Consider the following 72,089-nt stretch of genomic DNA (forward strand, 5'->3'; position numbering starts at 1 on the left):
AGTCCAGCTTCTCAAGGAAAATGGGAACCTGATCTTTGCCTCTCTGAAGCAATGGAAGAGCAACAACAAAAGATGGATGTACATCCTTTTGACTAACCTCATAGCCTTCTATGAGGAAATTACTAGGTGGATAGATGATGGTAGAGCGGTAGATGTGGTTTATCTTGATTTCAGTAAAGCATTTGACACCATCTCCCACAGCATCCTTGTAGAAAAGTTGATCAGGTATGGGTTTGGTGATCAGGAAGTGAGGTGGATTAGGAACTGGTTGAAAGGAAGGAGTCAGAGAGTTGTAGTCAATGGGGCAGAATCTGGTTGGAGGTGTGTGACTAGTGGAGTCCCTCAGGGGTCGGTACTGGGACCAGTGTTGTTCAACATCTTCATCAACGACCTGGATGAGGGTACATTCTGTACCCTCAGCAAGTTTGCTGATGACACTAAGCTGGGAGGAGTGGCTGACACACCAGAAGGCTGTGCTGCCATTCAGAGAGACTTAGATAGGTTGGAGAGTTGGACGGTGAGAAACATGATGAAATTCAACAAGGGGAAGTGCAGAGTTTTACATTTGGGGAAGAACAACACCATGTCCCAGTACAGGTTGGGGGCTGACCTGCTGGAGAGTAGTGTAGGTGAAAGAGACCTGGGGGTCCTGGTAGACAGGAGGATGACCATGAGCCAGCAATGTGCCCTTGTGGCCAAGAAGGCCAATGGCATCCTGGGGTGCATTAGAAAGGGTGTGGTTAGTAGGTCAAGAGAGGTTCTCCTCCCCCTCTATTCTGCATTGGTGAGGCCACATCTGGAGTATTGTGTCCAGTTCTGGGCCCCTCAGTTCAAAAAGGACAGGGAACTGCTCGAAAGAGTCCAGCGCAGAGCTACGAAGATGATTAAGGGAGTGGAACATCTCCCTTATGAGGAAAGGCTGAGGGAGCTGGGTCTCTTTAGCTTGGAGAAAAGGAGACTGAGGGGTGACCTCATCAATGTTTACAAATATGTAAGGGGTGAGTGTCAGGGGGACGGAGTTAGGCTTTTCTCAGTGATGACCAGTGATAGGACAAGGGGTAATGGGTGTAAATTGGAGCATAGGAGGTTCAAGGTGAATATCCGAAAAAATTTTTTTACTGTAAGAGTGACAGAGCACTGGAACAGACTGCCCAGGGAGGTTGTGGAGTCTCCCTCACTGGAGACATTCAAAACCCACCTGGATGAGTTCCTGTGTGATGTACTCTAGGTGACCCTGCTCTGGCAGGGGGGTTGGACTAGATGATCTCTCGAGGTCCCTTCCAGCCCCTAAGATTCTATGATTCTATGATTCTATGATTCTATGATCCTGAATATGTTAATAGCTTTGGACTGCTACTCCAAAAGAGAGAGGCCTTACTGAAGGAAGAGGCAGCAGCTGGTTCATCCATCAGGAGACATGTAGCCCCAAGTACTCTCTCACATTAACCACCTTAAAGCTGTATGCACAGATCCTGAGACCATACGGTGGCAGGATGGAGAGGAGGAGACAAAGTACCCAGATATGCAGAGATGCGTTGTTTCTGTTGCTTACAGAACACCTCATTTTTACAGAACTAAGATCTGTTAAAAAGTGTGTCATAGTGAACCGCAGCAGCATATCACGCTGAGGTCATGCAAAAAGAGATTAGAAAGATGCAGAAAAAAGGCTCAGCTTTTCTGCCATCTGTACCTCTGTGACTCTTGGTGGTTTTGACCATACATTTAATGAACCGAAAGATGAGCATTTCAAGGTGCTGTAAAATGCTAATCGGTATCAATAACAACATGCCTGTAGTATTCACCATCCTTTGGCTAATGGCACTTTTAAGTTCTTAAGAGTGTGCCATTTACTGGGGGAAAGCCTGACATTTGGTTTAATGGCTCTACTCACACCAGGGAATTAGAGAACGTTATTTCTGGGCAATATCTCATGCATAACAAGCATGCTAGCAGAAAGCAAACACATTTTCACGCTATGTAAGTTTTAAAAATAAGACCAAAAATTAGCCACAATGAGTATTAACCCATATGAGCTACCAAGAGGTGCAACACCAAGAAGCATAGTAATTGTTCTGTTGAGGCAATTATTTCAAAGGTGGGGAAAGCAACTTTGGTAGGTTCTCAGAGGAATTCCAAGACAATTCCAGTGACTGAAGAGGCTTGCTGGAAAAATCTTAGTGGAAAATGAGGGAAAATATTACCTAATATTACATACATGTTTGATTAGTGTGTTAGATGTTTTGGGATACCATATTTAGAATCTAAGTGGATATATCTGTAAGTTTCCTGCCTGTTAACTGATGCACAGTAGCCTCCAGCTATCACAATTGTGCTTTCATATGCAGCTTTTGTCCTACAAAGTTTTATCTGTGAAGTTAGCAAAAAGGCAGGAAGAATTTATTTCTCCCAATGTTACTTCCTTGTTTCACTCCAGGATTGTTTATACAGTAGCCTATCAGCCTATCAGCTGGTATGGACAAAGTAGAAAAATTAGGCTTTGGAGAAAGCCTAGAACCATTTTAAGCTATCATTACTGCACTTAAGTCAGTTTGCAAACTTGATGTGACTGAACGTGTTTGTGAAGAAGCATCTCCATGGTGCTTTTGCAAGGAGTACTTTATTTTTTAATTGATTGATGATTGCATATTCAGTGCAAATGTAATTAAATACAGAATTTTAAATCTTGGTGATTATTTCATACTGGATATTTGTACTGAAATACATGTTTCCGTGTGGACATTCAAGTTGCCAAGAGATCCAGCTGGGTTTGCTTACTTGTCTTACGTAAACTGAAATATTAAGGAAACACCTTAAAATTAGCTGAGCATTTTAGGGGAACTTAGAGTAACAGCACAGTTAGAAAGAAAGCACAGGGAGATCATGTCTAGAAATAACTGTTGAAGAGTTGTAAGGAAATTTCTATGTCCTAGAGCAATTTTCAATGTTTTTTAGGGACAGTAAAGGAGAGAGAAAAGGAAAAGAGAAAAGATAAAATAACCCTTCCCACAAGCCCAATATATTGCACTTGCAGGAAAATGCCTTCTGCAGACAGGGTAATTTTCAGAGATGCTCATGAATCAAATTGCTGATCATCTCCAAAGTGAGTAATTATCCTAAATAGGTTGCTTTCCTATGAACACTGAATACACAGTTAAAGTGGCACTAGGATAAATTATGCAACAGTGAACAACAGCATTATTGTGGTGAGGAAATGATGCACAATAAACAAGAGAGTTTCATAAACATTTGCACCACTTTAATGTTTGAAGTTCTTAACACCTTACAAAGATTTTCATAAAGATCTAAAATTACTATTATTTTAGATTAACATTTTGTGAGAAAAAAGTCAGAAACATTGTTTCCACTCTGTTTCAAGTCACTTTAAATAAAGAAATATCTTTCCTGTTACAGATCTTGAAATTATTCAGATGCTAAGAAATTGACTCATATTTTTTGTTCAGGGTGTATAATTTCCTGTATCACTTCTGGAACTGAAGAAAGACAAGGACACGTGTGAAATAATTTTGTGCAGATAAAGAAGACTGCCTAATTTTTGAAGATAGCAAGGTTGCTTGAAGTACAGTGTGCTAATTGGATTACAATATAAAACATTGTGCTGACAAAAGAAATCAATAAGCTGAATTTATATGTCTGAAGGAAGCATTGTGCGTTTCTGTGTGTAGTGCAGCAGAAGTAGCGTTTGAGAAGCGAGACAAGGTGACTTGTCTGAACTCTAGATACAGATTTTCATATATTCCAGGTTACCTCATTGCTAGATTTGTAACTATTTATCTTCTCAGATGAGTCGCTGAAAAAAACATGAACTCTCAACAGTTATTATCTTGTCATTACCAGCTTCAGATATTTGGGCAAGATTATGAACACATTGATTATTTTACCTGAGAATGAAACTGCTGATGCTAAGGGGCTCCAGCTGGCTCAAATGTAACTGCCTACATATTCAGCAACATGGCAGTTGTGTACTTTTTACCTCTTTTATGGGCTACTTATAAACAGAATGGTTGCTGCATGGTAAGAATTTGCAGAGCAGTTGTTTTTAAAGTGGTTGTGTGTGCAAAACACAGACCTTCCCCATTGCTCTTCTTTTGACTGTGAAACTTTTTTTCCCTTAAATGCTTTGAATAATAATGAGTTTCAGACCCATTTATAATAAAATGTAAATCAAATTTATTCAACCATCCATACTTTCATTACCAGCAAAGGCTAAAAACATGCAAAACCCCACACCAAAGAAAGAACAATTTTCTGTAGAATGTAAAATTAGACATGAAGTGAAAAATAGAAAGTTTACGATACCTTTGAGTTACAGTTCTATATAGCGATGCTAAATATGCTGCACAATTTAAGCACTGCCCAGATTAAATAGAGCATCTAGGATTCTGAGCCATCTGACAACTCTGATCCATATCACTGTCCCAGTTTTCATTTGAACTGAGTAACTGTTGATTTACATATGATAAAAGTGAGCATGGAGATCTGATGGCTGATATGAGGGATGTCAGTAAAACCTTTATGGAGAACTTAGAAATTTATTAAATTTTATATATAGACATTGAGGGAAAGGGATCACATATAATTTCAAGTATATTGATTTCTCCAAGTGATAAAAGAACTATGTCCACATCTCCAATTCTCAACATGGAGGAAAGGTCATGATGAAAGTGTTCAGCTGGGAATTGAGGAAGAAATTAGTGACTAAACAATGACAGAAAGTTCCAAAGAATGTGGAATTTAACTCCAGATTGTTACAGGGCATGTGATCTAGACCCCACAGTTTACACTAAAACTTATATTTTAATTAATTTCAGACCCAAAACTTCAGAAGTTTTTATTCACAAGGAGACATCTGCTCTTTTACTGAGATACTCTTGGCATATTCTAACATCTTGATACACCAAGCAGTTTCAAAGGTTAGTTGTGTCAACTACACAACATTTTCTTTCATTATCTTTTGATTTGATGAGTTTTGAAAGATAATAGTGGTCAATGTGGTTTCTCTAGACACTGTATTATAAGAATAAAGATTCTCTTATATGTTTTTCTAAATGGGGTGATCCCTATTCATTATCTCCCCTGCTTTTCTTCCTGTCTTTCTCATATGTTCTTCATTATCCTTCAAAGTCAATTATAACTCTTAGTAAGGTCAATAATTAAGCACAGTGTAACACATTAGAATTAATTCCTGATTTATAGTGAATTATTTTTGCACCCACAGATAGTGGGGGTTTTTGACAGCAACTGCCTCAAGTCACCTTTGAACTCACTTCAAAGCCAGTTTGCAATTGCCATAATGTTTTTTTTAAAAAATTACTTATTGAAAAATTTTAAATAAATATCCAAGATCCTTAAGTAGAACAGGCAATTCCTTTTTTCATTGCTTTCTTGTTCAGATTTTCAATATAAATAATGAATGTTTTTTAATAACTATTTTAATTGGCAGATGTCAGGGTGTTACGATATTTGTCTTTAAAAGAGTGGGAAAATCTTGTTTTTCTAAACAAATCTGTGTCATCCAAAGAACATAGACACAGAAACAGGATTTTGCTTCAGAGATGCATAATCAGAGCCTGACTGGCCCTGTGAAAGCATCTCTTTCTACTGAAATATTTGTAAAATTATATCTTTCAAGATCTAGGTTCCAGGTGTTTCAGTTCCTGTTTTCAAGTACACATAATGTCTGTGCATACATTCAGGCTCTTTAAACTGGAACTATTCATCAGCGATAATTTATTTATGTCCCAGAAGAGCTGGAAGGAAAGTAAATGAGAACTGTACTCAGAATCAAGCTCAAGTCATCTGTCTGGCAATTTCTGCTGTAATTTAGACCCAGCATTTAACAATATTTTTAAAATTATAAGAAGTTTCTCTTATGACTTCATAGGTAGAAGCCTCTGAGTTCTATATATATTCTTTGAAAATATAAAGAACATTTTAAGATTTCACAGTTGCCACAGATAAAGCATGACATTGCAGAATATTTACATTACTGCAGAAGAAGCAAGATCATCAGGGAAAACAAGCTAAGAAATCTTTTTTTTTTTTTTTTTTTCAACAACTGTGCCAGTAACACTGATAAAATAGTCAGTTATTCTTTTGACAAGCAAGAGAAATCAGTGTATATATTGCTGTGCTGACATGTACTTCATTGGAAAAAGAAAGGGTGGAGGGTTGGGAAGGATCGATACTTGTCAAAGAAGAGTTGGAAAGGGGAAAATATTATATAAAGGATTAATAAAGTTATTTTTCAAAATATTTTTTTCTGAGGATTTTTTGTTTGTTTAGTTCAGCAGCTCATCAGAACATAACCAAAACCCGTAGAAAGCATTCAAAACTGGTTTAGAACAGGATTGTTTCATCTATTCATCGAATGATAGGGGATCAAGACCCATCGAAGCAGTATGAAAATAAGGAGTAGTATATCCATGGCATTATCTGCTTTGGATCCAGGGTGTTTACTGAAGTAAAAGTTATTTTTTACTATCTGTATTGGTGGAAAACATAATAAATGACCATACATGAAGTTTTCATCAGTTTTCTTTTCTGAAGAAAGGAATTAGAAACTTAAGCAGAGATGAAGAAGACAGCTCAGCACTGAAGGCCCTGAGCATTCTGGTGGACACCAAGCTGACCTGGAGCCAACAACGAGCCCTCACATCAAAGAAGACCAGCAACCTTCTGGGCTACATTATGCAGAGCCTTTCCAGCAGATCAAGGGATGTGATCCTTCATTTTACTTGGCCCTGGTGAGACACATCTGGAGTGCTGAGTTCAGTGCCAAGCTCCTCAATACAAGAGAGACACAGGTGTACTGAAGAAAGTTCAGAGCAGGACCATGAGGATGATTAAGGATTTGGAGCTTATTATTGTCACAGTTTGACTGAGGTCCGACAACAATGCTCTCGATCCCCTCCCCCTCCTACCCAGGTAGGGAAGGAGAGAGAGAAAAAGAGAGAGACTTGGCTGGATTGAAAACTAAACTACACAGCTTTAATTAAAACACTAATGAATGATACAAGAAAATATATACAATTATATACATATATATTCAGGTGTAGGCAAAAGCCTCTCGCCTCCCCCCACCCCAGCAACTCCCACAGCACTTCCCTGAACTGGGAAGAGTCCCGAGGAATCCCGGAGCTGCTGCTGGAACAGAGCAGAGAGTTATGGGGGTCACGAGAGATCAAGGCTGAGGATCGACGGTGATGGATGAACAGAGTCCTCCCCGGACGCCGGCCATGGACGGAAGAGAAGGGGAGAAGAAGAAGGAAGGAAGTTGTCTTCTGTGATCTCTGACCTTCCTCTGAGCTTACGTAGATATATGGAATGGAATCTCTTTGGCCAATTTTGCTGTCCGTCTAACTCAGCCTCCTACGGGGGGGTCACAGATCTCCCCATAGTGTCTGAGCTGGCAGAGTGCAGGTGCAGCCTTGAAGCCTCAGTAGTTAGAAAAACATTCCACTGTCTTATCAGCCTAGCAGAACACACTGTTGCTAGCTACAAGAAAGCTCACTGAAGGAAAAAAAAAACCAGTAAAAAGAAAAATTGGCTTCTTCCTGGCTCAAACCAGGACAATTATATAAGGGGAGGCTGAGAGAACTGGGAGTATTCAGCCTGGAACAGAGAAAGTTCAGGGAGGGGCTGCTACCAATGTCTAAAAAACCAAGATGGAGCACAGAAAAGAAGGTGGAGCCAGACTGTTGTCAGTGGTGTTCAGTGACAGGGCAAGAGACAATGGGCACAAACTGAAATACAGAAAACACTATTTAAAATTAAGACAAATCTCTTACATTGAGGATGGTTTCCTAGAAAGGTTGTTGAGTCTTTGTCCATGGAGATACTCAAGACCTGACTGGACACAGTCCTGGTCAACCTGCTCTGGCTGACCCTGCTTGATCAGGGGTGTTGGACTAGAGGATTTCAAGAGGTGCCTTCCTGCCTCAGCCATTCTGTGATTCTGTGACTCTATATGATTCCCAAGCTGAAGAAGAAATAATTCCTTATATCTTTCTGTAGTATTTTCCTTTCCCTTAGCATCCTAGTTGCCTTAGGAACCTTTCCTCATGTTGAATGACTTCTGTGATGACACAGATAGCAGCCACAGAGAGTGTTAAGATGTGTTCATGTTTTTTAATTTACATTAATTGCCAACTAAATCTTCACATGAAAACTTTTAAAGACAAGAAACATGAAAGTATTTCTTCCCATTTTTCTTCTTAATAGCATCTTTGTTGTGAAATTCCAAGCAGACATTGATAATGATCAATATGAACTCTTAAGTTGTATTTTGTATGTGTGATGAATTTAAATAATAAAAATAATTATTAATAAGTTCAGGAAAATTGGGAATTCTTTTTTAAAAAAACACCAGTAAAGCAGAAGGAATGACTCTTTGATTCAGACCAATCATACTATGCATTAGGAATGTCACTTAAAAAAACAGTTACCCTCAACAGCTCAGGCTACCTGTAGCACAAGCAGTAAAAATATTTTTTGAGAGTCTTATGGAGAATGATGAGATATCAGAACCACAGAAGGCAATCAGCCTTCTGCTGTATTGCATATGATATTGTACAATAAAACTCTCCACAGTGATTATATGATAAGGGCTAATACTCAGTTTTGACACTTGATGTCCGTTCTCGTTATTTCTATGCATTATTCTTCCATTTTCTCTTTCTCTCTTTCTTTATAAAACTCATTAGATTAGTTCTTAATTATTTTCATGTTATTTTCCTTTAAAGGTCCTTATTATGATTTTGGTTCCTTAGCATCCTTTGATACCCATAAAAAATATAATTTGCTTGCTATTTGTGAGTGCATTCCATGTTTGGTCTTTATTATTACATGTCTGCAAATTGTATTTTGGCCAGACTGCCAGGTTAGCCAGATACTCAAAGTATTTTTCTGCCCCAAGTTATCATCCACAGTGCTAACAAGGCTATTGAGCTGGAGTATGCAGTTCTAAAAAACTTTGTGATGGCCTGAGGATGCAGGAAGTATGTGCTTATTCTCTGTAACAAGAACAGAAAGACAACTCACTGTACTAACATGTATAGAAGATGACATGGTGATGCACAGTAGAGTTCCAGTTCACATGTTGGGGTAGATCTGTAATATAAGAACACACAATAAGAATTCTAGAAATCTCAATTGACAATAATATTAATATTTTTCAAGATATTTTATTAAATATTGCAACTATATTTGCCAAAATCTCATTAACAGCACACAAGTCCACACCAAACTATTTCTCACATGGAATTTATTTAAACTGTCTCAAAAATCACAAACCTGACAAACAATAACATATTTTACACTGGCACTGAACCTTTTCTGATTATTTTATTGCCCTTGCTTGCAGTGTTCTACTTGGGAATCACCTTGATGGAATTATCTCGGTGTTTTAATTTTGGTCTAAATGTGGAAATATGGATTTGGGTTTTCATTCTGTGATCAAGCAAAACCTCCTGTTGGTGTTCAATGTGACTTCAGACTTCGTTTCAGTTCACAGTGAATAAGATTTACAGAGCTGAGCGGGTGCCCTTTTCTAGATAACCCTTTCACAAAAGCCAACAGAGCAGTTGTTCTCTGAGGGCTCCTCAATCCTTAGAAGCCTTTATAAGGAAGAAAGGGGAAATGTTGGAAGTTTTTCTTTGGCTTTGACTCTAAGACCCAGAAGGTTTACAGTAATGTATTGTTGAGACTCCTATGTAAAACAATGTACCCCTTTTTGTTTGGGTACTGGGGATGTACTTATTTCCTTCTTACATATACTTTTTTTCATTGAAAAAAAAAAGGAAAAAAGAGAAGAAAAAAAAAAAAAGATGAAGGGGGAAGAAATCCAAGCAGATCTAACCAGCTTAAGTGCAAAGTTAAACATGTATGTTTTTATTCCTATACCAATTTAAATACTAAAATGATAGAATATCTTAAACACTCCATTCCATGATCTATGTACACTACATATTCAAAAAGAGAAAAAATACTAATCTAGAAAAGAGTGTTTTCACAAAAACATGAAAGTAAACGGAGAGTCAAGGCCACTGGAAAATTAAAGTTTTATATATGTTCAGAACTGCTGCAATATTTTCACCTAAGAGTCTACAATTCAAGCAAAGCAAGTATTTAACTTCCCTGTGTGTACTATTAGTTATATGCTGAGAGGAAAATTACTCTAAAATGACTGAATATAAGTACTTGCCACCTTAGTGTTTGAAAACCCTCAAGTAGGGAAGGAGATACTCTTCCCCTTGAAAGCTAACAAATGCATATGCTGATGTGTGTTTTCACATGTAAGAAGGATGTGCCCTTGAACAGCTAAACAAGGAAATGGATTTTGCACTTGATTCTAATTGTTGTCAGCCTTTTTACAAGTTATTTTCATAGTTTATGAGTTTATTTATTATTTATACAGAGTTCCATACTTTAGATCAGTTAATCAGAAAGTGTCACTTTTTGTCTTTTTTATCATTCCTAGCTTGGACAACAGAGCTGTGATTTGCTTGGAATACAACGATAAATCATAGAAGCAAAATAGCAATGAGTTTGCAAAGAACTCCTGCAGGTCATGTAGTCTTCCCTTTTCTATTAAAAAAGGATGCTTTCAAAATGAAATTAGAGTACTCAGGGCTTTATGAAGGCTGCAGAGGAACTGCCATTTTCCTGAGCAGCAAACACGAGATAGGTGTTTAATGAAATTATAGTCTATTAAATAGAAATTCAGTGATGGCTGTTGTGCTATGCATTAGGTGAGAAGCATTTCCGTAGTTTTTGTTTTGTTCTGGGGTTTTCTTTATTTTATTTTTTTTTAAACATCAGTGAATTCCTTAACCTCTAAAAACATTGCTTGGTGCAGGAACATTGGAGTTGCCAGAGCAGAACAGAAAATTTGTCCATTTACTTCTGTATTATTTAAGCACTGGTGGACAACTCAATGAATGGCTCAAAAAACTTCCAAACTAGCAGTAGATAGTCGAGTATAAGTGGAGTACTTTCCAAAAGCAATAGCCGATAATTGCTGATACTCTTCTGTGTATGGATGATTCATTCATCTGAATTTACATATGTCTTACTTTAGCAAATATTAATGGTTTCCATGGTACAATTTACACCATCTTCCATCATAATGTATATATTAAGCAATGCAAGGGCAATATACTTTCTCTTGTCTGAAAGTATCTTCAGTTGCAAACTGATCTGTGAAAAATGAAAGGTATGCTTAAGGATGAAATAGTCCAATCTAAACCAAACAGCCTTATGTTAAGTAAGGCTGATTACTTAGAGAGCATCTGGGAGAGCAGTAGTCTGAAAAAAACAATGACCAAGCACTCCAGAGTTCTGGTCAGAGAAGAAATTGCAACCTTCTGTCCCTTTGACTGCCATAAGAAAAATTGGAGTACAGACCAGTCTCTCCAGTTTCATATATTGTAAGGGCAGATTATCTGTTATGGCCTGTATCTGATTTCGTCTACTTGTATCAGAAGAATCACAGAATCACAGAATAGTCATTGTTGGAAAGGACCTCTGAGACCAGCAAGTCCAACTATTAAAAGAAAACAAAACACACACACACACAAACAAACCTAAAGAACCAAAGAAAACCAAAACAAACCAAAACAAACAAAAAAACCCCCACAACAACAAAAACACCACAAACCATAAAACCACACTCCCAAAAAACCCACAACACACAACCTGCAATCTCAGCCACTAGAGCATGCTTTGAAGTTCCTCATCTACACATTGCCTGAACACATCCAAGGATGGTGACTCCACCACTTGCCTGGGCAGCCTGTTCCAGTGCCTGACCTATCCAATCTAAACCTCCCCTGCCACAACTTCAGACCATTTCCTCTGGTCCTGTCGTTATTTACTTGGGAGAAGAGACCAACACCCACCTCCCTACAATCTGTTTTCAGGTAGTTGTAGAGAGAAATGAGGTCTCCCTTCAGCCTCCTCTTCTCCGAATTAAACATCCCTAATTCCCTTAACCACTCCCCATGAGAGTTGTTCTCTAATATTTGGGCACTGTATCTGCTGAACTGCAAAGAAAAAAACAGCTCACAGAACCTCTGTGCATTCACATCCACATTCATAACCATAGAGTGGAATTCTTGAGAAATCAAACTATTTTGACAGTAGCACCAACTGGATCAAACTTGACATGTTTGAGGTAATGGTATATTATTATCAGCCTGTTTGTATTTATTCTTTTCCTGTACTTTTAAGTTTTAACCTTGATTTGTGTTCATCTGTAAGTTTCTTATTCTTGCTGTCATTCTAAAACTATTATTTTCTTTGTGTCTCACGTGAGGACAGATACTTCTTTTAATGATCAGTTGTTAGTGGCTTTATGAATGAATTCACAAATTATATGAAGATCTGCCATCACAGCAAAGTACTTTTTCAAAGGAGTTTCATTTTTTCATAATTCAGCTTAGTCTAAGACATATTATCTTTCATTCTTTAAAGGCCGAAAAAGCCTTTTATAGCTGATAAATTAAAAGGAGGAAAAATTAGCCTCTAATCAAATGTTTTACACTGGTTTCATTTTAGAAAAAAAAATAAAATCTAAAATTACTTAACATTACATTTCAATAAAAAGAATATAAAAATGAAATAAAAGTAGTTCATCTCAAATAATAATATTGATTAGAGGCCTTACACCTGTAAAAAGTTTATAGCACACACATTGGTCAAAAAACTTCTGATTGCCCCACAGAAGAGCTGGAATCCTGTCTTGCATTAGGCGACAAAAAGTTCCCACTGTTCATGAAAATACTGCAACTCAAAATTATTTCAGTACTTGAGTCCGACTCAACAAATGGGGTTTTTTCTAATTTCCCAGAATATTAATTAATTTTAAATGAAAATGTGAAATTTGAAATGTAAAAAATTGAAAAAATTGCACAATGAACATGTTTAGGAGAATTCTGTATATATGTAGTTGGCTTTAATTTGTACCTTACTATCCCTCTGCTGAGGAATCTGATAACAAAGAAGGGTTTTTTTGTTTCAAATTCCAGTCTAGAGACTGTAGTTACATTTGAAAGGACAATTTTCACTCTCTGAAATGAAAGAAACAGGAAGAAAACATTAAATAGTCCATTAAAACCAGATTCTTATGTTTGTGTCTGGTCTGCTCATCAGAACCTGCATGCCCCATAATTGAAGTCAGCTATCTATACCAGTGTACATGTGAGTAACTCGGCTGCTCTACTATATTGTTCTAATCCAAGAGATTAATAGCACGTAAAGCAATGAAATTAATAAAACCCCCAATTACTGCTGGTGAGAAGGAGAAAAATACACTGCTGTAAGTTTCTGCTCTAAGTTGTTTGATCTTGAGCACCTGAATAAGAAAAAGGGCACCTGTGACCGCTGGGGTAATTTTCACGGTATCTGGTCATTCAGTGCAACATTGTTTTGCATCACACAGAATTTTTGCACCCTCTTTTAAGGGCAATCTTCAGTTATAATTTATAGGAATGATCTGTTGAATTACCTGAACTGTGTGTTGAATGTGTATTTCTTAGAATTATTTTAGGCTTTAACACACAAGCAAAACAGGTGGTTGCCAAAGGCATGAAACTATTACAAGCAGCAAAGTGTTTAGTGACTGACTGAAAGAGAAACTGCCCTCCTTGAGGATCACATTTTCTTTTATTTCTTCTTGGCAATAAAAACCCGAATTTAAGCTTTTTGAGAAAAAGTGGAAAGAATAGTGAGAAGAAGAAAAGACACATTTAGATACTTTTTTGGGATTAGAAACAAGCTCTATTGGCCTATTCCGACTATTACTGAAGAATTGTTTATACTTGATTACAGTTACACTGCTACACTTCAATCCTGTATCTATTCAGCATTGATCTACCTATGTAGAGAGAAACAGGTACATATATTTGTGCCTTCATGTGACTGGTTGTGCAGGTTTATGTTTAATAAAAAATGATACATGAATACATAATTGTATATTTACATATATAAGTAATAATATATTTATGCTAGTGCTCTTTTTCCCTGTTGGTACCTGGACTGCATTCTAGAAGTAATAATGTGACTTTTGGTGGATTTATTCAGAAGGGCCTTCTTGGTCAGTTACAAGTTGGAAAAAAAATGTGCAGCAGAATTACACCCATTCTTCAGCATGGTTGCTAATCAGGTACAAGGAGACTGTTCCTCCTGCTCCTCAGGAACAGGGTGAATTAGTTCTATACTTTGGAAAGTGATGTCAATTAATTTAGCCATATGATACACATATTATATATATATATATATAAAATACAAGAACCTTAGGACAACTGTGGGGGCATCTGCACTCAGAACAACATCACAATTCCTTTTTTGATTTTTAGTCAGTTTGTCATTGAATTTCAAGTCACACCTTCAAAATTTTCAAAAATTCATGTTGCTTTAGTAGCCACACTAAGGATCACTTTCTTCTTCACCTCTATTTGGCCCACAACTTACTGCATTTTATTTCATAACATTGGTATAGGGAAGTAATAGTTGGCTTTAGAATCAGTCACCTAACTGAAGTATTTCCTCCATACTGTCCTTCTATGTCTCTAAGGGAAGAACAAAAATCAACCATTTTTAGTAAGACTGGTACACTCACAGTAAAAGGAGAAGGGGTTTTCAGAAACAGTTTGGTCAAAGATGTATGAAAAGAAGTTACTCTTCTCTTTTTTTCTTTTTTTTTTTTTTTAACATAGCAAGAGACACACTGATACAAACCATCTGGATGGGAAGAAAACAATACTAAGCATCTGACTGCAACTCCAATTTACAGGGCCTCTAGTGCTATCTGAAGCTACCAGATAATAGCGAGCCATTCTTAAACAGGCACACTGCAAAAAAACCCACATTCATAATTCAAGTGCAAGAGCTCTGACAGAAAAGCTAGTCGAGATTGGTGGCCTTGGGGAACATCTGCCCTGGTCTGGAAAATAATTTGATGGCATTTGATACTTGCCCAAGAAGCAAACTCAGGCATAATAAAAGAACCTGAACAATTTTCTACAGAAAAGATTGCAGTCAGGCCTATCCTTAGTGTATAAACTCCATACTCACATTAAAACACAGCTGTGGATTACAGATTTTCACAGTTTTGCTCTGCTGTGCTGTCTATAAGAAAGACATTGATAGGTTTAGTGGACAAGAAGAAGACTCCAGCATCTGGAAGAAGTATTGACTCTTTCAGTGTGGACATGATTACAAATTAACAAGTTCTTTTATCTTTTATAATTTGTATTTCTTTTTCTGTTCTACAGGATATTGTATTTTTTCCTCTGGCTGTATAGCTGATACTGCTTATTACAATTTGTCTTTCAAGCACAGGGGAATATTGCAAGCTAGTATAGATGGCAATATGAGGACTAAGTTCTTCAACTTGCCTTTGTCCTCTTACTTTTTTGCAGCCTTCATATTGAAGTTTTAATATATCTGCACATGTTTAAGCCTTCAATACACAAGTATGTACCAATAGCATGTATTATACATGTGCAGTTCACATTCTCTTTATGATTTTACAGATAGGGAACTACAGTGTGAATACCATAAACATTCAGTGAAGACATCAGTCCATATTATTTCAGCTGAATCCAGCTATTCACTTAGAATTTGGAGATGACTATTCTGTGAAATAAGCTACTGAAATTATATATCTGTCTATGATAGCATTTGCTTTTCCTTCTCTTGTCATCTTTTCAGACAGACTTTGGAAATGAAAGTTACATTTTTCTGCTCTGTTTCATCCTGAAGTAGACTTGTGCTTATCTGGGCTTTGATTAGACTTTTAATGGAAGTTTTTTTTAGTGAAAGTCTTTTCCATAGGGGTGGCAAAATTAAGCCTTATAATATCTACTAATCATAAACACCTTGGCCCAGGGATTGCTACTTTGTTTGGTGGTTCATTTCATGATGTGGCACAGTGAAACTTGTTGTGAGAAGAACTCACAAATAATGACATAACTTGTTTTCCTTTCCCTCGCCCTTGCTTCTCCAAGAGAAACACTTTAAAACAATTTTGAGAGATCAATGTTACTTTCCAAAAGTTAAGGACACTTTTCTCAGGCAAATAAAAACATAAATAAATAAAAATTGAATTACTGAGAAGACCAGTTCAGATTTGCACAATGCAGTACTTCATGTTTGCTCCCTGCACTATATTTGATGCAGAGACAGGCATTGGCAACATTAAGAGTATGGAAAGTAGAACTCTCAAAAGACATTATTGAATTGGCAGAAATAGAATCAGGTTTTATAATTGGGTAGAACTGGCATTTGTGAAAGCATGCAGAGAGTGGAAGGATCTTGCAAAAAAACCCTACATAATGGGTAAAATCCCCATTCCTATATATCTGACAATAAAAACAGCAGGGTAGTGAAGAAAAATTGTTGGAAGTCACGTAGGCTAAGTAGTACAGAACAGCATTACACAACACTGAACACAACAATTTAAAGAGAGTTGAAAGCAAAACCCCCCGATGTATTACATATTAGCATAAGGACATCAATTGCATGAATGTTTTAGTAAGATGGTCTCTACTCTGAAACTTTTATAATAAACATCATCAGACCAAGCAGTTTAAGGGGTAAATAGCTGTATGTCAATCTGACAGTGCTGCATATGCCTACATTACAATTTTGAAATGTAATTTTCATTGCATTATGAAAAATAAAAATGTGATACATACATGCAGAGAAAGGAATATTGTATTAATTTTTTTTCTAGATTTTTAGTTTTGAAAGTAAGCAAATATATATAAACAAAATATACACTTAGAAGAGTATATTGTACTAGAGGTGCTGTCATGCTAAATGTGAGAAAGGCCAAAATATAAAGAGCTTGAAAGACGTTTTTTTAAATATTGTTCTCCTCTTCTAATAAGTTTGCAAGTTTACATGGGAAACCATATAGTAGTCATAGGGACTACTATCAAGGAATAAATAGGAAATAACTATAGAAACACCTTAGTTGTAAGAGAAGCATATTGTCATGAACAGAAGACTAAAACAAAACTAACCAACAAACAAACCACCAGCACTCGCCCACCAATGCCAAGAAAACAAGATTACATTGCTTACAGCTTGACTGAGACTTAGTATTTATAACCAAGAAGTCAGCTGGTTTCCTCCAGTGCCTTAGTTTCCTTTTACTAATATGGAAATAATAGACATTTATTCTTACAATGTACTTAGAGCTTACATCATTAGTTATTATAAAGCATATAGGTCTTCACATAAAATGTATTACTGAAGTGCAAGGGCATTATTACAATATAAAAAGAATAAAGTGTGAAACATAAAACACTTCAAGCACAGAAAAGAATGGGAAGTTTATAGAATGAGGCCAAAGGAATGGAAAAACAATTTCAAGGAAATGTGAAGCCAAGAATGAATTAATACTACTGCAGAAATGTTTAGGAAAAGGGGAGTCTCTAAGAGTGGGTAACACGAGCCAGTAGAGTGCCCTGGCAGCCAAGAGGGCCAACCATGTCCTGGGGTGCATCAAACATAGTGTTGCCAGACGGTCAAGGGAAGTGATTGTCCTGCTCTACTCTATAAAAAGGACACAAAGTTGTTGGAAAGTGTCCGAAGGAAAGCCACAAGGATGGTGAAGATTCTAGAAGGAATAACTTATGAGGAGTGGCTAAGGTCACTTGGATTATTCAGCTTGGAGAAGAGGAGGCTGAGGGGTGACTTCATTGCAGTCTATGGCTTCCTCACAAGGGGAAGAGATGGGGCAGGTACTGACCTCTTCACTCCTGTGACCAGTGACGGGACTCAGGGAAATGGCAGGAAGCTGAATCAGGGGAGATCTAGGTTTTTCACCCAGTGAGTGGTTGAGCACTGGAACAAGCTCCCTGGGGAAGTGGTCACAGCATCAAGCCTGCCTGAGTTCAAGAAGCATTTGGATGATGCTCTCAGGTACATGGTGTGACTCTTGGGGTGCCCTACACAGGGACAGGAGATGGACTTGATAATCCTGATGGGTCCCTTCCAACTCAGCATGTTCTATGATTCTAACTGGTGGAGGTGGCTGTCACTGCAGACTATTTACGTGAACTCGTTGCTGCAGCATCTTCAAAGGAGGAAAAGCTGAAGGGATAACTAACAACAGGGAAATACATCAAATCAGTACAAACAGCAAAAAGCTGAAGGAGCATAGAATTACCTGAGGAAAAAGTAGAACAATTTGAAAAAGAAACTTACCCAAGAAATAGACTGAAATCAACAGAACACAGTATAAACCACTGAAAAACAAACAAACAAACAACAATTAGAACCTTCCTGTCTCGGTTTAGGCCCAACACAAAAAAGGAACAGCCACATGGCAGCTCACTTAACTGCTCCCCCCCCAAATCCCCCCCACACACACTCTGGGATGAGGAGGACAAAGCTCCTGGGTAGAGACAAAGGACAAGGTGGATCTTCTCTGATTAAGGTCCCAGCTCAAACAGACTCAACTTGGGGGAAAAAATAATAATTTAATTTCATACTAATCAAACACACACAGGACACAGACAACACACAGAGCAGGGCTTGCGTATGTTACCCCACCCCTCCCTTCTTCCCAGGCCCAAATCACTTTGTTCCCGGTTCCTCTCCCTCCTTCCCCCAGCGGCACAGAGGGACAGGGGATGGGGTTTGGCATCAGTTCACAGGCTGGTGGTTCCTGCTGCTCCTTCCTCTTCAGGAAGAAGAATTCCTTAGTCCTCCCCTCTCCCTTGTTTCCTCACAGAGTCCCTCCCATGGCAGAGAGTCCTCCACGAACCTCTCCTTCATGAGTCCTTCCCACGAGGTCCGGAGCTGCTCCAGCCTGGGCTTCCCACAGAGTCAGGGGCTCCTTTGGGAACAGCCACCTCCCCTGGCACCGGGGTCTTCCACACCTGCACAATCAGAGTTCACTGACAGCAAATGCACTGACCACAAAATCCAAGTCCCCTGGCCAAGTTCACCCCTCCTGGCACCTTCAGGGAATGTTCCACCACGTTCCTCCATGAGTGCAGGGGCACAGCTGCCATCTCGCCATGGGTTGGAGGGAAGAGCACAAGATCAGGCAATTCCAAAATTCCGGAAGCCAAGCAAGCAAGGTAGAAGGCCATCATGGCTGAGCAGGGATCTCCTACTAGAATTAAGGCACAAAAGGAAGGTGTATGGCCAGTGGAAGGAAAGACAGACAACATGGGAGGACTATAGGGATGCTGTTTGCCACTGTGGGGCAGAAATACATGCAGCTAAACCTCAGTTGGATTTGAAGCTGGCCTGCATTGTGAAGGATAATAAAAAAGGCTTTTAAAAATATGTTAATAGCAAAAAGCAGGCCACAGATAGCATTGGCCCATTACTTGGTGGGCATGGACATCTCATAAACAGGGATATAGACAAGGCAGAGATGCTTAATGCTTACTTCACCTTTGTCTTCAACACTGATGGGCTAAAGCACCCCCAGAGCCCTGGGCTAGAGAACCATGACTGTGCAAATTATAATCTTCCAATCAGCCCTGAACTTGTGCGGGATTTGCTGCTCCAGCTGGATCCTTATAAATCTATGGGGCTTGGTGAGATTCAGCAGAGGACACTTAAAGACGTAATGGAGGTCATAGCAAGACTTCCCTCAATGATTTTTCAATGCTCTTGGGAATCTGGAAAATTATTCCATGAGCTATTTAAAAACACCTAAAAGACGCAGTCATTGGTCCCAGTGAACATGAGTTCATTAGGGGAAGGTCCTGCTTGACTAACTTGATTTCTTTCTATGGCAAAGTTGTCCACCTAGCTGACCAAAGGAAGCAAGTTGATTTAATCTTTCTAGATTTCAAAAAGGCCTTTGATAATGTCTCACAATATCCTTCTAAACAAAATGTCCAGCATCCAGCTGGACAAGAATATAATGCATTGAGTAAGAAAATGGCTGATGGATCAAGCTCAAAGGGTCATAGTAAATGGGGTCACATCAGGCTGGTAACCAGTCATGAGTGAGGTTCCACAGGGATCCATCTTAGGGCCAGTACTCTTAATTCATAAATTACTTAGATGCAGGACTTAAAGGCTTACTTATTAAGCTCACAGATGACACCAAACTGGGAGGAGTGGTTGACACTCTTGAGGGCAGAGAGGCCCTGCAGAGGGATCTGGACAAATTAGAGAGCTGGGCAATCACCAATTGCCAATTGCATGAAGTTTAACAAGGAGAAATGTCAGATTTTGCACCTGGGCCACAGTAACCCCAGATGTACACACAGTCTGGAGAGCGAGAGGCTGGAGAGCAGCCCTGCAGAGAGGGATCTGGGGGTTCTGGTTGATGACAAGTTGAACACGAGCCAACAGTGTGTCCTTGCAGCCAGGAGAGCAACTGAGTCCTGGGCTGCATCAAGCACAGCCAGCCTGTCGAGGGAGGTGATTGTCCCACTTGACTGCACTGGCGTGGCCCCATCTTGAGTACTGTGTGCAGTTTTGGGCACCACAGTACAAAAAGGATATAAAGCGACTAGGAAGTGTCCAGAGGAAGGCCACAAGGTTGGTGAAGGGTGTGTAGAGGAGAAGCCGTGAGGAGTGGCTAAAGGCACGTGGTCTATTCAACCTGGAAGAGAGGAGGCTGAAGGGACACATCACACCTCATCACAGCTTACTGCTTCCTCATTAGGGAAGGAGGAGGAGTAGGAGTATGCACTGGCGTCTTCTCGCCGGTGACCAATGATAGGACCTGGGGGAATGGTAGGAGGATGTGCAGGGGGAGGTTTAGGTTGGACATTAGGAAGAGACTCTTCACCCAGAGGGTGGTGGAGCACTGGAATAGGCTCCCCAGGGAAGCAATAATGGCAGTGAGATTGACAATATTCAAGAAACGCTTGGACAACACCCTCAGGGACCTGGTGTGAACTTTGGGTTTGTCCTGTTCTGGGGCAGGAGTTGGACTTGGTGATCCAGGCTGTCCAAGGAGGTGGTTGAGCCACCATCCCCGGAGACATCTAAAAAGATAGATGTGATGCCAGGGGACAGGGTTTAGTGGTGGATGTGGCAGAGTTAGGGTAGTGGTTGGAGCTGATGATCTTGAAGGTCTTCTCCAACCAGAATGATAGTGTGATACTGTGAAATAATAAATAAGAAGTAAATGAACAGCAGTGGAAGACAGGAATTAAAAAATGTTGAGGCGAAGGTGAGCATTTATACTTAAAATAGCCTGTGTAGTAAACCAACTTAAATGCAATTAAAATGCAATTTTTATTTGCCCAGATATAGCAAGAAAATATTATTAAAATATAGTTCACCAACATAAATTAATAAAAAACTGTTAAAGCAAAATTTTAAAACAAATTTTATTGGAATTAAAAATGTGTCACCTTCTTTGACGTTTGCAATGATTTGGGAATCATACTTTCCGTAGTTGGGAAAACAAATTAATTTCATATATGATGAAAAGAGCAATTCAAGGATAAGTATCTAAATAATAATAATTTAAAAAATCATATAAAGCTAATTTCTTTTAGGACAAGTAATAATTATTAATTAGCAGGTGAGTAATGCAACTTTTGGAATAGAGGCTGCATTATCATCTAAAACACTGGCATTTTGCTAAGTCAAGATGGTAATTTGACTGTTATTGCAGGTTTTTGGCATCTTGCAAAGATAGAAAGGAGACATTCTCTTGAGCTATGATAACAGGTAATTATGGCACTAATATGTTTAGTTATATAGATGGAGCAAATGAATTAAGGGGTAGAGAATCTATTGAAAGTATTTTCCCCTTATCTGCAATCAAGCAGCTTTGTTGATTTTTCCCTAATAATATTATTTCAATTATCACATATCACATAGTTGTAAAAGTATATTTTCATATTTTGTAATATTCCACCACTGTCAAATGCAAGGGGAATAGTAATCATTCTTTTCAGACATTCTATTTTTTAAATGAAATGTCATTTTGGCAGGTTTGAATCATCAGTAAATAATTTGGTTTATTCCAGAAATAGTTGTAAATTTGTTATATATCGAATTCTGTGAAGCACTTGGGAGTTAGTCTTAATTTTCTTTTACTTCAGTTTTTGGTTTACTCTCTGCTTTAATAAGAGATTCTCAGAATCCTTTTGTGTCATTACATTGCCATAGAAAAAATTCCAGGTTCCTAACCTGTCTCCACTTCTGCTTTTGAAGTAGTTCTAATAAAACCTGTGAGTGGAGAAATAGAATTGCTGAAGCTTTATAGCATTATGACTAAGACTTTTAGAATCAAAGGTAGCTTGAACTAGTATGAAGAATTGAACTATTGACTACCTGGCATGTCAGAAGCCTCAGCTCAGCTCTGAGAGAGGATGCAGTGCTACATGGCTGGGGCTGTGGGAACAGTGGGAACACTCCCTCAATGGGCCTGAGGGAGATGTGTCCTGGCAGATGATGGGCCTGCCAGGGAGATGGGCCTGCAAGAGATGGGTGCTGGCACACCCAGAAGGAGGGAATGCAGGAGGGAATGCACAGCGCCGGGCGTGGCATGGAGGAGACAGACCTCAGATTGAGAGGTTATCTGAAAACATGCAGGTGTGAGGCAAACCTCAACTCCCATGTGTACCCATGAAGGGTAGAGCAGTTTGTGATTATAGGGTTGGGAAGTGGGGATCTCCTGACAGCAGGAGCTGGAGGTCTCTAGTGCCAGCTCCTACACCCCCTGGGTTGCACATGAGAGTCTGGGAACTATGCCCAGAGGAGCACCTGAAACAGCAGTACTGAGGGGTGCACTAAGGGATTGTGGTAGGAGATTCCATTCTGTAAGGGGCAAAGTCCCAAACCTACTGACCTATCCTACTTTTCAGGGAGATTTGCTGCTTGCCAGGGATATAATGGAGATACTGTTGAAGTTCATCTGGCCCTCATCCAGTTACTTCCATGTATCTCCCATGTGGGCAACAGGGGTATGGCCAGGTGTCACGATCCGGATGTGGCAATTTTTTATAAAGGTGATCCCAAATGGTGAAATTAAGACACAAACGAGGTCAGATGTCACGCACACAACAAACTTTTATTGCAGTAACACAACAGAGTGCCAGGTGGTGTCTCCTTGATCTTGCAGATGATGCAGAGGGGCTTGAGGAGGAATGAACAGATCTTGAAGATTAATGCCTGGCTGCCCAGATAGTTTTGACAGCAGAGGTTTGTCTTTTATAACAATGACACCTTCCCTGGGATGGAGGACTGAGAGCGAGATGGGATCCACCTGATCTTTACCAAGAAGGTGTGCATCCAGATAAGGAGACACTTAAGCTGGAAATGGTGAGGGTGGGAGATGAGCACTCACACTGAAGTGGAAAGAGGTGGACCTGGCTGACAAGTGAAAGAAATAAGATGATGTTGAAAAGAGAGGTTTTGAAAACAAAAAATCAGGGCTGAAAGGGACCCACTTCCCAAGTATGCACATATATAAGTGCTGAGAGACAGACAGACAAAATGACAGGGGAAGGTTTTCCTGGAAATCAGCAAAACTGGATGCCACTCTGAAGTGGTTCTTGTGCAGCTGCAGGGCTACCATCTCACTGGCATGGCAGAGATGTGGTGGGATGGCTTGCACAACTGGAGTGCTGCCACGGATGGATACAGGCTCTTTAAGAAGGATGGGCTGGGGAAGCAAGGAGAGTGAGTTCCCTTTAATGTGAGAGAGCATCAGGGATGCACTGAGCTCTGTCTTGGGAGGACTGATGAGCCAGCTGAGAGCTGATGTGTTAAGATTAGAGAGCAGGTCAACATGAGTGACACTGTATTGAGTGTCTGCTACAGACAATGTGATGAGGAAGCAGCAGCTGAGGCCGCCTTCAGAAAGTTGGAGGAATCTTCGCATTCACAGGAACTTGTCCTTGGGGATTTTGAACTACCCTAATATCAGCTGAAAGGGTGTCCTGGTTGGAACCAGTAGAGAACCAATTTCCTTTTAGCAATTTTACTTTTCAGTTATGTGTCTTCTAAGTAACTGCACTTCCTGAAATTAACAGCATGTTTTTCAGTCAATGTCTGCTTCCAGCACTGATAGCACTCAATGTTTATAGTTACTTCTGGATTATGGCATGTAGAATCAAGGACATTGCTTGGTTCTTAAAAACACCTTATGCTCCAGAAACAAAAGAGAGCAAAGGGGTCACACTTGCGACCGTCTCCTGTGGGGAGGAGAGGACCAGACAGGTGACCAAAATTGACCAAAGTATTCCATCCCATTTGCATCATACTTGGCATAAATTTAAGGGATCATGAGGGTCAAGCTCTCTTCATCCATGACCAGTGCCCTGAAAGGACTCAGTCAGTTTGTCTGCCTTTGAACTCCATCCCTGCATTCCTGAATCTGTGTATTCTTGTACCCAGCTCCTGTCTGCAACTGACTCCAGAAGCTCAGTCTGGAACTTTCCCATGGCCTGGCCCTGCAGCCTCAGTGTTGATGTGAGCGTTATTGGAGGGGGGAGCGTGATAGTGAATTTGTGTATATTTTTATATATTTCATTGTTGTATTTTCCATTGTTGCTGTTTCATTCAAGCTGTAATTTCTAACCTGTGAGTCTTTCCCCTTACTCTCTCTCCTTTCCCTATAGGGAAAGGGAGAGGGGTTAATAGAGAGCATCTGTCATTCATTAAATTGCCAGCCCAGCATTAAACTGTGACAAGGAGCAACATGGTTTAACTCCAGCCAGAAACTAAGCACCACACACCACTCAATTACTCCTCCCTGGTGGCATGGGGGAAAGGAAAAATGAGAAAAGTTATGGGTTGAGATAAAGAGAGTTTAATAGATAAAGCAAAACCTGCACACATGAGCACCCTCTGGAGTCCTGAAATGAATAATTGTCTCAAAACAGCTGCCTTGACAAACAGGACATTGTGCTCTGTATTTTCACCCATAGGGCCTCATTCGATAAGCTATCTGGACAAACAGGACACTGTCCTCATTCGATAAGGAACAGTGGCATGCAAGCAGAACCCTGAGGAGGCAAAGTGCCATCTTGTGAAAGACCAGTTGTCCTGTTTCAGGCATTTGAACTGAATGCATGGGTGAAAATAAGGGTTATTGTTTGGTCCACCCTGTTGGGGGCATTGAGCTATCACTTAGACCACTGTTCCCTACCAAGTCATTTCCAGGATACTCTAAAAATCAATATGGAGTCTGCATAAGATACACCAAGCCTCCCTGGGAAGAGATGGGATGAAGTAGCATAAAAAAAGCAGACTTGGAACACTTGACCCAACTGCCTGCCACCCAAAGACCACAATTTCAGGCCAAGATCATTGCTGGATCCAAGGGTAGTGATATCTTTTCTATCCCCTTTTCTTCATATCTTTCTCTGTTTCTAACCTTATTCTCAGCACATAAAGGTAACATAATTTCTGATTTTGCCATGTTTTGCCAGTTGTTTTGAGAATAATATTGCTGTGTGTTTTCTGATAGGCTTTATAATCTCAATTTGAAATAAAGCTGTGCTTTGCTTGAACATCTTGGGTAATTGTCATTACTCCTGAATACTGCACAGAGAATTAAAAAGGGTTAACCTTGCCTCATGCCCACTAGGTTGGACAGGTCTGTTAAAAAAGTTTAACTCTATCCATAACCACTGAGTGGGACAGGCCCTATTACAACTTTCCATGGGAGGGAGATCGAATACATTTGCACCTAAGCTCTCTTCTAACAGAAGGAGATTAGAAAGCAAGGGGTCCAATCTGAATCCCTCTGGGTTGCCCAGTGTGGATTGTGACACAGTCCCAGCCTACTCACTGGTGGGATGGTGTGAGAAGCAGAAAAGACTTTGTCCTTAGGAACAATGTGGGCCCACTGCTGAATTTGGTAGTCTCCTGAAGAAAAAGGACAGGGACAAGGCTGAGATACTCATTACTTTCTTTATGAATCCCAAGCCCCTGAGATATGTAGGAAAGTCTACATCAAAGAAGACTTAGCCTCTGTGGAAGAGGATGAAGTTCATCATGATCATCATCATAGAATGGTTTGAGTTGGAAGGGTCCTTAAAGATAATCTTGTTCCAATCGCCCTGCATGGGCAGGGACACCTCCCACTAGATCAGGTTGCTCAGAGCCCCATCTAACCTGAACTTGAACACTTGTGTTTTTAAATTAGGGAACACAAACCAACAGAATATACCCAAATCTCTCAGGTCTATTAGGATTCACTCACAAGTGCTGAAGGAACTGGCCAATAGCATTGTGAAGCCACTCTCAATTATCTGTTAAAAAATATGGTAACCTGGGGATGTGCTTGAAGACTGAAAGAAAGCAAATGTCAACTCTATCTTCAAGAAGGGCAGGGCCAGGGAACTGCAGGCTAGTCAGCCTCGCCCCAGTCCCCAGGAAGGTGGTGAAGTAAATATTCCTAGTAATCTTTTACAAACACACAAAAGACAAGCAGGTGACTGGGATTAGACAGCATGGATTTATGAGGGAAAAATAATGCATGATGACCTTGATAGGTTTCTATTATGAGATGACTGGCTTGGTGCATGAGAGGAGAGAAGTAAGTGTTATTTATCTTCATGTTAGTAAGGCTTTTAACACTCTCTTCCATCATATTCTCACAGGTAAGCTGATATGGGCTAGTGAGGTGAACAGCAAGGTGGATTGAAATCTGGCTGAGCAGCACAAAATCAAGATAGAAGATAATCCGTAGTAATGTACCCCAAGAGTTCAGACTGAGGCAAATACTGTTTAACATCTTAGATAATGACCTGGATGATGAGAAAGATTGCATCCTCAACAAATGTTCAGGTCCTATAAGACTGAGAGAAATGGGTTATGCTAACATTCTAACGGTTCTTGACAGGCTGTAGAAATGCCTGATAGAAACCTTGTGATGTTTTACAAAGGGAAGTATAAAGTGCTGCACCTGTGGAGGAACAAACCCATATATCACCACAGGCTGGGAGCTCACTGGCTGGAAAACAGCTCTGCAGAGAAAATCCAGGGTGTCCTGGATTGGTCAGCACCAAATGAACTGTGATCCGGCAATGCCCCTGTGCGGCAAAGAAAGCCAACAGTTCTTGAACTGTATTAGGCAGAGCACTGTCAGTAAGTGAAGTAGGTCTTTCCTTTCTATCCAAGCCTGCTGAGACACACCTGGAGAGCTCTGTCCAATCTTGGGCTCCCCAGTAAAAGTGAGACAGAGATATACTGGAATGAGTCCAGGGAAATAACACAAGGATGATTAAAAGCTCGGAGCATATGTCATACAAAGGTGAGGAAAGCTGGAAATGTTCATCCTGGAGCAGGGAAGGTTCAGGAGTACTCAAGTCTAGTGCATGACCACCAGACTGTTCTCAGCAGTGCCCAGCAAGAGGACAAGAGTCAATAGACACAAGTTAAAACACAAGAAATTCCATTTAAGATAAGGAGTAATCTTTTATTCTGAGGGTGGCTGAACATGATAGCAGATTGTCCAAAATACTTCATAATGCATTATCCTTAGGTACTCACAACCTTATGACACTAAGCAACCTGCTCTGGCTGAACTTCCTTTGATCATGGGATTGGACTTGGTGAAGCCTTCTTGCCTCACCCATTCTGTGATTCTGTATTAAGAATGTTCAACACTGACAACCATTGTAAATTTAAATTTAAAAATATTCTGTGAAAACTTCTGAAGTCTTCAAATCATTACATGTGTTATATTAATTATCAAGAAGTATGTTAGGGTAACACAGTCAGAGTGAACAGAAATTTGCTTAAAATTGTCTTGTGAAATAAAATAATAAATAAACTTTTTGGCATAAATCTTATCGATTACTTAAATTGAAATAATTCAATTGATAGCACTGAAAAGATTAATCAGGTTTAATTAATATCAGTGGAAGACAAACAAAAAATAAACAAACAAACAAATCAAAACTTTAGTGCCAAAGAAAGACACTTTTCATCTTTTCTGGTGTCCTGGCTTGAGCCACACTTGCTGAAAGTAGTAACAAGTTTTCAAGCTAGTGGACTGATAACACTCAAATGTTTAGAGTTACTACTAAGAGACCAAGGAAACTTTGCTCTGCTTGTTGAATCTGCTGCTTTGGACACTAAAGGAGCAGAAGAGTCGTATCTACAATCCTCCCATAGGGAGGAACGGACTAGGCAGTTGGACAAAGAAATATTCCATTCATATATATTACGAGGCACTCGGTATAAATTCAGGGATCATAGAAGTCAAGATTTTCTTCCCTTCTCCTCCATCAGTGTCTGGGGAGGCCTCCACCTATTCCTCTCCTCTGATCTCTGGGTCTGTGCTTTCCTGATGCTTGTGTCTGTACCCTCAGCTCCTGTCTGGTCCAGAATTTTTCAGAACTGTTCACAGCTCAGGGAGTACTGTGGGAGTTGCTGGGGTGGGGGGAGGCAATAGGGGGTTTACACATTCCTGAACACATTTGTCTATAATTGTATACATTTTCTTTTATCATTAGTATTTCATTAAAGCTGTCTAGTTTAGTTTTCAATACAGAAGCCTCTCTCCTTATTCTCTCTCTCCCTTTCCTACCTGGGTGGGAGAGGGAGGGCATAGAGAACATTGTTTTCATTGGTTTAACTGCCAAACCCAAGTTAAACCATGACATCTGGGGAGTTTTGTGTACAGTTAAGACATTGAAAATTTGAAATAAAGATGCATTTGCTCTACAGTAAATTATAATGCATTTGTGATTGGAATAAGGACACTACCATGAGATAAACAAGTAAGAAAGGAAAAGAAATAGAAGAGGAATTATGCAAAGTCTGTAATGAAATTTCATTAAGTAATTAGTAGAGATGATGTGCATCTAAAGAGATAAAGAACATTTTAATCTCAGCTGCAGACAGGATTAAAATAGCCATCAGATGCTTTAGCTGCTGTGCACTAGACAGCCTCATACTTTGGGATCACTGCAATTCAACTGGATTTGAACTGCATTTTCAGGGCTCAGAGCTGAGACTGAAGAGAGCTGGTGGGTGTTACGTCATAAACCATGACTCTTGCTTAACGTTCTAGTGGCAGGATAGTGTGGATATTGTGAAGTGGTATTATGAAGATAGCTCATTCCAAATAGAGCTCAGAAAATACTGATTTCAAACAAGGGATACAGTTTTCATGGCTAAGAAAATTTGAGCTTCTTTACAGATGCATCATTAACCATTAGAAATAAATACAGCACCAGGCACAGGAAATTCTGTAAAATTGACATTTATTCAGTAGAAGGTACTGTAATATTAAATCCTACTTGTTAAAACTGTAATTAGTAAAGATTTCAAGGAAGATCTGAAAGTATTTGGAAATTAAGATTATTTCTGCTTATTACTTTTCAAACTCATGTAACTTGCAACAAATAATGTTCTACTCTTTGTAGAAAAGATCATGTAATGTTCCTCAACAGATTATTCTAGCAAAAAGAGTTGAACAGATTTCCTCAATATTTAGAATGTGAATCTGACTCTGTTTCTCTTGGTCTCTCTTTTGAAAATATAAACGCTAAATGTCTCAATAGTATCAGTGTAGGTAAGATACAAAAACAAACAACTCCAAAATATTCCATTAGTATTTTCCTTCACTAATGAAGACTATTATCTTGCACCTCAAGAAGAAAAAGTAATCTGTTATCCTTCCAATATGTAAGACAGTACAGAAGACATTAGCAGAGAAAGTTGAATTCAGAGATTTTCTGGTATGCTACCTGGGGAGAGATGGTGTACGATAGCTTGTGACACCACTGACACTTCAAACACTTAAAAATAATTTCCACCACTTCTGTTATCAAGAAGTGGAGCTGGTGGCGATATCTTGTTTTGTGTTCCGTGTTTATGCTCCATGCACAGAGACTTTGGAATTATGTTCTTAAATACATTTAAGCATTTGGATACTGCATGTCAATGCCCCCTACTAATCAAGAGAGTGTCATAGGGCATTGCAATGCTTTTTTGTTTCACTATCTCTTCTTGCCAGCTCTTTCTAGACCATCTGTTATGTGATGCTGAGACATAGCTTAAGCACTCATCACATACAATGATACCAGAGGACAACCCTCCATTTTGCCACCTGTTAAAATGTTTTGCTGAATCCACTCAGAACATCAGTGGAGGCTCACTGTTAACCAAAGGAAACAACATTCTAGTAAATTAGTTTGCTTACAATATGCACATAGCATACAGGGCCCAGAATATCTTGTGATCTCACACCTATAAATAATACTGTCTTTTTCACAAAAAAAAAAAATAATTCAAGAGTAGGAATGCAATCAGATTATCCTGTATAACAATGAAGACATGAAAATAAGCTATCTATTTCAAAAGGAAGGAGAAGCATAACACAGAGCTAATTACATAAATATTTTTCAATACTAGAATGGAAGAAGTTTCTCCCCTGTGCTTTATTCTAGCCAAGCAAGTTGGGAGACTGTGGTACTTGCACAGACATCTGTTAAAACATCTTATAAGGTTAATGCACAATAAAAATAGCAGATAGCCTGGGAAAAGAAGATTTAAAATAGTGAGAATAATACGTATTTTCTGCAGTTTAGAACATAAGATATCTTTATGAGTAGATCAGACTGTTCAAGAACCTGAAAAAAAGAAATCTTGCTACTTGTTCGACATTAAGATTTTGATACACAATGGAAGGACAGCAAGCAAATGAAATGTTAACACACTGGCTGTATCCTTTACTTATGTATATTTATGGATTTTTCAAGTCCTACCCCACCAGAAGTCACTCACTCACTTAGGTTTACACAGGGCGTCCTGCTAGGGACACCCAAAGGCATTGTACAAAATCAATAGAAAAGCAAATATGCTTAAATATTCATGAATACAAATGTTTAATGGTACATAATCTCAGTTTAGTCTGAAAAGCAGGCAGAGATTCCAAGGATTTACTCTTTTCATATTCAAGAAAACACCAATTTCACAGTGAAGAGTTCATTAGAAATGCATTAGATTAGATGAATACAAAATTGTACAAATAACTACGTGCTCAGTAGGAAGCCTGGCACCATTATCCTCTATGGTTGCAGAAGCACAGTTAGAAAAGAAGAAAGCTGTACAGCTGCTTCATAAGCCTCAGAGTAGCCTGAAAATTGCAGTGGCTATGAAAATTTGTAACTTTAACTCACTTTCTGTGGGATACATGAAAAAGTACTGTATTGTAATATGCATAACACATAAATTATTCCCCGCCCCGATTCAGCAGCAGTTCCTATTATAAATGCATTACTGTTATACAAATTTTCTAGATCTCACTTCATTGCAAAAGTCTCTAGCCTCTCTACTTCTAATTCTTTGTGAGTCACTCAACAATGTGATTTATTTGCAGAGGTATTCCAAGGAACCCTATTTTTAAAGACATGAACTACATAAGGTGCAGGTGTTGAATATGAAATTATAGTCTCCATGAGATAAAGAACTACTGAGGTCTCATTTCCAATGGATTCACATTTCTTAAATTATTAACTATTTAAATGGAATAGACTAGGATTTTCTCTTGCTTCTGCATGTACTTTATAGTCTCCCACAGAATACATTGGTGCCAATATGATTGCTGTTTCCATTAGTAGATTACTTCCTTTGACGTTATGCAAAATATCTTGTTAGCATTTGGGCTAATAAAAGCATTAAGGGTGAACTTCTGACTCTTCAAGTTGTATTTACTCTGCTGGCCTGGTACCCTGCCTTTATGAAAGTTCACTAACATTAGGCAGTACGTTTTAAAAACTGAGTACAAGATACAGAGACAAATTTCCAAGTCTCCCTAAAGCCTTGGTGCTTCATAATGTCCTAAGCTGCCTCTGAAGGCCATTACAATGATACTTTCTGAAAACCAGTCTTTTCACAGGTGCAGTCACCACAGACAAGCATTTCTGGAATAAGGACCTTGAAGAGATCTAGTCTCTATACAGAGTCACAAGAATAATTTGTGATTAAAGCTGAGCATCTCACTTAATCCATACTGAACAAGACTTTGACCCTCAGATCTAATGGTATGCTAGATCATATTGTAACTTTTCTAACAAATATGACACTAACAGAAGTCTCACCTTTCGTCAGGCTGCTTATTTTTTACACATTATCTTTGAAATATTTTCCTCTGAACAGTTGTTACTGTATTAAGCCAAAAGGTTCCTCATTTGGGTTAAAGTGGATACCAGCAACAGAGTTAGATTCTAGAGACCACTATTATCTTGGTGTTTAAGTCAAAATCATGATGTTTTCACAGGCTCTGTGATAATGCTTGAGCTTAGTAAGGTAGCAGACTGTGGTTTGATACCTATCCATCCAAAGCTTTTGTATAGTTCAGCTGCTGGATTGCCTTTTAGGGCTCAGGACTTGGTTTGGATTAAAAATTATACAGAGATTTTTATCTAATGAAAAAAATAGGCTTATACACAGTTTAATGTTATATGCACTGTGAATGTGTGTGTATGGATGAGAGACATGGTTTAGCTTTCTGCATGCACTGAAATTCTCTTTATATAGGTGTCCTAGAATTTGCAAACCAATTAAAACAAAACAAAACACAACCAAAGCAAACAACAAAAAAACCCACAACAAAACCAAAAAGATATTAAAACGTCATTATTTTTTAAGATGTATTTAAGCAAAATATGAATTATGGTGCAAAGTTTTTTGAAATAGTGAAGACTAATAAAAATATTTACTCCATTACTTCAAGGAAAAGTTTAAAGAATACTAATTATTGGTTCTGTGAACTGGAAATTAAAAATTATTAACATATAAAATAAATTAAATTTTCTAGAGAAAATTTGAACATAAATTAAGGAGTATTTTTGCATTATCTTCTCTATTTAGCAGAAACAGGAAAATTTTAGGAAATTTTAGGAAAATTTACCTCTGAGAACATCTCATTCTGAATCCTAAAATGACAAATAATCATTGACAGGAGGTCTACATTATCTCTCAATTTTAAAAAAATATGACCTGTGACAAACTCACTCTAGGACTTTAAAAAAATTAAGTGAAGTATTCCAGAACATATCTATATAAATGAAAAATCGGTATATCTTACAAACGTGACAGAATTACATTATGAATTTTGTCTTTGGGTGAATTAAACTGCAAAAGTAATTGATTTTTCTTATAGAAAAGTAAAACAACCTTACTACTGGGTTGTACCTGTAAAATCACAGTGGAAAAACTGCTTAAAGTGAAAATTATTCTTTATTTTTATATTTTTTTTTCTGTTAGCATTATTTTCTGAATAAATTATTACTTATAAAGTTTCTGAGCTTCCTTTAGTAACCTAAAAACATATTCTTTTGGAAAACTATTTTGAATGAAAACCATTTATTTATCCATTGTTCATATAGACTTGTACCTATCAGAACATTTTCACTTCTGTTCTTCATCTATAGAGATTCTGGGAAAAGGCATCACTTGAACTCTCTTATGAAGCTTATTTCTTAAATAGCTATAAATATTTTAAAAATAGACAATCATACCTGTGCTCTTCTAGACTCCATAACCACAAGGGGGCAGAAAAAACATTAATCTCAGAAATCCAATTCTACTTTCTTTCAAGATGGGTAAAGTTTCATTCTTTAAGTATAGCACCAGATTTCTATTCCAGCTGGATTAAAACATCTTTTCTAGACACAATTTTCTAAGATGTTTTCACATCCTGATATTTAATAATTACCAAAAAGGCCCCACAAAAAAACCCAGTTAGATTACTTTCCAGAAATCCTGAAAATCTTGAAAGCAGTACTATGGTACAAAGGTGATTAAAGAAAAAAATAAATATTTTTTTTTCCCCTTTATTTTTTCAAGTGGAAGCGTTTTTTAAATTTTTATTCTTGATTTAAAAAAAAACAAACAAATTTTGAGACTGTTCTCAGCTCAAGCCTGAAAATTTTCTTTTAAATTTGAAACAGATTCAGCAAGGTATTTTAATCCTGGCAAGGCAAGTAGCACAGTAGAATTATTATAATATGACATATATTTATAGTTCAGGAGCATACTGTGGTCTTTTTAGTGAATATAGAATGTGTACACTAGAAGAAGTGAAGAGCTATTGTTCAGTTTTGGCTTGATGCATTATTTACTGACATTCTCATATACCTAAAAGGCCAAGATATCTGGTACAGTACTGAATTTTCTGTGTTCATAGTTTGTATTATAAAAGAAAAAAAATTAGCACACACAGAAAATCTGGCATTTAAATGTTCCTTATGTAGGCTAAGACTTTCAATGTTCACAGTTCTTTACCAATTAAATACAACACAAGAGGGAAGAAAAAAAAAAAAAAAAAAAGAGCTTATGGACTAGAAGTAATCTGCATCCAAACAGTAGCAAAAGCTGTTTACAAACAGAATCTGTTTCAAAACAGTTGGAGAAGATAATTTTCATAGAAATGTTAGCAGACCAGTTTATGGCTTACATTCATATTTCTTTGCTTGCCAAACAATAAAGTGGTAGCCAGACCAAGACTTGTGTCACTCATTCTGGCTCCCAGGAAAATACTACACTGCAGGCTTAAATTGAGTTTTAATGAGCTTAAAGAGAATTGGGAGCACCTGATACATGGTAGGAGACTAATCTGTGAATTAACACACATACATGTGGGTAACATATGTATAAATATATTAACACACATAAAAATATATAATGCTTCACATATACCTGTTCTGCTTTTGAGGGAAATTATCTGCATAGAGAATCACACATTATTACAGATCAGCTAATGGTCAGACTGAGAATAATGCTACTGCTGCTAGACAGACAGACTGCAAATTGATCTGCTCAAAGGCAAAGAATGAATCACCTCATTTTCATATCCTATAAACTGTGGCTTCAATTTCAGAGAATTCTGCAAAATTCTGAGAGAATGCTGCTTTCCATACCAAAGTGGAATTAACATGATTTTAAGTTACCAGCTGTTTTGATGCCCTCTTTGCACATGCTGACACAGGGATTGCAGGCTTCTTGGGATGGAAGTTAGAAATGGAAAGGATCTTCACGAACTGAGGAAGAGATCTGTACAGAAAAGAAAAAAAATAACAAAAACATGGAAAAATATGTTGCAGTGTTCAGCTAAAAAGGATATGGTACTTGAGAGCAAGATTGCATATAGTAGCTTTCTGGGACAGAAGCTAGGGAATTATAGTAGTAATTGATCATTAACAATTTTAGGCTGCTAGGGAAAAGGCAAACTGTGGACAATAAAAAAGAGCATAAGTTGGCAGATGTGTAAACCTGATTCAATACTACATTTTGCATTAGCAGAATCTCAAAGCATAAAGTAGAATTGGAATAGGTAAAATTATTGTAGGATTAATTTCTTTGTGTGAGACTGCACCCGGAATATCGTGCTCAGCTCTGTGGCCTCCAACATGTTTCAGTGAGTCCAGAGGAGGGCCACAAAGATTTTAAGAGAGCTGGAGCCTATCCTATGAAGACAGGCTGAGAGATCTGCAGTTCTTCAGCCTGAAGAAGAGGAGGCTCCACAAAGACTTTATAGCAGCCTTCCAATACCTGAAGGGGCCTACAGGAAAGCTGGGGAGGGACTTTTTCATGAGGACATATAACAATAGGACAAGGAGTAATGGTTTCAAGCTGAAAAAAGGACATATAGGTTAGACATTATGAAGAAATTATTAGTGTGAGGGTGGTGAAAACCCCATCCCTGGAAGTGTTCAAGACCAGGTGGGTTGGGTTTAGTGGGAGGTGTCCCTGCCAATGCAAGGAGATTGGAACCAGACAATCTTTAAGGTCCCTTCCAACCCAAACCACTCAGTAATTCTGTGATTTTAGACTCCAAAGGCCAATCATTCATTAGAATTAATTCAGAAGAAACCAGTAAGGCTACCGTTTACAAATAATGACTGAAATGAGGTTGTTTATCTAACAGGAGAAAAAAAAAAAGAAAAAAAGAGGAAACAGTACATCTGTTTTCCGATGTGCAAAAGTTACTTGCATGAGGAAGTAATTAATTGGTTCTTCAGCTCTATAATAAAAAATTACAGTGAAGAAGTATTAAACTAGACATAAGAAAAATCTTTGTAAAAATAAGGCAACAAAACACTGAATAACTGCTCAGAAATAATGTAAAATCTCTATTATCATTAAAGACTTTTTTTTTTTTTTTTTTTTTTTTTTATAAGAGACTGAATGAACTTCTGTGTTATATCTAGAAAGGAAAGGTCTGCAGCAGCAGGAAGGGTTCGTTTGGAGATCTTACTCCTCCTGTTTCCTGTGATGCAGACATGCCTCTTTCTTCAGGGATTATTTCTTTCTACAAGCAAATACAAACAAAGCAAAAAGCAGCCTGTAGTGTTTTCTGACTATTCAAAGCATTGTTCTTCTAAGTCATTCTGTCCTTTCACTTACTGATATAAGAGAAATATAAGTGATATAAGGAATGATGTAGTCCAGGGAGCAAGGAAAGCAAACACACCATCCACAAGCAAAAGCAACCTCTGAAAAGGGGGACAAGTAGCCGTTGCCAAAACTGTGGTCTTGCTCTACCAAATCAAAAAAGTAAAAGCATTCTTCAATAAGATCACATAAAATCACAAATGTAGAGAATAAAATGTATTTTTTCTAGCACATATAGGAAAGAAATAGTTCTCTTAGAACTCTGTGAAAAGGCTGGCTAAAACAGAATACTAGACCTAATTGATCAGAGAAGATAAAACTTCTACAGGGTGAAAGAAAAATTATAAAAGCATAGGCAAGTTTTGTGAAAGCAAGACCAACATGAAAATGAAAGCATTTATGATACTATTGTCCTGCATGACATGAAATCTGTACTTGGACCGAAGAAGAAATTATGTTTTTTGAAATAGAGTTATAAAGACTTTGTGATAAAGGAAAAATTTAAAAATTACTAAGACTCCTATCTGAGCATTATCATGGCTCTTAGTGAATTATTTTAGGTGTCTTTATAGCTTCACAGGGAAAGTTAAGTAAACTGAGATATCATACAAATTACCACAATATAGTTTGGGGAATACATTATAATATTTTCTCAAGAAAACTTCATTGGAATAACTGTATAGTCTGAAATTTCACTATGGTTTGTTTTGAATTTAATTTATTAAATTGCTGTATTACAGATCCATTTCACTGAATTATGATATGTAAACCTACCTCTTTAATTATCATCTTTCATCTGACCAACAAAACAGTGCCTCTGCATGTTTTGACATCAACATTATGTTGTTTGTGCACTCAATAATTTGAAAATGTAAAACATATTCTACCCATGGCCACATTCTCGAAGCATAATGTGAAACTGGGACAATAAATATTGTACTGAAAGTTTTTCAGGTTTTAAGCAACTGGCTTGATTAAACCAATTATTTCCTAATCCATATGTTAAAAACTTGTCTCTAGCGGGTCCTCCACTACTTTACCCTTTCAATAGCCTTGCTGCAGGGAGTTCATTCTCCTTGACCACTCACTTTCTTAAACTCATACCCAGAAGCCCTCTGACATAAAAAAAACCAAGCTCTTTGTCACCCATCTAATAGCAAGAAAAAGACATCTGGATATCTCACAGTTTTTATGGGCTACAAAGAAATTTTCCTCAAAGGGACCACAGGGGCATGGGTGCTAGGAATTTAGAAACAGCCCATGAGTCCATAATTGCAAGGAATCTAGTGCTGCTGTCAAAGAGCGGCTGTAGGGCCTGGCTGTAAGGACAAGTATCCTGCATTTCCAGCAGTCAGTAGCAGGCAGTACTGCACGAGTTGGCTCCTGGTGATCTTCTCAAAGTTCCCACACTGCTTAGAGCCAAGATGTCTTTAGCTAAACAGCAATACCTAGCAGTATAACAGATTAACCCCTGTTGTTCATCAACTGTAACTTGGCACTTTCTCACCACTTTTTTGCCTCAATAGCAATTAAGTTTAATACAGATTGGATAATCTTGGGTTATTAATTGAAATAAGTAAAATTTTTGGGAAAAAACCATAAACACATTTTGGGAAAAATCACATAAAAGAGAACAAAAGGAACATGCAGAATAAAAATAGAGCTTACATAACAATGTAACAGTAAGGATTAGACAAAACCACATTCCAGTGAGAGAAGAACACACCCCAAGTACTCAACAGATGGGTCTTGAGACAGGCCTGCAAGATGGATTAAAAGGTTAGAAAGAAGTACTCCCCACAACTTATCGTAGTTACAGCCTTGAGCACTGGGTAGGAAAACACTAAGTAATTGAAATCTCCATACTAACATATTAATGAGGTATTAGCATACTAAAATACCCACTCACAGGCTACAGGGATACCTACCAACAAAAAGTTCCATGCTCTTTGAGCACACATAGTGAAATTTTTGAGCAAGAACAATGTCTTCTCTAGTACTATTTAAGACAGACATTCTGAATGGCACTAATAATACAGTATATTAAAATGTATGTGCTACTCTCTTACTGAGAAAACGGGACAATAAACATATTCAGACACTGGAAAAAAATACAAAGCTACTGAGAAAATAAATTAATTAAGAGTATTTTGTGTAGAAAAACGAAAGATTTTGTGGTACCTTATTCTGTGAAACAGGTTGAGTTTTTACAAGGTATGTAAAATCATCTGAAGGGAGGAGACCTTCTGTATTTATATTAATATCAGCTCTGGCCTTTGTTATGGCAGTCAAAAGTTGAGCTAAAAAGATCATAATAAGTAGGTATGACTTGCGCTTTTTTTAATGTTTAGCATTTTTTAATTTTAAATCTAAAGGTCACTAGACTTGAGTTCTGATAAGCTGCCAAAGGAGGTAGATTCCATAGGCAATCCTCTGAACAGCATGTACAAGCAGAGATGCAGATAGGAGCTTTCTTCCAGCTTATCTCAGCTGCAGTAACAGGGTTGCAGTCTATCCAGCACTTTAAAGGTCATGAAAATACTTTGAATTGTACTAAGAATGTCAACACAAAGGGTTGACAGGGTAAAATATTTAATTGTCTGTATAACGAGAAGTCATCTGTCATTCTTCCCATAAGAGAGCTTACAGTGTGAAAGTTAGAAAATAGTTGATTTGTTTTCAGTAGGAAAATGTTAGGAAGACATGGTCACAGGCCCCATTCTCAGGTGGTATCTAGTGATCACTGCTTTAAGAGAGTGTGGCAGCAGCGGTGTCTACAGTGATATCCTGTGGTTTTCAGGAGGGAATAAACCAAAACACAGCCAAGAAAGCAGGGGACTGGACTCCTTCAGGAGCTACTTGGTCAAGGACTTGTCAGAACTGCCTGTCTCCCCAGGCTCGAGCTCTCCTGACCCTACCTTCTAGGGACTCCTTATGGGATGCAAATGACATTTTGTTCAAGGGCTTACAATGGTGTTTAGACACCACTTACCAAAAGTGTGAGTCCTAAGGGCTGGTACCTCACAGCATGGTAGGTTTTTGTGGATTGTGTCTTGTTGGTTTTGTGGGGTGTGTGGTTGGGGTTTTTTGTTTGTGGTGCTTCTGTTTGTTTGGGTGGGTTGTGTTGTTCCAAATACCCCTCTGGATGGACAGTTGCAATAGATGATCTTAGAGGCCTTTTCCAACCATAATGATTCTGTGATTCTGTGATTCTGGCAGCCTCTAGGAAAGTCAGGGACTATTACCTTTTATTTTATATGTAGTTAGGATGTGGGGGATGCTCAGAGAAGTTGAGTGTAGACAGCTTGCCAAGTCAATCAGAGCTGTATTTTAGTTTGCACAGTTCTTCTGAAATTTGAGTAATAAAAAATTTACTAGTGACACAGGACAAATCAATTACAGAGCTTGGATTAGTAACCCTTAAGTAGAGGAGAACACTGCAAAAGAAAATTTATTTGATAACCACAAAACAGTTTGTTTACTTAGACCTTTTTTTCTTGCCATTTGAAAACATTTGAGTGAAAAGATTACTGCTTGCATAAATGTTTTAATAAAGCCTGCTATTAAGTAAAAATGTCCATACTGTCACATAAAACATACTGTCCCCGTGGCAGCAAGAGCCCCATATCTCAGCGAAGAGCTGACAGAAGTATTCCTCTAGATGCTTTGTTTTGCTTTCCACAGAAGCAATGAAAAATTAAGACATTTTCTCAAGATTCAGAAGATGACTCTTCTCAGTCAAAAATAAAGTCATACTTCCAGCTTGCTCCTCACATTGTTTTCTTTCCCTGTATCTACCACATCTTATTCACATTCAGTTTGAGCTCCCTTGGTTTCTTCCAGGCACCAATTTATCTCAAATATTAGGACAGCTGGAACACAGCAGGGAAGAAAATGAGAGACAGGGCTGACTGTTGAATTCTGTTCTTGCTGTTTGGACTGACTTGAATAATCTTGGGCATGGCACAACCTTTCTGTATCTCAGTTCATATATTTCAATAGGTACAATTATAAACCTTTCAGAGTTGTTCTGGTAGTGGATTTTATATTGAAATATGTGGCCAAGAATAAGTATAAGGGTGCAAACCACTCTATATAAACAAATTACTAAGCACTAACAGTCCTGTAAAAAAGAATTGGAACAGTGTTTATACTATCAAATGTTAAATCAAGAAGTATTATCATTTTTAAAGTATTGTTGTAAGGTTAAATACTCCTTTTTTTGTTGATTACTGTATGTCACGATATGATAATGTTAAATATGACTAGTATGTAAAGTACTGCTATGCCTATACAGTTTGAATATACATGTAAAAAAAAAGAAAACAAAGCAATAGTCTGCAGAGAAAAAAAAAATAGAACAAATTCATAATTGAAATGACAGCTAGGGTTGTTGTGGGAATGCCCTCTCTGGAGGTGTTTAAGGCCAGGTTGGATGAAGCTTCGTGCAGCCTGTTCTAGTGTAAGGTGTCCCTACTCATGGCAGGGAGGTTGGAACCTTAACCATTCTATAATTCTAAGTGGACATCAATATCTAAACTAATCACCTTAAGGCTGCCTTTACAATCAATGGAATGAAAGAATCACTTATACAGCATGGTACAATACTTGTTGTCTCTCAGAAGTGCATATTTATTCAATGGACTTAAGAATACCATAGGCAACTAGCTTCAGGGACAGATATTTTTATTTTTGTTAGGTCAACTGAGAAGTGTCTCATCTAGAGGATCAGTGTGAAAGACAAATACATTTCTCATGCACTTGGATTTTTTGATCTGTGTCACAATTAATGGTGCTGAGGTCTAAGTAAATAGAATGCTAAACATATGCAACAAGCTATGCATTTAAAATTACCCATTCCAATAGATGCAAAATCTGATTTAACAAATCTGAAGAGGTCAGATAGATTATAGCTGCTAAAGGAAGAATGCTCTCATAGAGTCAGAAGGACTAGAACAGAGAGAAAGAAAATCACATTCTAACAGGCAATAATACTTTGAAAATAGGCTTGAACCTTCCTAAACTTGGTGTCCATTTGACAAGGAGTAGGCTGGCTTCTTCCAAGCAGAAAGTTTTACTACTTGAACGGAAGAAAGCCTCCTATGTTTCACATAGTTACCCTATATTCTTACTATATATCATAACATAAATTGTTCACATACCTAAGTGGAGGTGGTTCTGCTACCAGGGCAGATTTTGAAATTTCTGAGACAGATTTTACTTCCTGAATTAACCACATGCCTCAGTAATCTTTATAAAAATTTCTATCTGTAAACTGGAGGAAGAGTATCCCATCTTCACAACGTATAGGGAGTGTAGTGGATTTTATATTGAAATATGTGGCCAAGAATAAGTATAAGGGTGCAAACCACTCTATATAAACAAATTACTAAGCACTAACAGTCCTGTAAAAAAGAATTGGAACAGTGTTTATACTATCAAATGTTAAATCAAGAAGTATTATCATTTTTAAAGTATTGTTGTAAGGTTAAATACTCCTTTTTTTGTTGATTACTGTATGTCACGATATGATAATGTTAAATATGACTAGTATGTAAAGTACTGCTATGCCTATACAGTTTGAATATACATGTAAAAAAAAAGAAAACAAAGCAATAGTCTGCAGAGAAAAAAAAAATAGAACAAATTCATAATTGAAATGACAGCTAGGGTTGTTGTGGGAATGCCCTCTCTGGAGGTGTTTAAGGCCAGGTTGGATGAAGCTTCGTGCAGCCTGTTCTAGTGTAAGGTGTCCCTACTCATGGCAGGGAGGTTGGAACCTTAACCATTCTATAATTCTAAGTGGACATCAATATCTAAACTAATCACCTTAAGGCTGCCTTTACAATCAATGGAATGAAAGAATCACTTATACAGCATGGTACAATACTTGTTGTCTCTCAGAAGTGCATATTTATTCAATGGACTTAAGAATACCATAGGCAACTAGCTTCAGGGACAGATATTTTTATTTTTGTTAGGTCAACTGAGAAGTGTCTCATCTAGAGGATCAGTGTGAAAGACAAATACATTTCTCATGCACTTGGATTTTTTGATCTGTGTCACAATTAATGGTGCTGAGGTCTAAGTAAATAGAATGCTAAACATATGCAACAAGCTATGCATTTAAAATTACCCATTCCAATAGATGCAAAATCTGATTTAACAAATCTGAAGAGGTCAGATAGATTATAGCTGCTAAAGGAAGAATGCTCTCATAGAGTCAGAAGGACTAGAACAGAGAGAAAGAAAATCACATTCTAACAGGCAATAATACTTTGAAAATAGGCTTGAACCTTCCTAAACTTGGTGTCCATTTGACAAGGAGTAGGCTGGCTTCTTCCAAGCAGAAAGTTTTACTACTTGAACGGAAGAAAGCCTCCTATGTTTCACATAGTTACCCTATATTCTTACTATATATCATAACATAAATTGTTCACATACCTAAGTGGAGGTGGTTCTGCTACCAGGGCAGATTTTGAAATTTCTGAGACAGATTTTACTTCCTGAATTAACCACATGCCTCAGTAATCTTTATAAAAATTTCTATCTGTAAACTGGAGGAAGAGTATCCCATCTTCACAACGTATAGGGAGTCAGCAATTTAACTGTTTGCCAGTAACAAATAGAAAATGCACAGGCAGATTTAACAATGCCTAGCTCAATAGAGTCAAAGATCACAGCTGTGCCAATGTACTACTGGAGAAAAACCAGTAAATAATAATAACTACTTCCATAGGTGCATATGTGACAAGGGAAACCTCCCCACACAAAGTCCTTTTATTAAACCTTTGTGAATAATTGTGCAATTTACTTGAAAAATTCTGGAGAGGGCACAGAAAACAGCAAAGATGGTGCAAAAAAGTAAGTTTTACAAGTTAAACCCAAGGTTTGAAAAATGTGGTGATCTTTAATATAGATACAAATGGATTTAAAATATTCTGCATCAAGCAATTCCCACCAACCGAAAGTAAACATACTAATTCTACAATAGCAAAGCATTTGCCTTGCATTTAGAGCTACTTAAGAGTAATAAATAAATAAATAAATAAATGCCGTATTAGAAGACATTCCCAGGGTGAGGACGGGTGGTAAAATGCAGAAGCATTGTCAGATGTAGCAAGTTAATAAAAAGCAAATGAAATCTGCATGACTTTAACAAAGCCTAATTCATTATTCATAAATAAGATCTTTCTCTCACAGAGAAGGTTTAATTCATCATCCAGTTTACTATATTTTACTGCATCAATTACAAAAGAGGGATTCTCTTCCTCTCCAAAATTAGGAAAAGAAAATCTATTACTGATGTCAATTATTCATTGAAATAAGTTTTGGGAAAAATTGAATAAAAAATTTAAATCAATTTTGGGGAAAAATTGCATAGGAGAGAAACAAAGAGACACATAAAATAAAATTAGAGCTTACATAACACTAAGACAGCAAGAATTAGAGAAAAAAAATCCCTAGTAGTCAACAGCCTGTCCTTGAGAAAGTGAAAGAGATGAAACGGAATACTCCCCAAAACTTATCTTTGCTGTAGCCTTGAGCACTAGGTAGAAAATACTAATTTAACTTACTTTTTAAAGTACTATCAACATATTAATATGCTGTTTGCATACCAAAATGCCCATCCATAGGCTAGAGGCATCACTACTAACAAAAAGCCCCCTACCCTTTGAGCATGAGTGGTGAAATAATTAAACTCTGTTACTTTAAATGTAAGTGACAGACTAGTTAACCCGTCATGTATATGAGTGCTAGAATATAGAGATAAAATTATTTTACATGTTTCTGTTTATAAAAGTAGCACCTGTGCTTCTGGAAGCTGAGGTAGCTTTGTGGAATACCACCTAGCTGCACAGAAATGGAAGCAAAAGAAAGTATCTCAACTGTGTGTGTGTGTCAGCTTATCGTACACCGGGTGACAGAAGCTGCTTTTGAGACAACAAAATGTCATTTACTAACTCGATGAGAGATGCATAAAAGTAAATCAACACAACTAAAAGATAATCAGCACATGGAAGAAAAAAACTATTTCTTTGTTGTGAAAACTCATTTAGCTTTCCAATGATTAGATGATGACAGTTGTTTTTTTCTAGCTTATTTTACCTAAATTGTGGCTGTGAGGAGGAATGGAGCAGGGGATGTTTCTTCCTGCCCTCCCAAAGTCTTTTCTCTTTCTAGTGAAGTACTAGAAAAATTGTAGACTGTGGGTAGGTGGTGGGAGACAAGGAAAAACATCAAAAGAAGCAGAATTCAGAAACATACAAAGAGATATTTTTAATAACTTTTGTATATTAACTACTGTTGGGGTTAATGTACACCTGGACTCTACATCTGCTCTACACAGACTGACCTAGCTCTAACTTGACTGTGTTATTAATATGCATTTTTAAATTGTTTCTACCTTAGGAAATGGAAAGTAGTTCCAAAGACATATGTCTTTTCTGAAATATTTTACTGGGTCTGCTGTGTAAATATTTTACACTTACAGATTTATCTTATGCTTTTAAAACTTTCCTTTGGCATATTTTTAAAAGCTGCTCTAGGCACTTAACTACACAACTGCCTCACACAAACAGACAGATGCAAAAACATCACAGACAGTCATTAATTGATGCTTGAATATTCACATGACATGGGCATCTCTGTATGAAGAACAGATTTTGTTTGAAAACATCATATCTATGCTATGATAGCTTTGAACCTAGTCTGTCCTTAGATATTCTTATTTAGCATGTCTGCTATGGAGATTTCCTAGATTTGGTTAAATGGGTTAACTTGGCTTTTATGTTCTGACCATTTGCAGACATTTCCCACATATCTTAAAAAAAAAAAAAAAATTGAATTGGAGAGCTTTTCACCAAAAAAAGAGCTTTTGAGACCTTAAAATTTGGATTGTTGTTTCTCTGTGTGCCATTGTCTCTGTGACCATAATTGGAAAGTGAACTCTCTCTGTTCATGTCTCGACCCACAATCCAGGATCCACAATTTTCTCGCCATCCAACAGTGGGGGGATGGTTTAGCAAGTAAACGTCTGGTTCTTTGTTGCTGACTAGGCCTAAACCATTACAATAAGCATTTGAAATACTTTCATGTCTGTACAGGAGAATATAAATGAACTTACAGGAAAAAAACAACCATGGAATTAATAATCTTTTAAATGGCTAAATAGATATATAGGTTGTGGATTAAAAAAAAAAAAAAAAAAAAAAAAAAAAAAAGAAGCTAGAATTTAATGAAACATGCATGTAATTATGTTGCTTTTATTATAATATTTAAATGAAGTATTTCAGAGTTGTGAGTGTAAAGCTTGAATATAAACAAAATAATTTAATATAAATTTAATATATATTAACAAAAATGCAACCAAAGCATAGCTTACCAGAAAGCTCTGCAGTAGAGATAAAACTTATAAGAAGACAAACCTAACAATTTATGGTATTATTTTAGTAACATGGAAATGTTTTGTTTCAATTAGTCAGATTTCATGTGAGCTGTAGTTTGCATTTCCTTATACTTTAATCTCTATATTAATTATTAAATTAATGAATGCAAGTATCTTAAAAACTAGTAAACTCATTGAGTAAGAGACTTCTGGCTTCTCTGTGACTCCTGAAATTTGCTTTAGATCTATTTCTCCAATTGAAGCCTTGGGGTCTTATCTTAGCATTAGCTGTGACTTAAGGGGATAACAAGATAATAAGGAGAAAATATGGAAAGGTATAATAGAGACATAATTAACAAGAAAGTACAATTAATATACCATTAAAATCAAGGACTTTATAGCATAGAGATAACTATTTCATCAAGGACTATCAAGGAGTTTAAAGGAGTTTTGTTCAAAGAAAAGAAGGAGTTTGGAAACTATACCCTAAGCAAATTTATGAAAGTGAGTAAAAATTAGTCCAGCTAAAAAGAAAAATGAAAAAATGATAGCACAAATAGATTATTCAACCAGTTCCTCTGCTTCTCCGCACTATAAATGTAAGTCATATAAACAATTCATAGGTGTTGGTTTTCACACACAGTCTTAATATTGCCTGAGGACATTCTACTGATAAATCAGGAATTACAGAATCTCCAGATTATTTTATTCATCTGGTTCAATTCAGTGATACATACTGTGATTCAACCAGCAGTGACCTGATAAGTGAGTTTTAAGTTTGTAATTTAAACCAGAATTTTCAAAGAACAGCAGAAAAATTGGAAAAACACCAAATCCAAAGTATTCTGAAGATTCATTGTTGTTAGGCAGGAAATTCTTAAATTGCAAAATAGAAAGATCAGTATTTTTTATAAGAAACATTAAAAGGTCTTACCCACTGCTTAGTGTAATACCTGATTTTTTTCACAGATAGAGAATCCAAATATCTTCATTTTCTTGGAGTTACAAAATAAGAAAAGAGAAATTTCTAGTTAGCCATTTAGTTCAAGCATTAAGGTAATATGGTGCTGGGTATATTATAAATACCTAGACATGTTATTTTCACTACATCAAAAAGTGTCTTCTGTCAAGAAAGGCTGAACTCCCTGAAAAAAAAAAAAAAAAAAAAAGATTAATCAGCAGGTGGTAACAGTTGAATTATATGAGACAAACCATTTTTAAGGAATCTAAAATCAATACTTTCTCTGTTATTTCAGCCTCTGCTGGCTCAAAAAATAATGTGTTGGAGCTGGTAGTTCTACACTAAAAATAATTTGGCACACTAGGTCTGTGATTTCAATTTCAGCCACATAGCTAATGATGCATGATATCACTAATAACTCTTCTATGAAATGGCAAACTGTAGTTAGAAGAATATGACATGAGGTGACAATGGCTTATGAGGTTAAGAAGAAAAATGTTTTGAGACTTTGGCAATTTCACTATGTTTCCTCCTTTATGTAAAACTTGGAAGTGTCTGTTTGGACATCACAACTGACAAAATCTGTACTTAATTAATTTGACAATACAAGTTTTGGCAACATTCTTACTTCAAATAAGCAAAAAGCTCCTTCACATTTCAAAGATTTGCCTATTGCAGCCTAGTGAAAAGAATGTTTCTTCCTTTCTCTCCTATTCTGGTTTGTCCCTGTGAGAAAAGTACAGAAGTCTGCAGAAATCTGCTTCTTTATCCAAGTGCTGTTTTGCTTTCTGTCACCATGTGGCAACAAAAGTTATTTTCAACCACATTGGCAGCCAGGCTAAATAAGCCATATTTGATCTTTTCTAACTATGAGTAGGTTCTTGGAAAAATCTGAGTTATTTTCTTTGTATCATGTATATACTTAAAGTAGTATAATGATACTAAATTATTGCAGGAAAGTTTGATGTATTTAATTGCTCAGACACAAGATTCAGAACAACATGATATTGCAACTTTAGGGTTTTCTCCTAGCCCCAACTTAAAGAAATAACAAAGCTTCAAGTACAGAGGATAACTAAAGAGTTCTTGGTTCTCAAGCACGAGACTATTTTTGGGCCTGTTAGTCTGTTTAAGCCTAGTGTCACAGGGCAAAGCAGTTACCCATTATATCAGCAGACATGGACTGAAGTTCCAGAGACAAGATGTTACTTGTTACTTTTGTTATCTGAATCTGGAGTATCAGATTCAGTAGAACACAGTATAAAGAAAACTATTGTGCACACAGACCTAAACATTCTCCTTATAGCTCCTTCTATGGACCATTTGCCAGAGCAGGACATCTGGTTATCCTAGTTGCAGTATCTCTTTTCATCATTAGAGCTGAGAAAAATCACTCCTCTGATAAGGCATAAAAATAGATAAGGCAGTTGGCTGTCAATAAGTAGCTTTCCATTGTTTTAAAAAAAAATTGCAAAGAAACCAAATGTAACCTTTGAAAGGCCACCCACTGTCAACAAGAAAGTGGACTGATATACAACTGACCTTTACTAAGCAAAAAGGCATTGTGACAGATCTACACAACTGTTATGTTTAAAAAGAAGGGAAAATCCATAGAGGCAGAATTAGTGTATTATTTTAATTACATCATTATGTTATCTGCTATGGGCAGAATCCTGTTCTGCCATTTTTATTCATGATAACTACGTTATCGAGATTGGCCTCTTCCTTTAATTTTCAGAAAGCTTTTTCTTTTTCTCTGCACATGCTTTAATGAGAGAAAAGCTGACCTGTTAGAAAAACCCAGCTTGATATTTATCATGTTGACAGATGGTAGTATTTGGGGTGATAGTATACTGTACTTTTACTAGTAATTGACACTCTAACTAGAGCTTTTGCTTAGCAAAATGCTATGCATTATGTGTACAGTAGTTATCACACTTATGATTACTGAAATACTCACAGAATCACAGCATCATAGACCGGACCTTAAAGATCTCTAGTTCCAACCCCCCTACATGGACAGGGGCACCTTCTACTAAATAAAACTCACATAGGAAAATATTTTAAATAAAATTTACTTTCTGAAAAATCGGGTTAATAACTAATCCTGCCAGTAGTCAAAATTGCTAGATTTTATAGATGTAATAGTAAGAAAGTGAAAAACTTTTCAGATTAAATATTAATCTCTAACAGTCATTCAGCTAATGTTTTATATGGCAAAGCAACAAAGATACACTGTGGGTGAAAAATGCAAATGGCAATTCACCAAATATCTTCAGCTTTCTTTTTTTTTTTTTAAACTCAGGTGGTAAAAATAACAACTGACTACTATGAAAATAATTGGTAGGATTGGATCCCAATTGTCTGATTTGAAAAAAAAAACAAAAAAACCCAAAAAAAACAGGAATAAAAATTGCATGTAGCCATACTAACTTGAGACAGTACATTGGTATCATTGTACAGAGCAACACTGAAGAGGAAGTGTTTGAAAAATGTAAGAAGATAACCCTTCTATTGGAAGTCAGGTTTGTCATTAAGAGAAGGTCAAAGGACCTGCTCAAGAGATACAATTATTGGGAATTAAATGGCAAGATTAGTGTTGCCACATCCCTGTAGATATGGTGAATAAGGTAACAGCTATGTCTCCACCTATCAATAAGAAAGAGACATGCCTTCTTGGATGTTGTAGGTTTCTGGAGGATGCATATTCCATCATCCAGTGACATTGTGAAGCCTCTCTATAAACTAACTTGGAAAATAAACAGTTGTTTGTGGAGCCCTGAAAATATACAGATATTCAAGCAGATGAAATGAGAAATATTACATACCATGGTCTAGGGACCTGTCTAAACAGGACAAGTGATAAAGAACATGCTCTACACTGTAGACAGGGGTACCGGTCTTACCTGGAGCCTCTGGCAGAAAGCACCATGGAGAGCCTGTAGGTAATTTCTTTTGATTTTGAAGTTGGAGGTTATAGAGGTTCAGAGGCCAATTACACCCCCACTTAAAAAGAGATACCAGCTGCCTACAAAGGGGGTTGAGTTTCTTCAGAAGTAATTGTCACTGAGGCACAGCTCCTGCTGGCACCACAACTGTCAGTTCTGACCTGAATGTACAGGAGGAAGGTTGCATCTACCCATCGCACCGTTGATGGTACGTGGCGTAAGTGGATTGCCCTAATAATGCAGAGGGCACAAACAGGGAGCCTTGATTGCTCAGGCACAATCAGGCAATCACAAATTGGCTGGAGGGTACAGCATTCAGAATGCCATTGGAAGAGGCCTCCCCATAAAGACCTCTCAGATCAGGATAAATGATATGCTCTTTTCACTGACAGATCCTGACTTCTTGTAGGGAACCAGCAGAGACGGAAAACCTCAGCATGGAACTTTAGTCAACAGGTTTCAGAAGTGCAGGAGGAAGAAGCTGAATCAAGTCAATTTGCAGACATCAAAGCCATCCAGCTGGCCCTAGACATCACTGAAGCAGGAGAAGTGGCCAGTACTTTGCCTGTACAGTTAATGATTTATGGGGGTGGCTGAAAACGTTGATACAGGTTAACTGGAAGTGGAAGGGGAAACCAGTTGGGCAGCTGACCTGTGGCAGGATATTGCTGCCTGGCTGGATAAATTAGCAGTGAAGGAATGGTATGTAGATGCCCACATGTTTAAAAACTGGGTTGCTGAAGAGCATAGAACCACTCACCAGGTGGACCAGGCTGCTAAGGTGTTCAAAATAAAGCTAGATTTGGAACAAAAATTCAAATTATTCTTATCTCAGTTATGGTTCTTGTCAGCAAGGAAGAGAAGCAACATACAGATGGACCTGGGACTGAGGGGTGGATTTAATGACAGATTTTAACAACCAGGTTATGCACAAGAGTAATACTTGTGCTGCCATTAAGCAGGTCAGACATTTAAAAACCTTGTGGTATGAGAGACACTAGCTTTGATATAAATGTGGAGAGGCCTAGCAGATTGGTTATATCACACTCCCTCAAACTCACCAGGATAAGAGCTATGTGCTTATGATACAAGCACTGGATGACTGGAATATATCCTGTACCTCTTACCTCTGCCCCTAATACTGTTCTGGTCTTTGAAAAACAAATTTTATGGTGTCATGGGACCCCAGAGAGGACTGCATCAGACAATGGGTCAATAGAATTCACTGTTAGGTCCTAAAGACTTCTGTGATATCAGTGTTAACATGGTATTCATCATTGCCATTGGTCATATTTCTGTAGTTTTCTCTCTACAATGCATACAAGATATGAAAGGCTTCTGTGCTAGTGCACACTGTAACTAAACAGTCCTATTTTGACTAGAGGAAGTCTCAGCTTTGATGCCCATTTTCTTATAGTTACTGTGTCAAATATAAGGATTTTGAGACAAAACCTATTTGTCTGTGTTATGGTACTTTTCACTGTGTCATTGCTTAACAAAGAATTTTGCCTCATGTACAAATAGGTTTTATATTGCCATTCCAATTTTACTGGTTTATTTCTGTATTTTCTGGTAAAAAATAAATAAATAAATAAATCATATATTTTCTTCTTTTTCTGTTACCCACTGTGAAGTATGTCTCATATGACTGAAATGAAGGCTTTAGAAAAGGTTTTTTAAATTATGCTGGAACCTCTTTGAGAACTGGGGTTTTTACTTGGAGAAACAAGGAAAATAAGTTATTGATGGTTTTAATCTGTGATATTTCAATTTCTTCCAGTACAGAACTAGACCTTCACATAAGAAGATGTATCATAAAAGGGAGGAAACACTCCAAGGGAAAAAAAACAAAACAAACAAAATAAAATGAAAACAGGAAAAGTTTTGTTTCGACCACTGCTAATCTACATCTCACAAGAAATGGCAGGCAGGGAGGCAGGGATAGATAGATAGATAGATAGATAGATAGATAGATAGATAGATAGATAGATAGATAGATAGATATTTGAAGACACCAACATTTCCTATGATAGCAGACTTAGCAATGATAATGAAAAATAGAAAGGTGAGAATGGAAGACACTGGAAAAACCTGAGAAAAATGTGGAAGAAACAAAACAAACTAAAAATACAGATGAAGCAAACAGAACATAGGAAAGAGAGAGATACTGCATACCTCAGTGATGGTAGTGATAAATACACCCAGGAGTGAGAAACAGGAAATTAAAGAAATAAAATTAATGCTTTTTTCTAATCTATTTCTTCTTCAGTGGCTAAGCAATAAAGACATAATAAATGAACTACCAAAAGAACTTCTATTTTCTTAAGTATACCTTTCTTTTATTCTTGCTTACTGAAAATCTATTTAATTTAAAATATGTATGAAGAAAATGGAAGAGCTGTTAGTCTAAAGCAGTGCATCATAAGGTTCAATTTGAAGCAAGTTTTTTATGGCCAAGTTCCAAAGACCAGTCGAATGGTATTTACAATGCCAGTGTTGACAGGATCTCAAGCCTAACAACATTATATTGCTGCTACCATAATTTTTCTGATAGAGATGGCTACAGTAAGATGTAGGCTACAATTAAAGCTCATTTGTTACTGCTTTCTTCTCAAAATGGAAAAGGTTAAAGACTTAGGGAACTCGAGGCCTCTAAATTTTCTTTCTTGTGTAAGACCATCCGTAAATACCATAGAAATGTCCAAGGGACTTTTTTTTCATTTTGTTTTTAGGGGTGAAATTTTTCAAGTTGAGAGAGATGAAAGGACAGAAAAAGGAAACATAACTAAAAGAAAAACACTTGGCTGTTATTTAGACAACAGACCTCTACATCTTGCTTAATATCTGTTCTACAGATACTTTTTTTTATTATCTTTTTAAAAAACCCAACCACATTAAAGTGTCTGCACTTTTTTTTTTTCCCAAAAAAAATGCAGAGTAGGCAGAAATACCTACCTATTTTTTATTTACAAATGTAAGCTGATTAAAGGTCAAGCAAAACACTGGACAAGAACTTGCCCTGAATATCACCAGTTTCTGTCTGAGAAGTGCCATTTCAGGTGGCTGATAATCATACTTATCAGAATCTGAATTCCCATCGGCTGACTTAGTAAGAATTTAATCATGCATTATGTAAGCTAAGAAAACATTAGCTGGGTATTTCAAGGAGACAGAGTTATTCTATTTCATTGGATTCTGACAATGAATCATCACTTCCTTCATATTACATGTTGCCCGATGCACATCTAGTTGATAGTAATCTGAACACAGAAATAAAATGCTTTGGGCCATTTTAACATAAGTCTTACAACATGAAAAATAGGTCAGCTGTAAACTGTCATTTATTCTTTTGGTTTGGTAAGAAATGCTATGTCAAACTGAATTTTATCAGTTTATTATTGTCAAGTAAACCAATATTATAACCAATGTTATATTTTTCCATGTCTAGTACTGATTTTTCATTTCAGACATTAAACTATTAAGATAAAGCATTCCTCTCAAAAGGTAGTCAGTGTCACATCTGCACCAAGATAATTCATTAGCACTGGAGCCCAGAACAACCAGTAATGTTGCTGTCCTCAGGATACCATGTAGAAAACACACTTCAACATAGTTATTCTGACATTATTTTACTGCATATCATTAAATTTGAAAAAAATTACTTCCTGTCTTCTCAAGGGGAGAAAGAAAAAAAGGAGAAAACTACAAATGTTAATAGATTTTAAACATCTTAGTGATAGGCAGATATGAATGGTGCACTAATTTCTCAAAGGGAATAAATGGAAAGAGGGTAAAATCAGAGATTACAGGCTCCCTCACACTGGCCTTCCACTCTGTACTTCACTGAAGGTTTCTTCAGTTCATCCTACTGTCCAATCTGTTATAACTATTCTGATGTTGTATTATTATTTCTTTATTTTTGTTGGAGCTGTTGGATAAGAGAGTTTTCTAGAATGCTGTTGTTTAGAGAACTCAGTCAGACGGTTTGTCAGGCTTCCTATGTTTTTCTACTAGTACAAGTGAGCAGTTGCTTATCTCATAGGGAGTGAGCAGTCATTGGTGAAGGAAATTAATGAAAATAGGTTTTCTTACATAAATGACAGAAGAGGTTTTGGAGAAAATTTTATCTCTTCTTAGAGCAGAGACCACCTCTTCTATGAAGAGAGACTGAGAGAGTTGGGGTTATTCAGTCTGGAGAAGAGAAGGCTCTGAGGAGACCTTATTGTGGCCTTCCAGTATCTTAAGGGGGCCTACAAGAAAGCTGTTGAGGGACTTTTTGGGATGTCGGGTAGTGGTAGGACTAGTGGAAATGGATGAAAACTAGAGCTGGGTAGATTCAGATTTGATGTTAGGAAGAAGTTCTTCACCATGAGGGTGGTGAGACACTGGAACAGGTTGCCCAAAGAGGTGGTGGAAGCCCTATCCCTGAACGTTTTCAAGGCCAGGCTGGATGGGGCACTGATCTAGCCCCTGTCCGTGGCAATGGGGTCAGAACTAGATGATCTTTAAGGACCCTTCCAACCCTAACAATTCTGTTATTATTACTGTTGGGTTGAAAAATATTAGAATGATTAATAGCATGCGAAAGTACCAAGTAATGTGAAAGTACTTCAGAAATTATGAAGTTATTATAAAAATTATGCTGTATTAATTCTGCAAGACTTCCATTTCCCTCGTGTCATGCAGCTTCACTTTATATGCATGTGAGAAAAAGGACATTGATATTGTCAGGATATAATATCTCTACAAAATAGTAAACACAATTTTCCCTGATGGATAAGAATTTCTATTGACACCAGAAACTGTGCAGAAGTCAAAGAAACACTGGAGTTCCTTTCAGAAGGTTACAAGAAAGTACTGTAAATATAGCAATTATCAATTTATTAATTTTTTTTTAGTGTGTAGTACTTATTAATTTAATAAGTATGCATATTATCTCTGTGAATTTAATTTTGAATACTGTTATACACTGTCAGTCAATTTTTCCAGTATTTTAGTGTCCAAAGAAAATGCAGAAAGAAAATAATACATATTAATAGTAATATCACATTGATCCAAAAAAAAAAAGCAATGCAATTACAAGTTTTTTCTTCAACTGTAAAAATGAAATCAGAAGTAACCAAGATGGGAAAAGCAGAGACAAACAGTTGACTTAACCTTCTATCGTGATTCATAGTGCATCAAGTTTTTTTCTATGCATAAAGCCAGTATGGAGCCCAAGACGATGCAACTGTTGAGAACAGCTTCAACATATGACATATAACTGCATATTTCTAGATTTCAGGTCTTTCTTATTAGTGAAGTTTGCTTTCCAAACTTCTCATTCACCTAAGGTGAGTAGGCAATTGACCAATATTTAAAATCAGGCAATTTCATACATAAAAAAACATGTGACAATAAATTAGTAGGTTGCATTCTCCATTATAAATACTAATATCCACATCAATACACAGTATCTACTGCAATATATGAGCAAACAAAATTTCAGCACACAGACAGTGAAGCCACAAAACTAGATACCAAATCCAAAGGAATTATCTCTTTAACAAACGAAAAACAATTACACAAACAAATCTGAATTTCTTCTGAACCACTGAATATAAATGTTTTTACAGTTAAATGCCTATATATTATTGTTCTGTACAATAGTTTCAGTAATTTTCATGTTTATCCAACAATTGTAGAACAATATGTAACAGTGATTTAATGAAACTGCTTGAGAGAGAGGTGCTGAATGGAGCTACTGCCATGTCAGTTTAATTACCCAGACTTGTAAATGTTGTACACCTTGTTATTCAAGCCACATGTAGCAAGCTACCTGTGAACAATCAGCTTTGCCAATGGGTATTATGTAACAATTATGTAAGGCAATTTAATTGCCTTAATCTGTGACATCTGCAAGGGATGGCAGCAGTTACTTCATTGCAATCGTAAGACAGAGCATCTACGTAGTGGTCTTTCACCTGGAAAAGGACCAAGACAGTAAGTATTAATCCATCAAAACTTTGAATATTTCAGCCACTTTTGATTTATTCTCCAATATAATATTTAAAAGTTTGCCTGGGAGAGTCTTAAAGCCTCAGGATCCATAGTCACTTTGTGGTTTCTGAAAATTATGTCCAATCTGCTAGTAATTAGAAGGTGACTGTTAAACTCCTTAGGGATGTCAGAGGACAGGAAAGCATTATTGGCTTCCATATTTTTTTTAATCCATTTTTGTGTAATATAATAGATTTTTGCAATTTCCTAAAAATCAGTCATGGCAAAACAGAGGATCCCTATGATCTGTGGACTGTATTAGCTGTTAAGTGTCCTGAACTCATTCATCCTTGGTTTACCAGTCATTTCTCCAATGTGTTAAAATAGAGCGTCAGGATAGTTCCCCCATTTAGCCAACATATCATAACAGTTATGGCATACATTTTCCTTATCACTAAATATGCATATGTGTATATATATATACATGTGTGTGTGTGTATATACAGGCTGACTAAGCACAAATGCATGCTGGGTGGAGAATGGATTAAAAACAGCCCAGAGAAGAAGGACTTGGGGGTGATGATGGAGGAGAAGCTCAATGTGAGCTGGCAATGTGTGCTTACAGCCCAGAAAGCCCGCTGTGTCCTGGGCTGCAAAAAAAAGAGGTGTATCCAGCAGGTCAAGGAAGATGATTCTCTCCCTTTACTCAACTCTTGTGAGACCCTGTCTGGAATACTGTGTCCAGTTCTGGGGCCCCCAATATATTGAGGATGTGCAGCAAGTCCAGAGGAGGGCCACAAAGATGATCAGAGGGCTGGAGCACCTCTCCTATGAAAACAGGGTGCAAGAGCTGGGGTTGTTCAGCCTGAAGAATAGAGGGCTTCAGGGAAACCTCATAGCGGACTTCCAATACCTGAAGGAGGCCTACAAAGCTGGGGAGGGACTTTTTACAGAGGCTTGTAGTGCGGGGACAAGGGGTAGTGGATTAAAACTGGAGGAAGGGAGATTCAGGTTAGACATTAGAAAGAAATTATTCAGTGTGAGGGTGGTAAGACACAGGAACAGGTTGCCCAGCGAAGTTGTGGAAGCCCCACCCTTGGAAGTGTTAAAGTTCACGTTAGATGGGGCTCTGAGCAACCTGATCTAGTGGGAAGTGTCCCTGCCCAAGCAGAGGCTTCAGAATTAAATTATCTTTCCATGATTCTGTAACTCTGTAGCCCAGTAGCTTCGCATTGTCATTACTAGTTAGGGGCTATAAGCACTGTTTGCAGTACTTGCAGAGTTTACAAGGCCTTCATACTGAGTTTCTCAGTCCTATGCTGTGTGAATTTCTCTTGACCTGTTTGCATCTCTATTTTACTTGGTTTTACTTGGTGAACAATTTTACTTGGTCTATCTGTAACCAATTAATTTCATTAATTGGCTACATATTCATGATATATTGCCCTACTTCTGCTTATCTTTGTAGGCAACCTCAGTTTTTTATAGATAGTAGCAACAAGCAGTTACTCTGTGAAGAGCAAGACACAACTAACTCAAAGCCACAGTGTAGGAAACAGCCCTGGTATTACAACAGACGCCTTGAAAAGTGGAGCATAGGAGGCTGTACAGAGGTGGACAGGCATGGAATGGTCAGAGATGGGACATAGGGTGGCCCTGGAGACCCCACAGCTGTTCAAAGCTCACCTATGGTCCCTTACAGGGATGCAGACCTAGACAAAATGGAGTTTCAGGGTGAAAAAGACAACACATTTATAGTATCTCATATATGTAAAAGGCACCATATATAGTAAATTAAAATGCACTGTGGAACTGCACGCCAGTGAAGAAAGGTGTAAAAGTGTTTTACCAACCAATAAAAGGAAAAAGGAACAATCAGCATGAGCATTATACTTCTGCCAGTAAAGCACTCCTAGTGCTGAGGACTGCCATAATACACATACTCTCTCAGCATCAGCACAACCTTCCCAACTGCAGGACCCAGAGGAGCAGTGGAAAGGTGAGCATAACTTCAAGGAGAAGAGGAAGAAATTATGATGTGTGTATGACATTTTTTTAACTGCCTTTTTAATTTTTTTTTAAAATTCTTTCTGTAACAATTACATCTGGACTATTAATGATTAAACTTAATACACAAATTCTACCACCATTTTTAAAATATTTTTTTTATTTTATTTACATGCAGATATTCTTCCTCTTTGCCCATAAACAATATTATAAGAGGATGAAATATTTTCTTCATTAAACAATACATAGAAACTATTGTCACTGATTTAATTAGACTCAGAATTCAATGTATGTCCTTGCAGACAGAGAACGTCATATGTAGTTGTTTTTATTTAAAATTTGAAGTTCTTTTAAGAATTTCATTGCTCTTAACAATAAAATCATTCCTAATTAAAAAAATAAAAATAAAAATGTTTAAAGCATATCCAGAAACACTTTTGGCAGTGCTGTTTTTCTTTTTTCCTTTGAAAACATATTAGTTTCATGGAAAATTCTGACTTGAAAAAACCTCTCTTTACAAGGATGGAATTTCTGATCAAAACAGAGAGAGGGAAAGAAAAAGGACAAAATTCTAGGTAATTTTAGCTAATTTTCTTTTCTCTTGTGAATATCAGTCTGTCTTGGGAGCTATTCTTCTAAAGCGGAGACTGAGTCTGTAGTGATCAAAAACCCTCATCTGAGACATGGAAGATTTATGTTTGAATTTCTATTCCCAAATATTTTCCACTGTGGGACTGGAAAAATATTTGAAATTCCTAGCTTTCATGCTAATTTTTATGTAAATTTCAGCTCCTTTTCTTCCATAAAAAAGTCCCCTACCTGTAGAAGACAGTGTCCCTCTCCCAAAAACTGCATGGCTCACAAGGCAGTGAGTGAGCCTGTCTCCCCTCTCCTCCCTGCCACAAACTGCAGACTGGACTCCATGGTGGAGACAGAGAGTCCTATGGTGCGAATCCACTGGAAACATTGTGAAGTGCTGCCCAAAGACTGCTGTCAACCCTGCAGGGACTGGGTTATAGCCCTGGGGAAGAGGGTGAAGCCCAATCCTGTATGGGGAAATACCTTGTAACAGATTAAAAAAGGGACTGCAGCAGCCATGCTCATGCGGGCTCTCTTGGAGTGCAGAGGAGATGCTGCTGGTCAGTGGGGAGAGAGGTCTGCTGGCTTTTTGGAGTGCAGGGGAGGTGCTGCTGCTCAGAGAGATCTGCTGACCCTCTAAAGAAACTGAGGGAGATACCATCAGCCCAGAGGAGGGAGGTACCTTGGCTCCTTAAGAGCGTTGGAGAAGACTAACAGTTCCTGTGAGCTCCTGGGAAATGCTGCCTACCTGTGAGAAGGAAAATGAGCATCCACTTGGATCACAGACCAGCACAAAGACTCTACAGTCACTGTTTCTTCCTGCACTCACAGTATGATTAAACATGTCTGCCAGTGAGGCAGGAAGACAGTGAAAATCTATAGAACAACTGACCATCTTGGGATTTGGGTAAAAACAAACCTTTACTTTCCCCTAATTCTTCCTTACCCATTTACCCAGCTCTTTCCTTAGTCTCCACAATGCCTTTTACAATCCTCTAGGTATGCCTTCCACCTCCTCTTTTCCCATTCCTTTCCTTCTTCAATTAGTATTGTCATTGTTATTCCTTAAATTGCTGGGGTGGTGGTGGTGTTAATTGAGATTACCTTGGTATAGTATTATGGTTGTTTTTTCATTATTTTCTATTATTATGATTGCTACTATTGTTTCCTGATTACCCTTTTTGAACATCCTGCCCCAAATTGATATCTTTTTAATAAACCACATATTTGTAAATTCGAATTGGGAGTCAGCTGCTTTCATTAGGAACACTAGTGAGTACCAGACAAGTGCCTCATCCTAAAAGTCAGTGCCAAAGTTCACTGCTCTTCTGTGACAGGCGAGTGCCACGTGCGGACCTCTCAGCAGATCCCGATAAGTTAAAATCTCTCAAAAAAAGGAGATAAACAAGTCACAGATCACAACACTACCTAATGAAAAACTGGTTGCTAGAACCAGTTTTAAAAGCAAAGTAAAAGCAGTGAAGTGTGTTTTCTTTATAATACACAGTCATTCACATCCAAAAGCATAGTAATAGATAACTCTACTAGGTGGATTATATCTAGAATGCTAAGAAATGTTTCAAAGCATAACCTTTCTTTTATTAGCTCATGGCAAAAAACACCACAAAACCAACCAACCAAAAAGAAAAACCAAAAACCAAGAAAAAACACCACCACCACAAAAAAAAACAAACAACAAACAAAAGCCACAAAAACAACCAACCCAAAACAACCAACAAGCAACTAAGAAAACTTCAAGCACAAAACCAAGCCAAAAAGCCTTCAACCCATGATACTCTGAACCATCTAACAGAATTCTGCTAGAAATCCAATGTTGATAATGTGTGCTGGTAGTCCATGTTGAACACAGCATTTGCATGTATCTTCGTATCTTGCCATCTGTGTTTTGCCTCTTCTGTATTTACTGAAGATTTAGGAATAAAAACCTTGGCAGAGAGCTCTGCATTTATGAACAGAATAGATACAACAGAAGCGATAATGACGCAAACTTTCAGGATTAGAATAACTTCTAAAATCACTCTGAAGAGGACTGGGTACTAATTTGATCTGCATGTCTCTTCCTGGCTTCCTCAGAGTGACTATCAAGATCTGTGCTTTACACATTTTGCACCGCTCCCATGAACAGTCTGCACTTTACTGAAAACTGCCAGCAAAAAGGCAAGAACAACTAGACAATCACAATCTGTAACCCCAGGGCTACAAATGAGCAGTCTATCAGTAAGGACAAAAAGCTGCCTAGACCACACACCTCAGTCACTTCAGTTCTTCCTTGGGTTATACAACAGGATTTTCTACTCTTCCTAATCACAAATATTGCAGGCTATACTGTTCCAGAAGATGTCGGTGAATGAAAGCAGCTTCAAACAAACTTTTACCATATCTCTCAATGGCAAGAGCAGGTGACTGACTCTTTTCGCTATCAGTAGATTTATTTAGCAGAGCCATGTGAAGGTGTAAAACCTTGTAAAAGACCTGTAGAAGTCACTTTTCAGCTGGGTATATAGTAGGAAACCCAGGTAATGCTGAGCTGCATGTACAGAGTGCCATATTCTGCTTCTTTTCACTTTCAGTAGTTTTGAAAACTTAGGCTACTAAATTAAACATTAGATGCCCATGGGTATGAGCAGTAGCAGTAGAATTTTACTTTCAGTGCCCTTTTACACATTCCTCCAGGAAAAAAATAAAAGAAAAAAAAATAAAAATTAAACTAATTAGAGAGTTCATTTTATGAGAGCTATAGAGTGCTGTTGTGGATGTTTTATTTCAAAGGTCATTTATGCTGTAGATTTTTATTGCTACTCAGAATAACGAAATAAAGTAAAAAAAAAGTTCCTTTTCTTCCTCTCATAGTGTCAAAAGTTAGCTTGGGAAAGTATTTGAGTGGCTCATAAGACAAACAGATACTAAAAGACATCTCAGAGCACTAGACAAAATAATAAATAATTCCTGTTATTTTCTATTTTCTTTTCAAGAAATTTGCTGCTTAGATTTTTGCAGTATATGCTGTCTTCTGTGTTGTAAGTAATTGCAATTCTGGAGAAGAAACAGGAGGATTGGAAAAAAGAATTACACTTGTTTACTTTAAAGTCAAAAGAAATTGCTACATTATTTCGATTTGTGACTCCATTTTTTAACATGAGTGGTTTTTATTGAATTCACAGCTGTATAACAGAAATTGGAGCAATGGCATATCTTTCTATGGTTAGTGCCTTTAACATTTTCTCTTACTGTCAAAGTGATGTAAAAACACAGCCTATTGACATTTATCCTAACATCTTATTTAGCATGGCTTATAGTAAATTTAATATTATTGATATCTACTGTCTATTCATTTTTACAAGGGATGATCAATGTTTATCATAATCCAGAATTTAGATTAGATTTAGCTCTTCCAAAAATCAAGTCTGACATATTTCTGACTGATACCTAGATAAGGAGAGAAAAATAAGTATCCCTCCTGTTTGTGATTACTGAGTTGGAAAAAACTAATTGGGTAATTCTAAGGACTAGATGATGCAGTTGAAGTTCTATTCTTATAGCATAAGAGCTCTCAGCATCTACGTTTGCTCCACAGAAATATTTACAGTCATGATTTCCAGATAGGCTGGATCTTTATGGTACAGTTGAAGTCAAGAGAACATGGGGACCTTGGAAAAGTGGGCTCAAGCTAAATATGCAGTATCCAGATATATATCAATGTAATAAGGGAAGCAGTAAGTTGGTAAGGAATAAAAAAGGACTCTTTAACCTCAGAATTTCAGGCAATAAAGTCCATCTCAAAACCTTTCAGCAATACACTCCTATATACTAGCTGGCACTTATGTTGACAAGAGTAATGTTACAGTTTACCACATCCAACCTCAAATATTTTCCTTCAAACTTCTAAACAAAGCTGATGGAAAGTTCTACTTCTGCAATTTTTCAGTTTTTCAGACTTGATCTTTTCACTTAATAATCTCTATTCTACTTTTAACTATTGACTTGTTCTCTAACATGGAGTTCTTCGAAATAATATTGCCTGGAAAGACAGCTGCCATTCTTGGTGAAGGACTCTGCAAAGGGGATCAGATGTAAATTACAAATACCAAGCAAGTCAGTGGTTATCTGATCTATTAATCTTCTATTCCAAATACATAGACTAATTAGGCAAAAATTTTTTTCTACAGGGAATTCACCAAGTATATCCCTAATTTAGATTGTATATGCCACAGAGACCTTTTGTAGGGAGGATATATATTTCATAATGGTTCTGGAAAAAGACATGTCTATAAAGCTGAACAATAAAAATTACAGCAATCACAAGACAGGCTTAAAATGATACATTAATTGCATTATAATTGACATTGAAGCTCTGCATGCAGGGTTGTTTTTTCCTTTCTACCTGCTACAGCAGGATCTTGTATACTGTAATCTACACTTACAATGTTTAAAATGTTCAATTAGAGCTGATGTTGTAAAACTTACTGGAACAATGGAATTTTATTCTAGCACCAAGTGGGTGCTAGAATAAAAAGATTATAATTCTTACTGATTTATGTCTTGCTGTCAACTGATTTTAAGAATTTTCCAAATTATGATCAGAGCTTATCATGAATGAAGAGCATTTCTAAGAGCACTTGATGTGGTTGAATTCCGTAGTAACCAATAAATGATGCTCCCATGTTATGTGGGTAGAGAAATACTACAATTACAAGGCTTTTCTTCTACACTTAATTTTTCTTGTAAAATGAAATCTGTGATTGTTCAATATTCATGATACTTTTTTTCTTTCCTTTGAGTTCACAGACATTAAGGGAAGCAACTGACAGACACAGCCAGAATGTTACATGATTTAATAAACCTAATTAAGTCATTTCAAGGGCTAAGTAGATGCTGAAGAAGGTATTTCAAGGCCACATTTAGGACTCTAATAGCCAAATTCCAATGTATCCCAATTAAAGCCAAGTAACTTTATTATAGACTTAAAAAGAAAAAAGAAAGAAAAAAAAAAAGAAAAAAAAAGAAATAAAGGTATTAGTAGCTTCCCTTACATACTTTTGGAAATGCAGAACTGTTATATCAGGCTGTTCTGGGATTTAGCCAGCCAGACCCAAGGATTCAGACTGCACAGGCTATAGGTAGAAAAAATTAGGTTTCAGTACACCACAAAATTCAGGTTTGGATACCGGGTACAACTCAAATGGCAGAAACAACTTGTTCAGAAAGACTCAAAGAGCGAAAAGGTATATCCCATTAGCCAGAATGGACATTTACATAAGTGTAAGATTTAACAGAACTAAGTGAATGGTTGGAAAAATTAAGTTCTGAATAAATTAAGCTATAATAATAACCAATAAATTACCTTCTCTTTCATATCAACATATTCAGATGTCCACTGCCAAAAAAATACCTTTCAAATCTCAGTGCCCACATCTGTGATTGTGTACAATAACAGATAAATAGGAGTTTATTTGCAGTTTTGACTGGGAGTTGAAAAAGATACATTCTTAGATGCTTCCGTCCATATATATTCTTCTAACCAATACAGTATTTTTTATTTTATGGACTTGAGAACTAGCTATTTTTTCTATAAGTTTTATCACATTTTCATCCATAAGCAGGAGTGAAAGTATCTTGCTCCTAAGCAGAAACAGAAATATTTTTCTGTCACTTTACTATAAAACCAATAGAAAAGTATATCTAAAAATAATGTAATTTTTTTACTGCCAGAGGTGAATGATGTTAGGGTTAAATAATCATTACATACTCAATATGCTATCTCAGAATCCCTGGTTTTAGTACATAGAACAGAACAGCTCAGTTCATATAACAGTTCAGTTCCCTGCACACTTTATGTCTTATCTCACAAAAGACAAAAGGAATTTGCATAATTTGGGACTTTGCACTTCTTCAGTACAGTGTGATCAAAGACTTTCTTGGGCTCCGTGGAACAGTATCAAGAAAAATTGCTACCACCTCCACTGTGAGCATGAGGAGCACCATTTATTGGTCAAGGAGTGATCATTTTGGTCAAAGCAGAGATATTTCTATTCCAAAAGCAGACACAACAGCTCTGAAGGAGCTGGTGTCTTAGCCTTCCTACTTTATCTTCCTGTATCTTCCTCTATCTTCTTGCATGCTTTGGAAGGGAGCAGACCCTCGGGAAGAGCTTGGTTTTCATTCATGAAAGGCTAAGGGTAGCTCTCCTCTGCACACAAATTGTGTACATCAGGCTGGAAGTAGCATCTTGTGACATTGCACTGCTGTGGGAAACCGGCCTCCAGAATAGATATGTCTCTCACCCAAAATTGACTACAGTAGAGACGTAAACAGTCAAAAAGTGTGTGTGTGTGGAGGTGGAGGGGGGGGAAGAAAAAAGAAATGGTGGCAAGACTGCGGTGGGGGCTGGGGGGGGTGTCTGCGGCTGGGACCTACACAAGAACAGAGACGGCCAGCCCCACCTTGCTGTGTGTTCCACCAGGACCCAGCCTTTGCAGGAGCTGCACTCTGGGGCTGGGAGCTGAGCAGGCAAAAAGACGGATCAAACAGTTGTTGTTGGCCATTATTGGTTCATTGTTAACTGGAGAAAAGGAGAGAGAAGATTTAAAAAATACAATACAATAAAATAAAATAAAATAAGGAATAAAAGACCAAACAAAAGGGAGCTTTCTGTGGCTGTGGCTAAGTTGGTGTTTTTCCACAAGATACTGCTTTCTCTCAAAGTTCCTGCTTTTCCTCTTGTTCCCGCTTTCTCTTGTGGAGCCTGTTAGCCGAGAAGCTGCACGAAAGGAGCTGAAGAAACAGAAGAAGGGAGTTGGAGCACCCCAAAAGAAGTGATCAAACTAAAAGAGCTGGAAACACTGCTTACTCCCCAAAACCCTCCGTCATCAAGCACTACTAAGGCAGTCGCTGCTGTGTGCCGGAGCAGCCGGGTCAAACTCGGACCACAACAACTACTGAAGCAGAGGTCTCTCTGGTTCACTATCTTTCCTATCTGTCTTAAACCACAATTCACAAGAATCTCAAGAGGTAACACCATACATAAATGTTTCATCTGCAGCTGGGTTTTGATGGCAAGATTAAAATTATTTTTGCAGAATGTTAAAATCAAGAACTTATCTTTAATTTTTAACAAAAGCTTAAGGGTAGAATTGGTAGTATAAAGGTTTTTTTCCTTAACTTGCATTATTTTACTGGTATGACTGAAGTTTCTTAAAAAAATTAAATACCTACCTCCAAATTGCAGCTCCAAAAATTAATTTATTGCTATCTAGTACGGACACTACAATAATACTGAAAATACAGCCTTTTCTTCTGACCAATAATCCAGGAACTTGTTTTTTTTATCATAAAGAACTATGAAATGCTTGAGATACAGGGTTTAATTGGAATTCTGATTCAACAATCTAACAGCAAAGACTGCCATTAATTGAAAGGGTTTATGTAACGGATATAACCTGTGATGTTAGAATATAGCAATGAAATAATATTTTTAAAATAGTTCTACATTCTATGAGAGATTGTAAAGTATTTCCTGTACTTCATCAAAAACAAAAAAATCGAAAGACAAGTGTAGTTAAGGTACTTAGGTAACCTTCATTACCATAACGATATCTTTCAGAGGGACTAAGATCAACAAAGAGTACACCTATCTTTGCCGGTCCACTGACACCAGTAATGAGCAACTCACACATCACTCAGCCCATATGCCAGCCTCAATTTACTATTTTCTTGTGACTGTGAGCAGTAGAAGTAGGTATCACAAACCATGGATTAAGCAACACTTAAAGTTTGCACAAGGAGTTTCACTGAATCCGTTTTGCACTCTTTCTGGCTCAGTGACTACCTACCTTCCCAGAGGCAGCCAGATGTGACTGAGGTAGAACTCACTCCAGAGTAATATGAAACCTAGCGTACATCCAACTACTTCTCAAAGAGGACTGGATTTAAGCTCTCTAAAAGGAAAAAAGCCATGTAAATTGATTAAAGCTTTTATGTGACTGATATAACTTGTAGAGTTTTACAGAGTGAGACAAAGGGCATAATCTCTTGGTTACATATCCACATAATGGATATTGATGACACTATTCTGACACTCACTTTCTGCATTAAATGCACTGTATATACACTTTAGAGTGGAAGGTGGGTTTTGTTCTATTATTGTCACTTATATTTTTAAGTAGTCAGTAGAGAGAAGTGGATGTGCCGAGACCCAAAGGACCTGAACTGTCCTTCTGAAGCTAGATGATGTGAATATTGCCTAAATGTGCTCTAAGAATTCCTGCCAGGTAAGACTCCTAGGGAAGGAGCACAGCATTTACTAATGCTAATGTTTTTGAAAAATGGGATAAGAGGTGAATTGTCTAGACTTGTAAACAGTGTGAAGTTCTGCACATGTAGATGGAGCCATAAACAGAGAAAAAGAGGGGGAAACAGATGAAAACAGAGTGAATAGCTAACAATAAGATAGTTATAGATTTGATTATAGGAAGGTAAACAAAATATATATATGAGTAATATACGGTTGCATGCAGCTGTAATGTTATAGATGAATAACCTATAGCTAATAGAAACAATTGTTGAAGATTAATGATATAAAGAAAAATAAATTAGGATAGGAATAACAAGTGAGTCTATGCTTTTAAATATTCAGAGATTCTTTCAGAGTTGAATATTATCATTGATTATAAAAATACATGTCTTATTCTATATTTAATTTATCAATATTTCCCTTACAAAGTCAAGAGAAGGTTTGGAAGGTCATAGTTATTTAAGATCTTATCTAAACACAAATTTAATTTTTCATCAACTCGATAAGAGTTTTGCCAAATTACAATCCCTTTTGATCATATAGCACAACTTTTACTTTGAGTTAACTGGCCATTTGGTGCAAATTCTCAAATGGGTTTTTTTAATGAGTTAAGTTATTTCTGTTATTTCAGTATAAGTAAGTTTCATGTATAGCTTATATGCTAGGTTGGCAGTCTTCCAGCTACTTTCCTGAATTATCTGTATTGTTGCAGCATTTAATATTGTAACTCTTCTGCTCTGGTGCTTACTGGAAAAAGCTGATTGTGGACCATTTGCCTTTGCACCTTCTAAGAGATGTGTACCTTAATAACATAGTATGCACCAGGAAAAGTACACTCTTGCATAAACAATAGCCACTACAGTAGAAAAACCTATAGCAGCAAATCTGGACGAAAAACTTACAATTCTTTAGACTGTTCTCAATGTAGCAAAGGCAAAAACCTCAGGCAGACTTAGTAAAATAAGAGAAAAAATCCTGGACCTCTGACAGCCCTCCACATAGCTGCACTATAGGGATAAGCTGGCTATCCCTCTTTTTTTTTTTTTTTTTTTTTTTTTTTTTTATAGATGACTATACCCCTTTGTTATGGGAAAGTCAGCTGGATATGAGTTTGTTTTACTGATATTTAAATACAGATAAAGTTAAGGCATTTTAAGTATATATGTCCCAGCTGATATCTGGAGAGTAAGATCTAAAAACTCTGAATGCCTTGACTATATACTGAAAATGACAACCATGCTAAGGGACATTAGTCCTAGTGTACAACAGAGCATCCTGAGCTTTTGATAGTTCTGCACTCTTCAGCTGACCAGTGTCTACTCCCAATATATCAATTTCTACCCCATTGTGGTGGGTTGACCTTTGCTGGCTGCCATGTGCCTACCAAATTGCTCTGTCACTCCCTTTCTTCAGCAGGGCAGAGGAAGAAAATATAATGGAAAATCTTGAAGGTGGAGATAAGGACAGGGACATAATTTACCAATTACTGGTATGGGCAAAACAGACTCAACTTTGGGGAAATTAATTTAATGTGTTGACTATTAATAACAGAGTAGGATAGTGGGAAATAAAAACAATACTAAAACCATGTTCTCCCTATCCCACTCTGCTTCTTCCTAGTCTCAGCTGCATTCTTGACTCTTTTACCTCCTCCCTCCCAGGTAGCACAGAGGGATGGGGAAAGGGAGCTGCAATCAGTTCATAACACTTCATCTCTGTCATTCCTTCTTCCTTATGCTCTTCCTCTGCTTTACTATGGGGCCCTTCTGATGGGATACAGTCCTTCACAACTTTCTCCAGTGTGGATCCTTCCCACAGGCTGTAGTTCTTCAAGAAATGCTCCAGTATATGAGGTTATTTCTAGTAGGGAAATGCCTACTTCACCATGGTCTCCACAGGCTGCAGGTAAATCTCTCCTCTGGCACCTGCAGCACATTCTCCCCCTCCTTCACTGCCGTTGTTTTCTGCAACATTGCATCTCTCACATTTTCTCACTCCTCTCTCACAGCTGCTATGCAGCATTTTTTACCCATTCTTCAATATGTTATCACAGAGGATACACTACCAACACTGATGGACTTGGTCAGCGGTTGATCTGTCTTGGAGCCAGCTGGCATTGGTTGTGTCAGACGCTGGTGAAGGTTCTGCGGCCTTCACACAGAAGACATCCCTGCAGTCTTCACCTAAACCTCACCATGTAAACACAGTACAGCCATTTGAGGTTTCTCCCTACATTGTCAACTTTCTGTAGCCACTTTTTTCCAATGCCAAATCTGAGTTTAGCTTGTTGGTGGGCACATGCAATAGACTAATGTAAAAATTCCTTGCTTCATAATAGAATAAAAATAAAGCAATATAAAAGTTACTGTAGTTCACTACATATTCTCAGAAATTCTTATTCTCATTTATTCTCAGAAATTCTTATTCTTATTTATTCTCAGAAATTCTTATTCTCATTTATTCTCATGCTTTCATTCACTGCTATTCTCATTTATAAAAACAATTTCAGATATTGCCTGACTTATAATAGCTTATTAACATGAGGAACTCCTAAGATACAGGAATGTCACTGTAGAACTTCTGTGGTACCCTTTGTCTGGTTATATAAAGCAGGACTTCAGACACAGAATTGATTTATTTTTTCCTAAATGCAATGAAACACTGATATCTCATACTCCCTTATCAAACTTGGGATCTTGGAGACCTCATAGCGATCTAGGGCAGAACAGACATACCATGACAAGATGTGCTGCTTCTCTGCCCTTTAATACATGAACACATGGCTACCTTTCAGTTGTTTATGTCACTTCTCTGAATGTCCAGCACAGAAGGAATACTAACCCGTTTCCTAATTCTGCCCCACTTTTCCTTTATCTCATAACTTCTATTTACAAACTATGATTTCTGTCCACCCTTTTTTCAAATCAATGCCATACAAAGTCACTTGCGGTGAGACTATACCTGTGGCACACAAGCATCTCCCAAATGTTCTCAAATAAAGGGGAAATAAAATACATTACTTCAAATAAGTGCTTAGGTGTCCAGAAAATTAGGAAGCAGATGACATATCTTCGGGAAGACATTATGGAGGAAGTGAAATGTTCTATCAGCATTCCCATGGAAGCTGAAATATGTTCAATAACAACTTCTTAAATTTTATCAACTTTTCTAAGAACATAAAGCTGAATCCTGGTAACAAAGGCAAAAAACATCCTTGGCTAGTTGGAAGAGTGTTCTGTCAGTCTCAGTGGTCAGCCTTTTAGCCTATGCCTAAGAAGAAGAGAGGAGAAGCCATGCTGTGAGGCAAGAGACAAACAAGTTACGAGGAAGAAAGAGTGCATGCATAAGACAATAACTTTACTGAAGATCATGCTAAAGAAATAACTTCAAAAGCATTGCAACTGCTAGTATTGTCAGAATCCAGCTATGTCCTTCAACCCACAATGAACTTGGCTTTCTGAAAGCACCAGCTCACTCTCCAGGCTTTTGCCCAGAAGGCTTTTCCACAACCCAGGATGAGGAGAAAGATGAATTCTGAAACTCCCTCCCTGTTCCTCAGGCACATTTCCACTAGGAGTGGAATAATTACTGTAGATGTTTGTCCTCATCTTCGTGTTGTTCAAAATGTAATCCTGTATGTGTGCCTCTCACAGCTGAAAAATTTCAGCAGCTGGTTTTGTTTACAGGGTGTCAATCCAAAGTTTGGCTTGCTTTGCCTTTTCCTGTTCTGACTGACAGTTTGTACATCTAATATCATTAGCACCTCTACTGTTTTCTAAAAGAGCATTTTTCCTAAAAGGCAAATGAAGATTCATTAGAAATTTTCACATGTTGACATAGGAGAACTGAAGAAAAGGTATTTGAATTTGAGCAAAGTTTTGAGAAGAAAAGTTTAACATAACAAGATCTCTGCAGCTAATGTACAACATAATATGCCATACCATACAAAATACAGTAAGCTCTTATACCACAAAGTAAACATTGCTCAGCATTTTCACAGCCATTAGATATTTCCATTTCCCTCTCAGTCTTCCAAGTATACAGTAGTGTGATTTTAGAGCTACTTTGGCTGTAGCAAAATAGGCCTTTCATTTATCCAAATGTTCAGTTAAAGATATTGAACAATGAAGCCAAGAAAAACGAAATAAGACAGAAGAACTGGACTAATCTCAGTAGCCCTTGTATCAGAAACCACTGAACACTATAGTGAGTGTCCTCACTATAATCCAAGAACTATGATATTGCAAATTTATCAATAAATGCCCAAAGATGTTATTTTCATTTTAATGCTTTTGTTACACTCCTGAAGATTCAGTCTTGTCACTGTTTGACTCAGGTCCGACAACAATGCTCTCCATCCCCTCCCCCTCCCACCCAGGTAAGGAAGGAGAGAGAGAAAAAGAGAGACTTGGCTGGATTGAAAACTAAAATACACAGCTTTAATTAAACACTAATGATAACAGAAAATATATATAATCATATACAAATATATTCAGATATGTGCAAAAAACCTCTTGCCTCCCCCCAGCAACTCCCACAGCACTCTCCTTAGCTGTGAACAGTGCTGCCGGAGAAAGCACAGAGTGAGGAGGGTCAGGAGAGCTTGAGCCTAAGGGTGGACAGTGATGGATGGACAGAGTCCTCCCTGGACTGGGGAGTTTACTATGGGATATGCTGAGTTGGGAGAGCAGGATATCTAGTGATAACCAGGCCCTGAGATTTCTTGTAAATCACCAACTTGGCTGGAAAAGTAAAGAGCACCAGTGTCAGGCCTCCATCTAATAAACTAATCCTGAAGTGCCAAGTTGTTTCTACATCTCTGTTCACATGGAAATTAGTCATGCACTGTTGCTGGCCCAATCGATGGCTTATCTTGTTAATTAGCCTGACAAAGACCATCTGCAAGGTATAGCCCGGCACCATACCCTTCCCCCCCATCCCTGAGGAGCCTCCCCTGCACAGGGAGAAAGGGGAAGAGTGGGCAAGAACTGTATAAAAATCTGGGACACTATGCATGCAGCGAAGTGCTTCCCCACCAACGACATAGCTGGACCGTGGTGGTAACTATCCTTGCTATTCTCTGTATTTTTGTTTTTCTTTTTCCCTTTCTGTCTCTGTTTTCCTCCCTGTCCTGTTCACTCTAGGGACTTTGTTGTGTAACTTCAACAAATTTGGTGTATATGTGAATCTGACCTCGTTTGCGTCTTAATTTCACCATTTGGAATTACCTTTAAACCTCTTCACAGGTCTGGCCAGAAAACAAAGGGTGCAGCTGCTGTGTGGCTTATCCCAGAAGAGGGAAGTCAGAATTCAGCCGCACCTAGCTTCCCACTTGGGTGAGGAGTGTTAGAAAGCAAGGGGGTTCTGCCCAATCTCTCGTAAGACTGCACACCAGCTCCAGTGCCTATCTGGGCATCCAATATCATATAATCTTTGTTTTGTCCTGGCAAGATTGTAAAAAATTGCCTAGTATCCAAATATCAGATCGTGACAACATGGCACAGTGGCTGTCCAAGAAGTCCACTGGCTTCTGGATAGATTGGATCAGAAATTTTCTAATAAAGTAATTGAGTTAACCTAGAGTAA

This window comes from Chaetura pelagica, unplaced genomic scaffold, assembly GCF_000747805.2.
Source record: "Chaetura pelagica isolate M959 unplaced genomic scaffold, ChaPel_1.0 scaffold23, whole genome shotgun sequence".
Lineage (NCBI taxonomy): Eukaryota > Metazoa > Chordata > Aves > Apodiformes > Apodidae > Chaetura > Chaetura pelagica.